Source organism: Salvelinus namaycush, chromosome 19, assembly GCF_016432855.1.
Source record: "Salvelinus namaycush isolate Seneca chromosome 19, SaNama_1.0, whole genome shotgun sequence".
Taxonomy (NCBI): domain Eukaryota; kingdom Metazoa; phylum Chordata; class Actinopteri; order Salmoniformes; family Salmonidae; genus Salvelinus; species Salvelinus namaycush.
In genome coordinates this window covers 35,687,319-35,759,407 of record NC_052325.1, presented here as the reverse complement: position 1 = coordinate 35,759,407, position 72,089 = coordinate 35,687,319, and the positions used below count along the sequence as shown (strand labels likewise).

Genomic DNA, 72,089 nt, shown 5'->3' with positions numbered 1-72,089 from the left:
TTATCAATGGAATGCCAGTTGTAGGTCTAATCACCAAGTCATAAATCACTTGTCAGCTCAAGCTATCTCTAGTAAAACCAGTGTCCTTTGCCATACGTCCAGACTAACTGCAGGAGGCTCGAGTGGAAACTACAAAAACACAGCGTTAGTAGAACAGAAATGTCTTACTATTGTTCAGTACAGTATATAATTGTTAAATATCAAACAAATCATGTAAATATGTCATGTAAATATGTATATATATATATATATTGTAACGAACGTCGTCGGGAGAAGGAGAAGACGACCAAGGTGCAGCGTGGTAAGTATTCATAATACGTTATTTTAATAAATATGAACACTCTAACAAAACAACAACACGACAAACGAACAGTTCTGTAAGGTGACGAAAAACACTACACAGAAAATAACCACCCACAAACACAGGTGGGAACAGGCTACCTAAGTATGATTCTCAATCAGAGACAACGATAGACAGCTGCCTCTGATTGAGAACCACACACGGCCAAACACAAAGAAATAGACAACATAGAACACCAGCCATAGAATGCCCACCCAAACTCACACCCTGACCAACCAAAATAGAGACATAAAAAGGATCTCTACGGTCAGGGTGTGACATATATACGTATATACCGTGCATTTGGAAAGTATTAACACCCTTTGACTTTTTCCACATTTTGTTACATTACAGCATTATTCTAAAATTGATTACATTTATATGTTTTTCTCATCAATCTACACAGAATACCCCACAACGACAAAGCTAAAACAGGTTTTTAGACGTTTTTGCGAATGTATTAAAAATTTAAAAACTGAAAAGATAGACTAGAATAGCTTGCTGGAGGAACTGATGCGATGGCGCCGGAGCAGATGGCTGTCGTTTTACAGGCTCCTAACCAATTGTGCTATTGGGTGTGTGTTTTTGTGTTATTTGTAACTTATTTTGTACATAATGTTTCTGCCACCGTCTGGTATGACTGAAAAGAGCATCTGTATATCAGGACAGCGATTACTCACCTCGTACTGGACGGAGATTTTCTCTTTAACGAGTTTGACGCAAAGGATTTACTTCAGACACCTGACAAGGCCCAAATCCCTGTCATTCGCATGAAGAAGAGACAGAGATATCGGAGACGTAGGCATGGGTGCCATGTAAGGATCCGACGGCAAGTGAGTAATCCGCTGTTACCATTAGTCCTTTTACCAATGTGCAATCATTGGATAACAAAATGGATGAGCTCCGATCAAGACTATCCTACCAACGGGACATTAAAAACTGTAATATCTTATGTTTCACCGAGTCGTGGCTGAACGCCGACATGAATAATATACAGTTGGATGGGTTTTCGGTCCATCGGCAAGATAGAACAGCTGTCTCCAGTAAGACAAGGGGTGGAGGTCTGCGTCCATTTGTAAATAACAGCTGATGCACAAAACCTAATATTAAGAAAGACTCAAGGTTTTGCTCGCCTGAGGTAGAGTATCTCATGATAAGCTGTAGACCACACTATTTACCAAGAGAGTTTTCATCCATATTTTTCGTAGCTGTCTTTTTACCACCACAAACCGATGCTGTCACTAAGACGGCACTCAACGAGCTGTATAAGGCAATAAGCAAACAAGAAAATACTCATCCAGAGGCGGCGCTCCTAGTGGCTGGGGACTTTAATGCAGGGAAACTTAAATCTGTTTTATCTCATTTCAATCAGCATGTTACATGTGCAAAAAGAGGATAAAAAGCTCTAGACCACCTTTACTCCACACACAGAGATGCGTACAAAGGGTCGTCAGCGAAATGGGACATATCTGGGCTTAGCTGTGTTCCGCGAATAAATACACCTTTTCCCCATTCATTGAGGAGACTCTCTCCATGCAGACACACTGTATTTTTGGTTGTGGCATTTTGTGGCTTGTTTGTTTTGGCACCTCTCAACAATCCTCATTATCACCATCTATGCAAGCAACAACTCACTTACACTACTGATTAATGACAACGCACACCATTGTTAATTGTCTATAGTTTACTTTAGTTAATACATATATTTTTGTTATTCCGTCATCTCCACAATGTCTCCCTCTTTGTTATGGGCTATGAGCCATTTCGTGACACAAGCAAAAACTAAAGCAGGATGTACCAGTGGTCAGACTGTTTTGCTAGCACCGACTGGAATATGTTCCGGGATTATTCCGATGGCATTGAGGAGTACACCACATCAGTCACTGGCTTCATCAATAAGTGCATCGATGACGTCATCCCCACAGTGACCGTACGTACATACCCCAACCAGAAGCCATGGATTACAGGCAACATCCTCACTGAGCTAAAGGGTAGAGCTGCCACTTTCAAGGAGCGGGACTCTAACCTGGACGCTTATAAGAAATCCCGCTATGCCCTCTGACAAACCATCAAACAAGCAAAGGGTCAATACAGGACTAAGATTTAATCATACCACACGGCTCAGACGCTCGTCGGATGTGCCAGGGCTTGCAAACTATTATGGACTACAAAGGGAAGCACAGCCACGAGCTGCCCAGTGACACGAGCGTACCAGAAGAGCTAAATAACTTCTATGCTCGCTTCGAGGCAAGCAACACTGAAGCACGCATGAGAGCATCAGCTGTTCCGGACGACCGTGTGACCACACTCTACGTAGCCAATGTGAGTAAGACCATTAAACAGGTGAACATTCACAAGGCCGCAGGGCCAGACGGATTACCAGGATGTATACTCCGAGCATGCGCTGACCAACTGGAAAGTGTCTTCACTGGCCCCTCAGGGGAGCGTGCTCTGTCCCATCCTGTACTCCCTGTTCAACCATGACCGCATGGCCAAGCACGACTCCAACACCATCATTAAGTTTGCCGACAACACAACAGTGGTATGCCTGATCACCAACAACGAGGAGACAGCCTATGGGGAGGATGCCAGAGACCTGGCAGTGTGGTGCCAGGATTACAACCTCTCTCTCAACGTGATAAAGACAAAGCAGATGATTGTGGACTACAGGAAAAGGAGGACCGAGCATGCCACTTCAAGTTCCTTAGTGTCCACATCGCCAACAAACTATACTGGTCCAAACATACCAAGACAGTCGTGGAGATGGCACACCAACACATATTCCCCCACAGGAGACTGAAAAGATTTGTTATGTGTCCTCAGATCCTCAAAAAGTTATATAGCTGCACCACCAAGAGCATCTTGACTGGTTGCATCACCACCTGGTATGGCAACTGCTCGGCCTGCGATCGCAAGGCACTACAGAGAGTAGTGTGTACAGCCCAGTACATCACTGGGGCCAAGCTTCCTGCCATCCAGGACCTCTATACCAGACGGTGTCAGAGGAGGGCCCTAGAAATTGCCGGACTCCAGCCACCTTAGTCATAGACTGTTCTCTCTGCTACCGCACGGCAAGCGGTACCGGAGCGCCAAGTCTAGGTCCAAAAAGCTTCTTAAGGGCTTGAAAGTAAGCATTTCACTGTAAGGTCTACTCCTGTTGTATTCGGCACATGTGACAAATACAATTTGATTTGATTTAGACTTTTTTTTATATCAATAGACTTTTCAAAGAGGGATGCAAGCTCTTGTTTGCTGAATGTTAAATACAGAAGCCAATAGAATTCACAGGTAGTTTGAAAAAAGAGTGAACGCATGGCGGTAGACTATAGTAGTTATTTCTTCAGACCCATAACCATTCAATCTTCGTGAAGAGTAGTGAAACTTGTCTGCATCTAATTATAGTCTTATATTAAGCAAGCATATCATTAGAATGATGAAGATAAGGACAACAAAACATATTTCATTTAACTGTTGAAAGAGAGGAAGGAATGAAGCAACAATAAAAAGAGAAAGAGGAGGTAGGCTATAACATTATGGGAAATATTTTAAAAAGTACTGTATATATGAGTCAGCCTACTAATTATATAAATAGGCCTATTATTTTTTTAATACTAAAATCAAGTTCGCTAGCTTATACTTGTAACTTTATAGGCCGCATGTGATGCACCAAAATGTGTCACGCCCTGATCTGTTTCACCTGTCCATGTGCTTGTCTCCACCCCCTCCAGGCGTCGCCCATCTTCCCCATTATCCCCTGGGTACTTGTGTTTTCTGTGTTTTCTGTCTGTCTGTGTGAGTTTTGTTCGTTCAAACCTACCAGCGGTTTCCCTTGCTCCTGTCTTTGCTATTGTCCCTGTTTTCTAGTTTCCTGGTTTTGACCTTTCCTGCCTGCCCTGAGCCTGCCCGCCTGTCATCCTGTACCTTTGCATTTACTCTAGATTACCAACCTCAGCCTGACCTGACCCTGAGCCCGCCTGCTGTTCTGGTGCCTTACACCCTCTCTGGATTATTGATCCCTGCCTGCCTTGACCTGTCGTTTCCCTGCCCCTGTTTAAAGAATAAACGTTTGTTACTTCAACACTGTCCGCACCTATGTCATACCTTAACACGTGATAGAATTGCATGTTCTCTCCCAACTATATCATGGTTTGAACGAGGTGCGTAATTCCAGTCCACGTAATACAGTATAATACAATACAGCACAGTCCACACTCAAAAATATTAGCCTACTGGAGCTTGTTTCATATATTTACCCAAGAGAGCATATAGCTGGCTACATCTATGTGCTTTTATGTTTTTATGACATGTGTAATGTGCAGTAGCACAATCATTTGGGCTTGCTTGGGCTCATAAAATGTCTTTAATGTAAGGCTCACTAAACATATTTAATGTATGGCTCATCAGCCTCAGGTAGCATCAGGCTTGAATTTTTTATCAAAGCTCTGATCAAATCCAGACAGGCCTATTTATATGCTTTTGAATTACACTTCCGATTTTGGCGCGAAATACTGGTTTACACACGAGAAAAGTGTTTTTTCTCAGAGTGGAACATTTGTAAAATACCTGTAAAATATTCAAACCTAGTGTACATCAAGTTCCACGGAGTTAAGTAAATTCGACAAGAAACAATTACATTCCGCCATAAAACATAAATTGATTGTGTAATTTTAACCAACCACTGCATGTTCGAACAAAACCAATTTTTATTCTTTGTACAGTATTGGCCATCTAATATCATGGCTGTGTGTTTTCCACCACAAATCAGAGAAGATTTAGCCTGCGCCATTGCAGGACAAATATAATGTAATTCATGCACTACGAAAGAAAATGAGATTTTGACTGTACTAACCATCCCCCATCCCTCTTTGTCACCTCGCACTTGTCCTCTCTTTTCTCTCTCGTGCTCCATCATTCCAACATCTTCACTTCCTGCCCTCACCCCTTTCTCTGTCATCATCTTCATCCTCATTATTTTCTCTCCCACACCCTTTACCCCTCTCTCCCTTTTCTTAGCCTCTTTGCTTCATTCTTGCCCGGCCCCACTAGCCTCTTCTTCCTCAAACACATCGCTCTTCCTCCCGTTCTTTCTGTTTCTCTCTCACACACAGGACGCGCATATACATTCCTCTCACACATCTCTCTCTCTCTCTCATTTACTCTCTCTCTCACTCACACACACTTATCATCATCACCAGCCCTTCACTCTGATCAACACAGACCACCAATCTGGAGGATTGTGGGTAAAAAGGCTAAAGAGGGGTGTCTATTGTTTTGGCGCCTGTTTCCCCTCCCATTGTCACAATGGTCCAACCTGTCATTAAAGCGTCCTCATCGCGGCGGCAGAAGAGCTAATTCACCCATTAATATTTATATATGCAAAACCCCTCGCCAGCCATTAAAACAATGCCCAATGAAATTGAATCACCTTGGTAATTTGTTGCTGTTCCCAAAACCCCAAGACGGATGTGAATCTCGACCTCGATTTAGTCACGCACCACTTGGCGTTAGGAAATAACATTAACATCCCCAACTTATAACGTTGATGAAATAGACCCTCGTCTTTACAATGGAGAAGAGGTGAGAAGGTGAAGAAGGATGAGTGTGTGTGTGTGCAGGTGGAAGGTCTCTACTTCCATTGGTATGAGTATGTGTATTTGCACACGTGTGTGTGTGCGTGCCCATGTATGTACCTCAGTGTGTGGCTCTGCATCTGAACCTGCATGAGTAATGAAGCAAATCCTAATGAGGAAGAATGGAGGTGTGGTGGGGGCCGTCTACCATAGGTAGAAGGGAAAACAAGGATGGAGGAAGGATTCACTGATCTTGAGAAAGCCTGTTGGCTCCTTGGGGGTCTATTAAGGTGGACTGGCTGGGCTCTAATGATGTCAGACTGATGCCCATGACAAAGGTAGAGAAGGAGTATAATAATAAGGTATCGCCATGGCGATGAGGTGAGTGACAGCTCCACTCCCAGCGCTGACAGCATGAGATGACCGGGCCTATAAGTTAACAAGTGTTTGATAAGGTATAATTGACACCTGCCTGGGACTGAAGCATCCTCGGCACTTAAGGCACTTAATGTTGTCAGTTAGGGCCAATTTGGAGGAGGACAAGGGTGATGAGGTTATCCTAGACTAGATCTTTAAAGCTGCAATATGTGACTTTTCGGGCAAGCTGACCAAATTCACATAGAAATGTGCGTTATAGATCTGTCATTCTCATTGACAGCAAGTTTAAGAAGTGGCAGATATGTTCTATGTGCACTATTTCTATGCTTCCCGTTCTTAAGCTTTTACTTTCGGTTTTGTACACCTGCTTCAAACAGCTGAAAATATAATATTTTTGGTTATTGAAAATATATTTCACAGTGGTTTAGATGGTACAATGATTAGCTACACTATGCATTGCTTGTTTTGTCACATAAAATTTAATTGGGCAAACTATTTCAAACTAAACTATTTTAGCAACCAGGAAATGGCAGAGCAATTTCTGCATATTGCACCTTTAACCAAAGGTCTAGAGGTGTAAAAGCACCTGCTTTAGTTTACTTCCCTCTCAAGCACAGAGAGGGTATCATATACACACACACACACACACACAAATACACACACATAAAGGTGAAGCAGAGGTGTCATAGATGTGTAATGAAAGGGAATCTGTTCCGTAACTCTCTCCTCACTCAGAAGAGATGAGAGCTCTGTTAGTGGTTAGTATTAGCAGCTAATGTTAGCGTTAGCGACACAGAGAGACTTCCACTGATTAAAGCCACCATGTCGCTAGCAGAAGGCTTTGCCGCTCGCTAATGGGAGCCAGAACAGGGGACACTTCACGTTGACTGTACAATAATGTTAGTATCAGAAGGATATTCACTTGATCCTAGCCAATTACTGGAGACTCTCGGTGTGCAAGCCTGAAAAGGAATTCCATGATGTCAAACAGTTGTGAGACTGACTGAAGTCATATGATTAACAGCTGAGAGATACGAGAGGAGAAAATGTGACTTTAACATGAAACGTGTTTCCATATAACAGAGAAAATAGGAAGCAAAATAACAAAGTTTAAAAATGACAGAAAGGAAAAAGAAAGGGCAAATGAGAGAAAGAAATGAGTGGGAGGAATGTGGGATGAGAGTAGTGAGGAACAAGAACACCAGGAAAGTATTTTCTCCTATTACTTCTTTCTGTAACATCCACTAAACACATCTACTAAACACATCCACTAAACACATCTACTAAACACATCCACTAAACACATCTACTAAACACATCCACTAAACACATCTACTAAACTCATCCACTAAACACATCTACTAAACACATCTACTAAACACATCCACTAAACACATCCACTAAACACATCCACTACACACATCCCCTAAACACATCCACTAAACACACCTACTAAACACATCTACTAAACACATCCACTAAACACATCCACTAAACACATCCACTAAACACATCTACTAAACACATCCAATAAACACATCTACTAAACACATCCACTAAACACATCCACTAAACACATCTACTAAACACATCCATTAAACACATCTACTAAACACATCCACTAAACACATCCACTAAACACATCTACTAAACACATCCACTAAACACATCCACTAAACACATCTACTAAACACATCCATTAAACACATCCACTAAACACATCCACTAAACACATCCACTAAACACATCTACTAAACACATCCATTAAACACATCTACTAAACACATCCACTAAACACATCTACTAAACACATCTACTAAACACATCTACTAAACACATCCACTAAACACATCCACTAAACACATCCACTAAACACATCTACTAAACACATCCACTAAACAAATCCACTAAACACATCCACTAAACACATCTACTAAACACATCCACTAAACACATCTACTAAACACATCCATTAAACACATCCACTAAACACATCTACTAAACACATCCACTAAACACATCTACTAAACACATCCACTAAACACATCCACTAAACACATCTACTAAACACATCCAATAAACACATCTACTAAACACATCCACTAAACACATCCACTAAACACATCCACTAAACACATCTACTAAACACATCTACTAAACACATCCACTAAACACATCTACTAAACACATCCACTAAACACATCCACTAAACACATCTACTAAACACATCTACTAAACACATCAACTAAACACATCTACTACACACATCTACTAAACACATCTACTAAACACATCTACTAAACATATCCACTAAACACATCCACTAAACACATATACTAAACACATCCACTACACACATCCACTACACACATCCACTAAACACATCCACTACACACATCCACTAAACACATCTACTAAACACATCCACTAAACACATCCACTAAACACATCTACTAAACACATCCACTACACACATCCACTAAACACATCCACTAAACACATCCACTAAACACATCTACTAAACACATCCACTAAACACATCCACTAAACACATCTACTAAACATATCTACTAAACACATCCACATCTACTAAACACATCTACTAAACACATCTACTAAACACATCTACTAAACACATCCACTAAACACATCTACTAAACACATCCACTAAACACATCTACTAAACACATCCACTAAACACATCTACTAAACACATCCACTAAACACATCTACTAAACACATCCACTAAACACATCCACTAAACACATCCACTAAACACATCCACTACACACATCTACTAAACACATCCACTACACACATCTACTAAACACATCCACTAAACACATCCACTAAACACATCCACTAAACACATCTACTAAACACATCTACTAAACACATCCACTAAACACATCCACTAAACACATCTACTAAACACATCCAATAAACACATCTACTAAACACATCCACTAAACACATCTACTAAACACATCCACTAAACACATCCACTAAACACATCTACTAAACACATCTACTAAACACATCAACTAAACACATCTACTACACACATCTACTAAACACATCTACTAAACACATCTACTAAACATATCCACTAAACACATCCACTAAACACATATACTAAACACATCCACTACACACATCCACTACACACATCCACTAAACACATCCACTACACACATCCACTAAACACATCTACTAAACACATCCACTAAACACATCCACTAAACACATCTACTAAACACATCCACTACACACATCCACTAAACACATCCACTAAACACATCCACTAAACACATCCACTAAACACATCTACTAAACATATCTACTAAACACATCCACATCTACTAAACACATCTACTAAACACATCTACTAAACACATCTACTAAACACATCCACTAAACACATCTACTAAACACATCCACTAAACACATCTACTAAACACATCTACTAAACACATCCACTAAACACATCCACTAAACACATCCACTAAACACATCCACTACACACATCTACTAAACACATCCACTAAACACATCCACTACACACATCTACTAAACACATCCACTACACACATCTACTAAACACATCCACTAAACACATCCACTAAACACATCCACTAAACACATCTACTAAACACATCTACTAAACACATCCACTAAACACATCCACTAAACACATCTACTAAACACATCCAATAAACACATCTACTAAACACATCCACTAAACACATCCACTAAACACATCTACTAAACACATCTACTAAACACATCCACTAAACACATCTACTAAACACATCCACTAAACACATCCACTAAACACATCTACTAAACACATCTACTAAACACATCAACTACACACATCTACTACACACATCTACTAAACACATCTACTAAACACATCCACTAAACACATCCACTAAACACATCTACTAAACATATCTACTAAACACATCCACATCTACTAAACACATCTACTAAACACATCTACTAAACACATCTACTAAACACATCCACTAAACACATCTACTAAACACATCCACTAAACACATCTACTAAACACATCCACTAAACACATCTACTAAACACATCTACTAAACACATCCACTAAACACATCCACTAAACACATCCACTACACACATCTACTAAACACATCCACTACACACATCTACTAAACACATCCACTACACACATCTACTAAACACATCCACTAAACACATCTACTAAACACATCCACTAAACACATCCACTAAACACATCCACTAAACACATCTACTAAACACATACACTAAACACATCTACTAAACACATACACTAAACACATCTACTAAACACATCCACTAAACACATCTACTAAACACATCCACTAAACACATCCACTAAACACATCCACTAAACACATCTACTAAACACATCTACTAAACACATCCACTAAACACATCCACTAAACACATCTACTAAACACATCCACTAAACACATCCACTAAACACATCCACTAAACACATCCACTAAACACATCCACTAAACACATCCACTAAACACATCCACTAAACACATACACTAAACACATCTACTAAACACATACACTAAACACATCTACTAAACACATCCACTAAACACATCTACTAAACACATCCACTAAACACATCCACTAAACACATCCACTACACACATCTACTAAACACATCCACTAAACACATCTACTAAACACATCTACTAAACACATACACTAAACACATCTACTAAACACATACACTAAACACATCTACTAAACACATCCACTAAACACATCTACTAAACACATCCACTAAACACATCCACTAAACACATCCACTAAACACATCTACTAAACACATCCACTAAACACATCTACTAAACACATCCACTAAACACATCTACTAAACACATCCACTAAACACATCCACTAAACACATCCACTAAACACATCCACTAAACACATCTACTAAACACATCCACTAAACACATCCACTAAACACATCTACTAAACACATCCACTAAACACATCTACTAAACACATCCACTAAACACATCTACTAAACACATCCACTAAACACATCTACTAAACACATCCACTAAACACATCCACTAAACACATCTACTAAACACATCCACTAAACACATCTACTAAACACATCCACTAAACACATCTACTAAACACATCCACTAAACACATCCACTAAACACATCTACTAAACACATCCACTAAACACATCTACTAAACACATCCACTAAACACATCTACTAAACACATCTACTAAAAACTGATCCATCAGTACTTTGACACAACGAAGGGCTGGGCCGTACATGTGTACAATCAGCAGACAAACTGGCTGAGGCACATTTAGGTGAAAAGGAGGGAATGGCCAGCGGTGTTCGTAAACAAAGACACAGGGTTAGTTTCAGGGCTGAGAAGGTGTTGTCTACAGCAAAACAACTAGCTCATTGTCATGGCAACAGCACAGGGTCACCACCAACCAGGGCTTAGCGAAAAAGTCCCCACAGTGAATCATACAGAGAGCTGTACTGTGCATAAAACTGAAACGTGTGTGTACAGATCTGGGTATCGGTAGAAATATGACACACCATTTACACCAATCCAATTCAAGAAGAAGTTAAGGAGAGCACACTTCAGGGAGAGAATCAGAATTGGGCCGCATTGTTTCTATGTTCGTCCTGTGCTACAGTACAGAAATAATGAACACTGACGCGTGAAGTGTCTGAGGTGTCTCCTGGGCTGGGAATACTGTATTAGGAAATGGATGCTACGCTACAGGACTGTTTTGCTAGCACAGACTGGAATATGTTCCGGGATTCATCCAATGGCATTGATATTTTCAAGCTCTCCCTGACTGAGTCTGTAATACCTACATGTTTCAAGCAGACCACCAATGTCCCTGTGCCCAAGAAAGCAAAGGTAACCTGCCTAAATGACTGCCAACCCGTAGCACTCACGTCGGTAGCCATGAAGTGCTTTGAAAAGGCTGGTCATGGCTCACATCAACACCATCGTCCCGGAACTCTTGACCCACTCCAATTTGCATACCGCCGCAACAGATCCACAGATGATGCAATCTCAATCACATTCCACACTCTATGCATAGTCATTTTACCCCTACCTACATGTACAAATTACCTCGACTAACCTGTACCACCACACATTGACTCGGTACCAGTACCCCTGTATATATCCTCATTATTGTTATTTTATTGTGAAATTTTAGTTAATTAAAAAAATATATATATTTAGTAAATATTTTCCTAACTCTTTCTTGAACTGCATTGTTGGTTAAGGGTTTGGAAGTAAGCATTTCACGGTATGGTCTACACCTGTATTCGGCGTATGTGACAAATAAAATTAGATTTGATCTTCACATGGTAATAGGGTTAAATTACAGACACACACAGAGCTTCAGCCTCTTCCCCTATGATGAACCAGAAACCTTCCTTGAGTTAAAACCATATTGAAGCATCGCAATGCCTCGTCGCCCCTCCCCTCTGTGGTCCTCGGCTTGAAAGAGAAGAGATGTAAAGGAAACTTTAAATGGAAAACATCTTAAAGTTTTGCAATCAGAGCGTGCCGCGCAGAGAAGATGATGACGGACCACCGTGACAGAGGGACGAGGGACGATTGAAGGCTTGATTTGTTTTCTCGCTTTGTTCGTTTTTTTTCCCCAAGTTATCCTCCTCTGTTACAGTTTTTGAATCAACATTTAAGGGCAACCCCACACAAGCATAAGAACATTTGAATGAAATACTGTAAAGTAAGAGTTTGCCAGAGAGCATGGCTATTGCACAGTTATATAGACCTAGACTAGTGAATGGATTGTGATATGTTGCACATAGCACAGTAATCCAGGATGTGCTGTTATTAACCTTGACCAGTTGCTGATTTATGGAGATTTTGACCTCGACACAGGAATCTATTTGGTGTTCGTGTCCTAGGCAGTAGCAATGGTGACATATGTAGCTAGATGGAGGACAGTGGCTGGGTTTGGAATACTCCAGCCCCTAGTTTAGACTTGGCCCAGGCAGGGCAGTGGCTGGTCTGGTCTGCGCTAGGCTGTTGAGCTGTTGGGCCTATTCCAAAGAGCCAGTGTCCCCCGCTGAGAGCCGAGAGGCCCCCTTAATCACAGCCCCGCTATGACATCATCACCCCTAGCTAACACACAATGGACCACCCTGTACAGGGAGCAGAGCAGAGGACCACACCTATGTGTGTGTGTGTGTGTGTGTGTGTGTGTGTGTGTGTGTGTGTGTGTGTGTGTGTGTGTGTGTGTGTGTGTGTGTGTGTGTGTGTGTGTGTGTGTGTGTGTGCATGCGTCTACTGACATGTACAGGGATACTACTGCATTCTAACATTACAGTATATAGAAATATTGGCCTGGACATAAACATACTCAGACAATGAAAATAAATGTGCACACACAGACACACAACATAGAGAAACACATCACTTTTTTCCTGGCAACTACACACGAATATGAAATTGTCTCAATGCTTATATTAACATTGACAGGCCATATTGTAACCACAAGTCTTGCATAGTGTGATGTCCTGTAGAGATCCACATGTTCATAAACTCCATCTATTTCAGACATAAATACAGACAGACGGCATGTCCATAGGAAAAACATTTTATTGAAAAACATTTTCAGTTCGTAACAGACTGGTGGAATGTGTGTCATTTTTCCTCACTTTCATTTCTTTCGTTTTTTGAATGTTTAACCATTTCAACGGTCTGGCCATCTCAAACTGCAAGGGGAGGGGCTACAGATACAGCCACCTGGAAACCTATCAAAACAGACTAAAGAAACCAGGGAGACAAATGAACAACGCAATCATAATACTGTGTTACTTAAAAACTGGACAGAAATCAAATCAAAAACAGAAGAAAAAAAACGAATTCAATAAATATTTATGGTACACACTTATGGCACGAATATGCAGCAGTCGGTTTGGCAACTTTTTCTCAATTTTTTTTAAAACCAAATTTCCATGGAAACAGTGCAAAAGGGGAGGGAGTGGGAGGACACGGGGCTTTCCAACGAGCGCTAGCTAAAATACATAGCAAAAAATTGAAATTTTATACAAAACATCTTACTTTAAGAGTTTATAAAAAAAATGTTTTATTGGGTTCTTGTCAATATTTACACAAGCTATTTACCAAAAAAAGTAGTATGCTCTGTTTTACTGAAGTGTATTCTGTTTTTTCATTTTTTTTTTCATTTACTTTCCTAAAAAGGTGAATAAGGCTATCGTAACAACCCAGGATCCATATACAATACAAACATTAATGTATTTACAGTTTCTTACCTACAGAAGAACGGTGCAAAATTACTGAGTCAGGTGACCAAGGGCTGACCAATACGAGCAAGGCATTTTACAGTAGCCTGAAGTACTTTTCCTAGCCAGGTTACTAACATTCTCTCAACATTGCCGCGATATTTCATCCATATAGCAAGACAGAAAATCTACCCTAGTAATGTTAGGAGGATATCAGTTGTACGTTAGCTAGGATAAGAACATCAGATTCAAAGAAACTAATAAGATTGTCATATTCTGCCGCAGTCAGACAGCAACTAAACAGCAATTTGTTTGTGGTTCCTAGTGTTTTTCGCTATTTCTTAAATAACTGTCCGGGTGCATTTCATTTTGAAAATGTTTCTTTTTTCACAGTTTACCTTGGAACTACGGCACAGTCCCAAAAAAATTTAATAAAGGTTTAAAATAATACTACAAATGAAAACCTAACAGCAGGCTCGTGTGACGTACTTTGCTAGTTTTGTTTTTGTTTCGTTTTTTTTGCTACATCTCTCAGTGATTTAAGAACACTTTCCATAGGTGTAGGTTTCTCTCAATTCTTAAAAAAATAAAGAAAAATTGCATATTGCAGATTTTGTAGCCTCTTAGAGGCACAAACCTTGTATCATACAAGGCTTGGCTTTTTCGGTGAAATTTGATGTTCTTAATGAACTAATGAGATGTTGGTAGTGAGCAGATACATGTTTGGGGCGTGGTTTAAGTCACAATCTAGATCTCGTTTTCTTTAGTCAGTGTTTTCACGTATGTGAATAAACAGGCAAATAGCTGTCTCACTGGACTTGCTCAAGAAGAGGTACACACACACACTCACACACAGAGAAAACACTACCACGTGGTAGTGAGGGGGAAGGGGGCACAGGGTAATCGTGGGAATCTTCCCATGGTCCTTTGGGAGATGCTACAGTGGAGTGTGGGATATACTGCTGGTCTGCCTCGTGCACCCGGTTATGCTATTTTGGGTCCAACAACCTCCTCTCCCCTTCGGGACATGTGTCCAGGCTGCCCTCCCTGTCCCCTTCCCAGGCCCTAGCCCTGAATATCTGGAAAAAAGGCAGCCATTTGGGTGGGAGTTGAGGAAAAGGTGGGACATTATGGGTGAAATAGATATCAAATCATCAAAACCCTAGCTTGCATAATGTGCACTTTTATACCATAATATATTAACGTTAACTTCTCATTACCGCCTTTCTGACAACACCTGTGCTCTGTGTCTATCATAAATAAATTCTGATTTTTTTTCAGATGTTTTTTTGCCTTCCTTTTTTGTGTTTTCAAATGTCCTCCTTTAAAATGTACACCTATTTTGTTACAAAAAATTATAATAATCAAAATCTCACAATAAGGAAATGCTAAAGATGATGCTTGAAAAACAGTGACAATGCGCTTTGATGTCCCTGTGCTTTTTAAAAGTTGAGTATGAGAGCACCAGTCCACCTGTTTCGGGCCATTTGGGGGCCTCCGGGGCCCTTGCTGCCCCTGGGAGCAGACAATACAGTACCTAGAGCTGTTTTAGCCAGCGGCTGGGTTAAACTCAACTAGACCTGGGACTCTCTTATCTTTACCTTTCTTCAATGTCTCGGAAACTGCAGCAGTAAGGCAGGTTGGGATATCTGATTGCCTGTACTTCCAGTTTAATTAACACCTCTTAATATTGTAAAGTCCTATCTGCGGAAAATTCAAGCCAGCCCTCGCTACTGTTATCCCTTTACTGAAGGGATACAGTCTCTCTCTCTCACTTTCTCTCACTCTCTCTCACTCACTCACTCACTCACACTACCACTGCCACCGCCACTCTCTCCCTCTCTGTGACTGACTGCCTGGGTGGAAGGATATCAGGGGGGTTAAAAGTGCTGCTCTATTGTTCGCTTAGCTCCCACACCCTTCCCAGAAGCCACCTGGCTAGCCCTGACCCCACAGAGGGGGTATAATGAGCACCCTATACCCTGACGGGGTGGAGCCCGCATAAAACCCCTCATCTTCTTCTCCCTCTTTAAGTCCTGCTCTCTGCTCTCCCAGTCCTGGGTTGCAGGGTGTGTGTGTGTGTGTGTGTGTGTGTGTGTGTGTGTGTGTGTGTGTGTGTGTGTGTGTGTGTGTGTGTGTGTGTGTGTGTGTGTGTGTGTGTGTGTGTGTGTGTGTGTGTGTGTGTGTGCATCACATACACCATCACGACATGAGCTGCGACAATACCACATCACAAAAAAATATATATCTGCAAGTTCAACAATACCAGCACTGAAAACCAGAAATGAACCAACAATATGACACTACGGAAAGGAATCATGTTCTTTTACAAACTTTTTTTTCAAGTAACAACTTTAATGAATCTTGACGCTAGAAAATAAAAGGTGTCTTCGGACAATGAGGGAAAAGTGGGCTGTAACTAGTACGAGGACCTGAACAGTTCACAATGAGTGAGAGTGGGTGAGTGTGTGGGTGGGTGGTAGGGTGAGTGGGTGGGTGATGTCCATGTGTTCGTCAGGAAAGTCCCAGAGTGGATATTTCCAAATCCCTCTTGTTTTTTTCCCTTTTCCGTCATTTAATCCACAAAGTGTCTCTGGCCAATGAGGAGAGGGACTGACTGACATTACTGACATGAGTTCATGGTTGGGCCCTTCCTTCCTTTTCCTCTTCTAATCTCTCTGCCATCCCTCTCTTTCTCCCTCCTTTGTCTCTTCCCCAGCAATAGTCTCTCTCAGGGAGAATACCAGGGTAGGATATCGACTCCTCCTCCATCTCCTCTTTTTCTCTCCATCTGTCCATCCTATTTCAAAACAAACGCGTCGGTGCGTCTTTCTGTCTCTCCGTACATCCGTCCGTCCACACACAAACACACGCGCTCGGATCCCCCAGCGTCAGTCGTAGTGCGCAAAGAAACTAAGCTACTGTTAGAGGAGAGGAGCGGAGAGGAGGGATCCCCAAAAAGCCCCAGAGAGCAGCAGCAGCTTTACTCTGTGAGTTCTCCAACGAATCCCAACAACGAAGAATAATAACAGGAATAGTAAAGTTCAACAAGAAAAACAACAGAGATGTGGGGAAGGAAGGAGAGATAGAGTGTTCTGGGGGGCGTTCACGGAGGAGCGGTGCCTGGGGGGAGGGGGGGTGGAGCTGAGCTCAGACCTTGTAGTAGATGTTGGCAGGGCTCTGGGGGGGCATCTCCTGAACAATGTACACCGGGTGACCGTAGTCCCCGCTGACTTTCTCGTAGTGTGGGCAGAAGACGCTGTCTGCAGTCCTGAGCGGGATGATGATGTCACTGGGCTCCGAGCCGTTGTTGTTGCCGCTGCCGCCCCGTTTGGGCGTGGCCAGTGTGCTGAGGGACAGCGTGGTGGCGTGCTGTGGCGAGTGCTTGCGGTGCCGCCGCCGATACTTGAGCAGCAGCACAACCAGCATGATGATGATGATGATGAAGATAACGCTGCCCGAGGCGATGCCGGCAAACAGGGCCACTTCAGAGCCAATGACACTGGAGGATTTCCCGCCCGTCCCTTGGTCGCCCTCACCCTCCCTGTACGACGGACCTGAGAGGAGAAAAAGGAGAAAAGAGAAACAGAGTGAGTGAAAATCTTTCTAAAACAGTGTCAGGTCATACAGATTGAGAGTGGCATGGAGGGAGGGAGAATGGAGAAAGCGAGGGTGGGGTCGTAGAAGGATTAGGGGTCTCCTTCCAGTTTTATCCTTCCATTCTCTCTCCCCCCCCCCCCCCCCCTCCCTCTCTCCCTCTCTCCCTCCATCTTCATTATGTCAGAGTGAAGGTGAAAGGCAGGCGGACGGAGCACAATGACCAGAGAGTAAGGGCTCCTTTCACACAGCTCTCCCCTTAAGGTCACATTCGATCTCTGGTCTATTCAAATACAGCTGGTGGTCAATACGGCCTTGGAGCTACGGCACAGCACAGTCCCACATAGCACAAAATGGCTGAAGTGGGTTTTCAATGCAGTAGCATGTCAATGAAAAACATGTCAAAATGAATGTAGAGACATTCCTTTTCTACTTACGACTAAGTCCACAAGGAAGTTGATAGTATTATACGATGAAGCAACATTCACTGTAAAACCCAAGCAAGCTGTGTCATCTCTATTAATAACAACGACTATTGTATACATCCAGGACTCAAGGGCAGGTCGGTTCCCTTCCCCTCCTAGGATAGGGGCCTGGGAAGCAGGATTACTGTGTCTCCCTGTCTGCCTCCATTCCCCTGAGGGCTAGTGCTGGAGCTATGGTGGATGGCAGTGGGCCCAACGCAGGTACCCTTCCGTTGTTTTACAAGGGGATTATGCTGCCTCAGACACTTTGCTCAAACCACTGACGCCCATATGCTCCTGTTCCGAGCCGAGGAGGAGGGATGAGGTGAAAAAGGAGGGGAGAAGATGCTGAGGTCTGCAGATTGGGGTGCCAACGCGGATTTAGTGGCGAGCTGGCAGATTTGTGCGCCGGTTGTCAGAGGGATTTGAGTGTGAACACAGAAAGGTGGGGCTAAAGGAGCCGCGCCCTCGGTAACAGGGCAGCGAGCGTCTCTACGCCTCCACCGCAGCAGCGTTTATATAGGTCAGCTTGTTTTCACTCCTCGACTGATTTTTTCCCTCAAAATAAAGTTAATTGCGGAAATTGCGGGTCTGGTTTTCTTTGGAGATTTTAACTGCTATTTAATAGGAGAGATAAGAGCGGTCAGTGTGTGCCTGCGTGTGTGTGAGGAGAACAAGTGTGAGTCTGTGCTCCGAGGCCGGTAATATGTTTGATGGCGATTGGATCATTTTCCTGAAAATGTCACTTTGCGGACAGGAAGTGGGGCAGGGATGGAGATACTGTAAGTTTGGGAGCCCAGCAGAGATGCCTATCAGTTTTATAGGCAACTTTCAATTACCAGGAGAAGAATTGCTGACCTTTACTTCCTACGCTTACCCACACACTCACACACACTCTCACACACTCTCACACACTCTCACACACATGCCCACAGACACTCTCCACCTGCTTTTACTGAAACGGTCTTAGAAAGGTAGACCTGAATGCCTGATGATTTCGTAAGTCTTTCTTAGCACGCTTACCTTTCTTCTCCAGCACATCGTTTGGTTTGTATGACTCCTTGTCGGGGTGCTTGGGAGGGTATCTGGTGGGGTAGTCTTTGGGTGAGATAGGGTCAGAGGGATCTGGAAGACATAGATAAGGAACACAACTATCAGACACAATGGACATGGATGATTCCCTTTCACTGTGTGTGTGTGTGTGTGTGTGTGCTGTGCATATGTCTCGCACAGTGTGTGTGTAGCATCCTTGCACGTGTGTGTGTGTGTTTGTGTTGTGTGTGTGTGTGTGTGTGTGTGTGTGTGTGTGTGTGTGTGTGTGTGTGTGTGTGTGTGTGTGTGTGTGTGTGTGTGTGTGTGTGTGTGTGTGTGTGTGTGTGTGCACAGCGCTGCTCTTAATGAAACGCAGCACTCCTGATTAATTCCCTGACCTTCAGCAGTTTTCAGTGAGCTGCTGCTGTTGTGGATGGCAACCTCAGGAAATTACCCCATTGGGTGGCGAGGCAACTGATTTATGAATAATCATGGTCATTAACTACCGGCAGGTGCCGGGCGGCGGGTGTCGCCACAGAGGACAGATGTGGTGTGTGTGTGTGCGTGTGTATGTCAACTGGGGACATTTGGTCAACTGGGGACATTTTGCTCGTCCCCAAAAGGTCAAATGCTATTTCTAGGGTTAAGGATAGGTTTTGGGGGTAAGGATAGGGTTAAGGTTGGGAGAAAATAGGATGTGTGTGTGTGTGTGTGTGTGTGTGCGTGTGCGTGTGCGTGTGCGTGTGCGTGTGCGTGCGTGTGCGTGTGTGTGTGTGTATCCATCTCCTGATCCATCACAATTCAGCTCCATTAAACCTGGAGGCCCACCACCTCTCTCTCTTTCACTTTGTCTGTCCTAAGTGTCATGGAGGCTATTGGGCTGAATAATGAAATACCTCACAATGCCTCAGATAACCTCACTGTGTGTTATGCAAATACAGTCCAATACAATTTTCACACATTCTATCAGACTGTATGGTTATCTGTTTATAACTATACGCCACCAGCACTCACATACACTTACAAATGTCGTTTGAATGAAGGAGTGACACTCACTTTGTCCCACTTTCATGATTATCTTCATGGACTTCATCTTGCACACCCCTCCTTCCTGGTTCTCCAGGCCCTCCATTGTGCCATTTGATGTTGCTGTGAGAGAGAGGGGGGGGGGGGGGGGGGGGGGGGGGAGGGGGGAGAGAGGGGGAGTTAGCATTAGCCACTGTGCTAACATCATCGCAAACAGCAAAATAACAGTACAGTGATATGTACATTAAGTCTGTCTTGGGCTGAACAGCCATATTTGAAAGACGTCAGGGAAACGTTGAAAGCCCCTAACAAGCGAGTGATTTCTTTTTAATAAAGTCACAATCCATCCCCTCGCCACCCCAGTCACTCCAAACTGCTGCCAGAATATTCCACGTAGCCCACGCCTCCAAAGTCAATTAGCTTGAGTAATTGTGTTTGTAATATCTCTAACTGAGCTGACTGGCCCAGTGGAACAGCCAGTTACGGAGACAGAGAGAGACGGAGACAATCGAACAGGAACAATAGGTGCTGAGACACAGGAAACTCTACAGTGGCTTACAGGACATTAACACGTACGACACTCTGGAGAATGCTACAGTGGTATTAGAAGAACCAACTACTGCAAATACAACTCTCAGACACTCCCCTCTAACCTAAACCTGCTGAAGGGTATAGAAAAGAAGAAAAAAAACATGAGGAAATAAATGAATAATAAAAGAGAGGGAAATAAACAATCGCAGGAAAGTCAAATGGGCTTTTTTTCCCCGTTGAAGGCGAGATGAAAAGGCAGTGAAAACAACTGAGGGAATGGATGGAGGTGCTAAATATTTCAGTAACCCTTAAATATAAAAGAGCTTAAAGGGTTTGAGAAGCTGTTTAAACAGCGGCAAGAGCAGCAGAAGTGGTGCACTAAACACTGTGTTTTGGGGAGCGCTGAGCAGCGGTGAGCAGATGTCGGAGAGCGGATATGAGGGAGGCGAAAGACGTCCCACATGTGATAGAGGAACAAAATGGGCCCCTAAACAGATGCTGGGAGGACTTTTAAAGACAGAAAAGCAGATTAGAAAATAACATTAAAACGCTGTATACAGATGTAGCCTGCACACCCATGGGCAGAATCAGTAGACTGTGACTAGCTACACTATAAGCAGTGAGTGCTGCTCTGTGGATATAGCCACGGCATGGACCTCCATACTGATTTCACACTGGATCTCCATGCCTGGGCCTATTCTCTCCCAAACCCTCCCTGCTTCAGCCTATTCTCTCCCAGTCTCTCACTTCCTGGGCCTTTTCTCTCCCAGTCCCTCTGCTGCCCCTAGAGGCAGCGGGTGGCATGGGGAGTTGGGAGAGGGGGCTTGTGGTCTATCAGGTCAGTAACACAGAGGCTAACGAGCAGCCAGGGCTTAGCGGGTTGGCCTCCCGCCAGCGTGCAGTGGCCCGCATTCAATGTTCCCCCCTCCCGCTCCTCTCTCTCTAAACTCCCTCCCTCTGTCCAATGCGCTCTCTCTCTCTCTCTCACACACTCTCTATCACTCTCTCACTCACTCACTCACTCACTCACTCACTCACTCACTCACTCACTCACTCACTCACTCACTCACTCACTCACTCACTCACTCACTCACTCACTCACTCACTCACTCACTCACTCACTCACTCACTCACTCACTCACTCACTCACTACACCCCTCCCCTCCGCAAGAAGACAGGCGCCTCACAGCCTGCTCCCTCCCTCCTACCACCCTCACTCACCCCCCCCCCCCCCCCCCCCCCCTCTCGCCCGCCTTGCCCCTCACCCCCTGTCCCCATCTCTCCCACCCACACCTCCTTGCGCCAAAGCCTTTTCATCAACCGGAAGGGAATTTAAAAGCAGGTGCTCCTGTGCTATCCCTGCGAAACCAGCGTTGAAAAAAATTCGGCTCTGTACTGCCCACTGCTTTCTCTAGCTGTTATTTTTTACATTCCTCAACTTCAATCACTTTTATACGTACATTTTGGACTGGGATGGAAATGGACCGACACAAAGAGACTGTTTACAAGGACTGTGTTTTGCTTTCTATCTCTCCCTCGCTCGCTCTTTCTCCCTCTCTCCCTCTCCCAAGCCAACCTATGGATTTTTGTGGTGGGACGACAAGCACATTATGTGCAAAGCTTCTTAAAACCTTGTGTGTTCTTGTGTGTGTGTGTGTGGGGGGGGGGGGCACACACAAACACAATGGTGTATGCGTTACATAGCTCTGTTTGTGTTATCCTGTATTTTACTCATTATGAGATGATTATAATATTGCTGATAATAACAATGTGTGTGTTTGCGTGTATGTGTGTGTGTGTGGGTGAGTGAGTGTGCGTGCGTGCATGGGTGTGTGTGGGTGAGTGAGTGTGCATGCATGCATGGGTGTGTGCATGTTTGTGGATAGCAGGACAGGGTGCAGGCCTGAGGTCTCAGGATGAACTGCAACAGCAGGCATATCTAGGTCTTCTGTCCCTCCAATACCTCCAAGGTGCCCTCTCTCTCTCTCCTCTCTCCTCAGCCACTCTTACAAAACCCCTTTGCACCACAAACACACACCCAAACAGTCTACCCCCTATAAAAATGTGACAACATAGGCTGCTAAAAGTAGTGGCCCATAGGCACAGCTCTAGGATCAGCTCATCCTCCCCAACTCCATACCTTAACCATTAATACAAAAACACACAAAACTGATCAGTCTCTGGGTGAATATTCATTCCTACTGAGCAAAAAGAACACAACCTACCCCCTAGTTGGCTTCCTCGGCAGTATGGCAGGGGCTGGAGGCTAGCAGCAATGAACTGGTTAAGAACAGAATGGGATTTTTGACTGGCCTGCCTGGCTACCTGACTGCCTCGTTACTCTGCACTGGGCTGTTTGGCAGGAAAAGCTAGCTGCTAGCTGTAATCCCTGTGCTAAAGGAACGTCAGGGAGGATAGACTTCGCTCATACATGCCCCTCACAAATGGATTTTCTTCCACCACCAGCGCCTTACAGAGCGCAGATAAGACTTAGCTAGGCAGTGAGAGAGAGAGAGAGAGCGAGAGAGAGAGCGAGAGAGAGAGAGCGAGAGCGAGAGAGAGAGAGAGCGAGAGCGAGAGAGAGAGAGAGAGAGAGCGAGAGAGAGAGAGAGAGAGAGAGAGAGAGAGAGAGAGAGAGAGAGAGAGGAAAAGAAAGATTATTCCATCATGCCCAAAGATGAGAGAGTGGTTCGGCTGCTGCTCGACCTAGCCCAGAGAAAGAAAAAAGAGTGAGAGATGGAGAGGACGAGAGAGGGAGGGAGCGGAGAGAGATGTGACGTGTCACTTTTCCTTCAGGCCACATTCACTCAAATGTCCTTGCGGATTTAGGAGTCCATTTTGTCATGCTAACTCTTTTAGCTCTCACTCAGGTTGCATGTTTGCTGAGGCTAGTTCCTTTCAGAGCACTTCCAAAGCATTCTGTGTTAAACCACAAATTCACCGCGTGCGCACACACACAAACAAACCACCGAGGGAGATGACTGATCAAGAGAAATCCCACACTGGAAATGGCTAATCACCTCAGCGAATAGAAGTGACAGCTCTCACACACCCACGACCAATTTAGACGACACACAAACACATACTCTCAAACAGCAATACACACACCAACACAAACTCACAACATACAGCAGTAAGTGTGACCAAACGTTCATTGCTTTGAAGGCTTTTTTAGTGTGTGTGAAACACTAACCAACAGAAATAGCACTGCCATAAATATCCCAAACTCTCCTAATTCTCATCTCTCAACCACACACTACAACTAACTCCCTTTGTCTCGATAGCACCGATACTTCAAAGGCTATTGTTAATCATTCAGCCCCTTAACTCCATTTATTTGTTTTTATCAAATCAGGAGACTGAAAAAAGAATCTGCCTCTTTAATGAGCGCTATTCAATTGTGTGTTTCAATCAAGACCGAGGATACAGACTTTCAGCACTTAACTCAATTTCCCCGCCCGGCTAATACAGCTCCTAGTAACAAACCCCCTCTGTGCGTGTGAGTGAGCATAATTAACACACCACTCTGAGCCAATGAGGAGCCATCAAAACACAGAAATAGAGTGAGAGAGAGAGATAGAGCGGTAAAGAGAGAGAGGTAGAGTGAGAGAGAGAGATTCAGCTATGGTATAAATTACGCTCTCTCTACTTGCTGTGGAGCATGAAGCCATTGTCATGGCGCTGGGGTTGTGGGATAGTTAGCGCTAGTCAGTGTTGTGTACCTTAATCTCCTGCGACAGAGGGGGCAACCTCTCATTCAGGCCCACCGTGAACCCCCAGAACAGGCCGGGGAAAGGCAGGGTCAACCCAAATATATACCAACCCCCCTCCCTAAACCCCCCCATCACATCTCAGCCCCCCCCCCCCCCTCCCGCTCCTCTGATGTCTTAATATGGTCATGTAATAATATAGTCATTAATCAGACATTCATCCAGAGAGACTTCAATAATATTCACATTTCATCAATACGTGTGGCCCATGTGGCAACCAATCCCCCCAAACCATCATCTGTCTGTGTACACATACTGTCCTACGGTTGAGAGGTTGGAGCGAAGTTGCGACAGTAGGAAATCCCCTCAGTGCATGCGTATAATAGAGACTGAGAATAGTTCTTTTTAATCTATTTTCTATTTTGACTGACAAATAGGTGATTAAAATCTTAATGGAATTCCCCCATGCAGCTCCATAAATTCAGTCAAATATTCTGTCTCTCTCTGTCTCAACCCCCCCCCCCCCCCCCCCCTCCATCCCTCCTCCCCTCCCTATTTAGCTCATGTAATCATCTTGCTCACTAAGTTCCCGGCTGCAGGCAATGCTGCCTACCACAATCACATCAAACTCATCTGCCTCCAACTGGAGCAGCATTGTAGCCCAGCTCTTAGAGAGTATGCTGCTCTAAAAGGCATACATACACACACACACACACACACACACACACACACACACACACACACACACACACACACACACACACACACACACACACACACACACACACACACACACACACACACACACACACACACACACACACACAGAGACACGGAAAGAAAACAGAGCACACACACATAAAAACAGTGCATTCTCCGGAAGGAAAAACACAACCCACACAAACACACACACACAGAGTAAAGCAAATACGTACATAGTGTAACAATGTAGCTTTCAAAATACAGAAATCTGGCCCGTATGATGCATTTTGAAAACTTGATTGCTGACTTGAGTCCCAAAATGCAAAACATTTTGGGACTATATTAACAATGAACTAATGAAACAAATACCAAAAGATCGTTTTTGGGAGGAGTTTTCCTTTAAGGTTTATGATAGGGTTAAAAGAAAATCTCCCAGTGGGCAGTATTAAAATTGTATGCATGCAAAAGGCATCTCTGGAGACCTGGACAAACATCTAATACTGCATTTGATGTGGTGTGACCATGCTGAGAATGCACAACTACACTGACAACCAACTGCGTGCACACTAATAATTCCATATTAAACTGATTATGGCAATAGGCCGAGTATGACATTAGTCATGTAAACACCTTATTCTGCTTATCATAATCGAAGTAAAGTAAGCATACGTCAATTAAAACATCTGGTTTTATGAGCAATCCTTTGAATTACTAGGACACGTAAACAGCTTAATTGCCGTTCAAGTAGTGTATTTGATTTGATCTGCGCATGTGTCAGCACCGGTAGCCTCCCTCTTATGCGCGACTGAAGGGAGTTTTGGAAAAACTGAAAATATGCATCTTAGAAAAGTGTTTTCATGTACAAACACACAAATGTCTGAACTCAGAATCAAATATGCTTCACAAAAATACCACGGCCGCTGTGGTAGAACGTTTATTTTTGATTGGCCATTTTCTGTGTCTATTTAAGTGCAATCAGGCGGCCTGATTTCAGATGTGTCCATGCAAACAGGACTAATAGGGACGTCGTTCCTCTTGCAAAGCATGTAAACGTTTTAAACAAACGATTATATAAATCTGACTATCCACAATAATCGTATTATGGTCCGCATGGATCCGTACTCAAAAAGAGTGGGTCACGTTTAGTTTATGAGAGGCGGGTTGTGATGTGTTTAAATCCAAAACATTATTTGAGACACAAATCGAAGAGCTAATGTCACAGTTGTTTGAATAGAGCCTGAAGGGACGTTCCCCTTGAGTCTGTGTCTGAGCTAAACACAGCTAGGCAGAGCTAATCCATTCGGTTGATTCAGAGATCCCATTGATGTGGGCCAAACTGATTAAAAGCAGAAATCAGGATTAAACACTCTTTAATTAATTACTTATTGAGTGCCGCTCACCACCAAAAACCCAATGAAAATCCCAAGTGAACTTTTCCAAGGCGGAATTGGTCACAGCTCGATGCATTTTTACTGCACAACTTATGCCTCACACAAAATACACAAACACACAGTCTCACAGACACGGTCACATTTTTCCGAGGCGGAATTGGTCACAGCTCGATGCATTTTTACTGAAGAACATATGCACATACACACACACAAAATACAAACACACAGTCACACATAGTTATAAAAAATGTTTTGTCTAAAATAGCCTTTGTCTATTTAAGATCTCACACCAAATAGACAAAGGCAAAATTCGCAGCAGAAGTCATTCACATAACCACATTTAGCAAACACAAACCTACTCTCCTTCTTCCCTCCTACACACACTCACATTCATCCCTCCATTCCTCCTTGTTCTTCTCTGGCCCCGGTGCTAGGGCTTGTGATGCGGAGGCTGTGTTATCTACCTACTGTATGCATATACATGCTGCAGTGCAGTTCTGCCTTGCCTTCGTGCTTTTCCAGTTGCAAGCCTCTAGCTAGCTACCATGCTACTGAACAAGAGGCAATTAACAGCTATGTGAACCCATGCTCGGCTGGAGAAATGGCCCCTTTCTCTCTCCCGGCTATACATTAGCATCTGGGTAAAAAAAAGAATAGGAGAGGTGGGAGGGATGGGGCATGGGGGGGCACCATGAATCTGCAAGTGCAGCAAAATTGGATTTTCTTCCTTTTCTTAAAAGAAAGTTTGAATAGAACTTCTCTCTCATCTCTCTCTCTCTCACACACACACACACACACGCACTATCTCTTTCCCTCCCTCTCCCTCCCTCTAATCTAATCGGCTTGCAAGCCTGATTGAGTGTGCTGGTGTTTGAGAGGAGAAATGGTGTGAGTGTGTCAATTTGAACTCTGAACTGAGAGAGTTTCTGTGCGATAGAGAGGGATAGACTGACAGAGAAATGGATAGATAGAGAGGGCTTTGTTGACATAGCTGCGTAGTGTGTGTGTGTGTGTGTGTGTGTGTGTGTGTGTGTGTGTGTGTGTGTGTGTGTGTGTGTGTGTGTGTGTGTGTGTGTGTGTGTGTGTGTGTGTGTGTGTGTGTGTGTGTGTGTGCACGCTCTATGTAACCAAGTATGTGTTTGTGTTTACCTTTTTCTACACAGCCCTAGCTGTGGAAGCCAAATAGAGAGATGTGCTGGGCTCATCCCAGGGTGTGATCATAAGCAGCATTGGAGACGCAGAATGAATAAACAGCAGCATAGCCTCATTAATAATGAACGTTGTGTTGAGGCAGGCGGCTGTACTGTACTGTGTAGTGGCTGCTGTAGAGGTGGGGGGGTGTGGTCTCTCTCTGCATCACCCTCTCTCTGCCCTGCAGGTAGCTACTGAGGGAGTTTGATCAACCCTTTGTAGTCCCCCCATCAACCCTACCACCACACACAGACCTGTTTATACAGCTGTGTGTGTGTGTGTGTGTGTGTGTGTGTGTGTGTGTGTGTGTGTGTGTGTGTGTGTGTGTGTGTGTGTGCGTGCGTGCGTGCGTGCGTGCGTGCGTGCGTGCGTGCGTGTCAGCTCATCGGGTCCTTTACAGTTCATCTTAACGTAACACAGTGTCAGAGGTGAGACGTTCAAAGCCTAGCCTGCTGTTAGAGAACACAACCCATGTGTCTGTGACCCTGGCATAACATATTGAACTGTGACTGTTTACCTAACACTTTGCACGTGTAGGTGTCTGACGGGTAGTTCAACACAAACTATATTTACTAGTCTCCACTACAGGCTACTGACATGGCTAGCTTGCATAAAAACGTGTTCCATCTGCAAACTTAGAGGACTCTATTTACTAAGCTGACTGGGAAACAGTTTCTATTCGTTCAATGTATAAATGCTAGCCCTCCTTTCCTTCTCTTCCATCCTCTCCTCCTCTCCAGTCAGTCAGAAAGAGGGCCCTCCCCTGGTTTGACAGCTCACAGATGGCAGTGGCAGAGCCACCCAGATGGTGCTGTTCTCTCCACCCCCACCCCCCCACCCCCCCTGTCAGCACACCACAGATGGTTCAGTCCAACACCCATCTTTTAAAACCTGGGGGTTGTCACAGCATCACAAAGTATGAAGACACCCTAGTAGCAAGGCACCCTAGCCATGATCACACAAGAACTGGAAACCAAAAATCAGTCATCTTTGCCTAGCAACAGCAATACCTAAGTGTGATTGGCGATCAAACAGCAATGAGTGCTCACGATAAAATCAGAAAAGGAAATGCGCTTGTATGTGTGTTACTATGAGGCACTTACAGATGATGTAGTAGTCTTTCCCTCTGAAGAACTCCAGGCCCCACAGGTTGGGGCTGAACTCCTGAAACTTGAGTGTGAACTTGACATCCTGGTCAGGCTTGTCACAGTTGAGCAGCGGTGTGTCAGCCTTGGTGATGGTGCAGCTCTCCAGCTGCTCCCTGGGAACCATGTGGATCTTGTAATACTCCACCCCATCACGCACCCCTCCATCCACCCGCGGGCACACTATGTCCAATTTATCTCCGATCTGAGGATATAACACCAGGCCCTGCCCTGGCACGAATCTGGAGAGAAAGAGATGGGAGAGGGAAGGAGAGGGGGGGGGGGGGGGGGAGACATGGGGGGAGAGGTAAAAACCAGTTCGATATGGTCAACAATTGACCTCTGGTTCTAATTCATTAGGTATTCAGTATTTGTGCACATTAATGAATGTTCCTTTCCCAAAAGAAGGCAAAGTCAGTTGAATTATTGATGAGTTAATTACTAATTAGCTTCATCAATCCAAGCGACGATGAAAGATAATGACAGTGTATAGCAGTTGTTTCGGGCAGAAGTGACCCCAATATTTCAGGACAAAGTCAAAGAAGTGTTTAACACTAATCTGGCCGTGATGGAGGGAACGAGTAATTACACCGATAAAGGACGAGAAGACAAAGAGATAAAACTCCTACACACTATCAGGGAGATGTTGGCGATACCGAACGTCCCCGTGTACAAATTAGGAAGATCTTGCTCATAATAAAATAAGACAACTTTTCACACAGACATTCACACCACGCACACTATGCCTAGAGGCCTGTTTCCTACTTTTACTGCTGGAGTTTCATTCCCCTACCCTCTGAGGTAAATTCCCCCTAAATGCAAAACATGAAAGTTTAGGAGCTTAGTGGAGAGCCCCCTCCAGCATTCCCTGCCTGGCTTTCCTCTTCTCTCCTCTCCGTACACAGTCGGAGGCGCTACCTCAATTCATGGTGTTAACTAATCTGCCCCGTGCTTGAATGAGAAAGGAAATGTTTTCCAATGTTATCCTTGAAGTACAACAGGTTCTATCCAAAATACTGGAGGGAGGGGGGGCATGAGAGTGGCAGAGCAAAGATTAAAATACAGTTAAATACAGTTGAATCTGAATAGCTATAAGGACATGTACAGAATAGGCTTAAATGCTGAGGACCCCTTGTTTTTTTATCTGAGTACTACTGTATTTGAAATCTTATCCATTGGCTTGGGTCTATCTGACACAGTGTTGTGTTAACCTCTGGAGGGGGGTCACAATACTTTGACCCTAATGTTGGGTCTATATGGGGTCTATATTGGGAGCTAGAGAGGGACACACACAGTCCTCAGGGGTCGCTTTTGCTTTCATTTCTCACTCCCGCCCTCCCAATCTCTCTCCCTCCCTTCTCAGCTCCTTGGGTTGTGTGTTGGATTGTGCTGGCAGAGGGATCATTATCTTCAGTTACCTCTGACCCCTCAGAGAGCGCATGAGGAGTTGAGACTAGGCCATCAAGGGTGATTATAAAGCCTAAAATACAGCACTTCTCTCCTAATGGAGGGGAACACACACATACACACACATACACACACATATTTTCCCTGACTACAAAAGCATGAGCAAACTTGAGGAACTTGTACGCAGGGGAATGGTGGCAGCCATTGTACTCAGACTATATTCCAATTAACAGACAGTTATAAGTAATACTAACAGTGCAAACTGCAGAGCAATGCTACAGACAATCACTATTTACAGGCTAACTATACCCACTCTTTCTGAAACAAACACACAATCACATACTGATCTAGGATATTAATTTGAGCCAGTTTGATACAGCAGGAAAATAGTCCTGCAGCAACACGAAATGTGAATTATTATGTGGATTATAATAAATAACATTTCTGTAGGAAAATCAAGTGGAAGTGGAAATTTCAAACTATAGAATACTTTTTGAACCTCAATATACAACAAGTTGTACATTTCCTGCATTGCAGGAAGTTATCCTGCAACATGGTGATCAAATTAAGATCCTACATCTGTAATATCTATTTTTCTCTGTCTCTCACACACACAAACACCCCATGTGCACAGTTGCATGCGCACACGGCCAGTGTGCTTATCTAGGGCGAAAGAGTGTTGTGTGTCCCCTGGGGCGCTACTCAGCAGCGGTACAGTACAGCATGTCCACTGAGAGCCCAGAGAGAGACGGAGCTGATGGGAGACTAAATGTATGGATGTAGTATCATCATACTACTACAGAGGAAGGGAGGGGTCAAGACAGAGAGAAAGAGAGAGAATGAGATAGGGAGAGAGCGAAGGAGAAAGGCCCACAGTGGCTTCAGGGATGAGGAATGGAAAATGGAGATATGATTGTAGAGCTGAGAGATATATAGAACAATTATTGTGTGTGTGTGTGTGCATGAGAGAGAGAGAGAGAGAGAGAGAGAGAGAGAGAGAGAGAGAGAGAGAGAGAGAGAGAGAGAGAGAGAGAGAGAGTTGACGGGCCAGGGAAGTAAGTGTTGAGACGTTTATCTCCATGGCTGATCTAGCATGGCTAAAGCCTGTGGCTGGTGCGGAGGGCGTCATGAGCGTAATGAAAACACTACTGCACAAAGAGCTAGACATCAGATCACTATCTCTCTCTCTCTCTCTCTCCCTCTACTTCCTTATCTATCTCCTTGCTCAGTTTGTCCCTTGTTTGGATAGTCAGGATCGAGGAAACAGTCACTGCCCACCACTGCTTTGTGCTTTTGTGCGTATGACTGTATGACTGTGTGTTTGCGTATGAAGGTGAGAAGGTGAGACTTCTCCTCCCGCCCTCTGTCCACTCCCTTCACACACAAGGAAACTTGCACATTCAAACACACACACATACAAACGCACACACACATTCACACACACAATGACGTAGTCTGTTTAAAGATTTCATTCGAACCTCTACTGACAATACTATCGGAGTCAGCATCATACAGCATTCTCATGGAACCACTTAACTTCCCTTTAATACTAGTGGTATGACTGCATGAAAGCTATCTCACAGGGAGTTGTACCTTCAGGAGATTAATATAAACACCTCCACACTCACTCACACAGAGAAAGACAAATACACACTCACACAAATGTCTTCGGTCAAACACCTGACCAAACACACACACACAGTAGGCTACTCGACCTCATCCTTTTTCTTCTCAGAATTTTCATTCAAAATGGAGATCTGCCTTCCCCAGGTGCAGAAGGACACAGAGAGAGAAAGAACTGTCTTACTCTGAGACAGTTACATTTCAAAAGTGGGGGGGATATAGAGAAAATTAGAAAAGAAAAACTGAGAAATTGTCTGCATATACACTCGTTCTTTAGTATCCCTCCATCACTCCCTCCCTGGGGTGTCCTGTGCAGAGGTATCTGTTTGTAACACACACCCGTCCCCCTGTCCCTCCCACTGGCAGCCATTAGAACAAAACACCAGGTAGGCAAGGTCACCTAGACGGGTGAGGAGACAGAACCAGACATTACAGCTCCGCCTGCCCTGCACCTCAACACAGTCATGACAGCTCCCGCTCAACAGCTGCATCTCTCACACCCCGGGTACAGACCAACGGGAGAGAGAGCGAGTGGATGGAGGGCGAATAGTGTGATGGAGAGAAGGGGAAAAAAATGGAGGGAGGGGGTAAACAAGTAAAAGCCTGTCCTAGCTTCTCGTGTTAGTAAATGGCTTTAAGGCACACTTGCCCCTTCACCCCTCCTCCTCTCCCTTCCCTCATCCCTCCTCCCCTTCCCCCATTTGTCCCTGTGAGTGACTGAGGTTCTGTGGGTCATAAATATTTCCAGGGCTGTGCTTCATGTGGAAGGGCCAAGCAGAGTGCTGTACGAGGGCCACTATACGGTGTTTATCACTTGGCTGTACTGCTGTTAACAAGCCCACCATGGGCCTCCACACATACATTATGACCTGCTATAATCACAGAGGCTGGGCCATAGAGAAAGGTATGGGGATGGAGAGGTGAGGGGGACAGGAGAGTGTGTGAGTGTGCATACGTGACGGTTTGTGTGCATGGACATAAAGAAGAAACTTAAGTCCAACCCTGTGGGCATGGAGTATGTGTTTGTGCATGCATACGTGTCAGTGTGCAAACGTGCATATGTGCGTGTACGTCTGCGGGCCTACCCGTGACATACAGGGTCCGGAGAATATGCACAACAGCGCCCACCTCAGGAAAAACAGAAGAAAGTGATCACAACCCCTCCTATACCCCTCTAATCTATTACGTTTGTTCTTGAATTACATACGACCCTGTCTAAATCTACTGGTGTTGGGCTCGCCACAGCCTGGAGAAAAGTCACAATGTGGGTAAAAGCAAAAGTAAGAGTGTTGCCTCAGTTCGGGCAGGCGACTCTCCTATAAACCTACTGTCACTCCATTTGGTGCCGAGGTGAGAATAGCCACAGGTGCCTGCTCTTACTACAGCTCTCTCTCTCTCTCTCTCACTCTCTCCAAGGATACGTGACAAAAAAAAACAAGAGCCGGAGCACAGGTGGGTGAGACACGAAAGGGGTCTTGACAGTAAATCAACGAGCTGACATCTGTTTTCCTCATATATCTTATCCCCCCTTCTCTCTCTTTCAACTTTGGTGTCTTTTTTAGGGGGTGCCGTGGGAGGATGGGGGTGAGGTTTCGGGCCGGGGAGGGGAGAGTGGTGTTTCTTCTTCCTGGGGTTATGACCGTCCCATCTGCTGCCAGTAAAAACCTGTAAGATCTATCCTTCACTTCTGTCTTTCTCTCTCTCGAAATCCTACATTTCTGCTCTCTCTCTATCTATCTTTCTACGTATCTTTCTTAAATCCCGGACTAGCTATTTGTGTGGCCTGCCAAGAAAACAAATACCGCCATAATGACAGCCAAGACATAATCCTGTCCCAATAGCCTCTGCTCCTCAATCCCAGAGTTCAAAGAAAGCCCTGAAAAGAGGGAGGATAACAAAGGAGAGGAATATAGAACAACGGAAGACAACACAGTGGGAAGGAGGGAGGGATACAGCAGTGTTTGACTTTTAATCATCGGCCCACTATGGATATGAATTAGTCTAGGGGGACAATGAGACAAGACAAGGGATAGAAGGAGTTAATCCACCCACGCTGTAACCTCTTCGCCCTTTGTCGGCCGAGGGGACAGTGGTCTTTATCCCTCCTTAGTAGACTGCCACCCTATCCCCCCCCCCCCCCCCCCCCCCCCCTCTATGTCTCTCTGCCTTCGGCCCTAACTTTCATCCACTAATCCAGGCCTATGGGGCCATCCTCAGCCCACCCATAATTACCCCACAGCCCCTACAATTGTATATGAAAACATAAGGCAACCACCTGCAATAGGACCTTGAGTTTGCTCAACACAATGTTCACATAAACCTTTTGTTAAGCACCCTCCGATCCTATCGCAGCTGGGCGCCTTACAATTGTACGTTGAACCAATGTCTTTTTTTTTTTTACAGTGTAGGGGCCCACGCTTCTCTCCTTCTCGCTTTACCTCTCTTTCTCTCAATCTCTTTCCCTTTCCCTCCCTCCGACTTTCATGAATGCGACCTTAATCATCAACTTTTCTTCTGGGCGTTGTCATGGGAGACCTGTCTATTGAACCCTACCTCTCAGTACAATGTGTTAACACAGGATGATTTCACTCTTCCCCCCCCCACAATCCCTCTCTTTCTCGACTCCCCTTTTCCTTCTCTTTCCATTTTCTCTCTGCAATCCCAGCCCGAACCCGACCCACCCTTCCCCGATAGACAGAGAGCTAAATTAAAACAAGGGGATTTTTTTGTGTATTTTCTTTCCTTTGAGAGAGATAGAGGGGGGAATAGACAAAATCAGTGGGGACTCCCTGGGTAGATCGTGATGGGGTAAAATGGTAGAGGGCGAGATGGGGTGGGGAAGAAGGAAGGCAGCATTACAACGTTCAGCCTGCCCTCGTCACTCATTCATGATGGATATACATCTCTATGCCCCCTTCCCCTCCCTCCCCCATCCCTCCCCCCTTTCTCCCCCATTCACAAAAGAACTGTGCCTGCCTGCCTGCTACAAAGGCCCGGGATTCTATGTAATCTCTTAATGAACTGCACTGGAGAAGAGGGACCGTTCCCTCACATAAACCGTGTAAAGCAGGCCTCCCTTTTGTTTCTCGCACCCAACTACAAAATGGATTACTAGAGGAAGGAGGCAGGGGGGTGGCCGTGGCATGAGGGAGTAGGGGCGCTAGTCTTTCTGGGGAGGCTCAGGCATCAGTAGTAAAGTAGTAAAGCGTAAACAACAATGAGGTTTAAATCGACACACTGAGGGCCCTATGGTGTGAGGAGAGAGAAAGAGAGAGTGAGAGAGAGAGGGAGAGAGAGATTGTCAGACTGAGGGAAAATGAGAGAGAGAGAGAGAGAGAGAGAGAGAGAGAGAGAGAGAGAGAGAGAGAGAGAGAGAGAGAGAGAGAGAGAGAGAGAGAAAGAAAGAGAGAATAGCATAGCTCCGGCCTTCTCCACTCTCTCAGCCTACACACAAAGCCATTGGACTGGCCTAAAGGCAAGGCAGAGCAAAGCATTTTAACATCCCCCCCTCCCTGAATACTGAAGAAGAAAACTACTCAAACTACTAGGGAGAGAGGCTCTGTTCAACTTATTGGACTTCAATAAGACTTCAAAGATTCTTTATTGAGAAAGGCATATCATTGAATAAATGTAAATATAAATAAATGTTTTAATGACAATAAAGTAAAATGTTTTATGGAACCGGTATCTTTCATGACAATCTTATAGCACATTTAAGAATTTCAATAGAGAGATAATGAGATTAGGCATTCAAAATACATTTAGAGGCTGTATTTCAAGGCCCACTCGACAGTTTGATCCCATATGACTAGGTAGGCCTATTCCAATGATGTAAAATGTATTTAACTTTGTAATTCTGCCAGCAGCATATAGCAAAGTTGAATTAGGCTACTCATGGTCAAAGGGTTAGTATATGACCAGAGAATAACGTCCCCTGACCTGATCATTAGCTTTGAACTCATCACCCAGACAGAACGTAAAGAATGTGCAAACACGCTCATTCCAACGCTAGAACACACGCTAATTCAGTGGAATGCCCGCTGTCTTTGTGGGCCTAGTAAAGGCCTATACTTGCTTCGAGGGTAGACACTTTCTGGGGCTATTTTCAAAAAGAAGAGTGACATGCCACATTAAATGACACATAGCAATTTGAAAGGCATACTTTTGCTGCTATAAATGTGGCATGTGTTCCATTTAGAACGTTCCCTTTACAGAAAAGAAAAGATAGGCTATTTCTACAAGCACATAGGCCTATATATGCATGTATTGTGGAGGTCTAGGCCTGCTAAAAACATAAAATAGATTAGAATAGGCTTTGACATACGTATAGGCTAGGCATATGCCAACCATTTATTAATTCGGCTATTGTATTATCATTATTTGAAGATTTTAACAATTAATAATGTATTTTATTGATGATATTTTTACCCTCAATAGACAACAATGTGCCACAGCGGAAGGTTAAAAGTTGGCCTAAATAAATTCACACTATGCCTCGAGTGGTGTGTGACCAATTTTGACTTTGCGACTGGCCTATCTAGCAAAAACCGCTTTTACCTCTGCCTCCAGGACAAGATTCATCCCAATAAACATGAACCTGCAAACGCTTAATGCAAAGCAGGTGTCATTGCGACTTGGTGTAGCCTATTCGCATCAATCGTCTCGCATCCACGCTACAGACGCACTCAACTCCAAACCGTGATCTAAGAGTATAACCACTGCGAGTGCGTCTCATACCTCTGTGCAACCTTGTATCTCCATCTCACACACTCGAGGCTGGTGTAATGATTTCAAAACATGTACAGTAAATATTGTATAACATCGAGAGAGAGAGAGAGAGAGAAAAAATATATATACGTATTTGGTAGTGATTTATAAGCGATTCAATGACAACGACTTCTGCCAATCCTTCTTCATGATCATCATCATTCCTACCGAGTGCAAATGGTTGTTGCCGCCATCATTCCACGGCCAGAAAAGCCTACATGCAAAAGCCAGACACCAATCTATGCATGCGGAGCAACTCTTCATTAGGATCCATGCTCAAGGTAAAAGCCGAAATCCTCTAATAAATTCCGACGATAAACAGTACAGCAATAAGGCCAACAACGCCATCAGAACTCACAGAGGTGAATCCACAATCTGATAAAGGAGAGAGCGCGCATTCATAAAAAGGTGATTATCAATCATTAAGAAATAGTAACAATGGACACCTGTTAGACTTTCTATCGTAACGTTCCCGATACCACTTGTTTCATATTTACTTATCTATGCCTGTTTAGGAGGGATAGTTAGGCTATATTTGCAAGATCCTTGTTGAATTGAAGCCAAAAGTTAAATTATTAAGCGAGTTCGAGTTTCGCCGTGACGAAATGGGCACAAAGAGGAGAGCCCACCCATTGGGGTTTGACCCCCTGAAATTCCTCGTCTGAGGTTGCAATGTTTAATGCATAATTCAACTCTGGGGGCTATTTTCTGTCCGGTTAAATTCCATTTTCATGGGGCTGACTAGAGTTAGTGATGGTTGCAAATGAGACCACAAGTTAAAAGGGGATATAGGCCTTCTGCCCTTAACGTTTTCAGTTCAATAGTAGTGACTCATATTTCATCCCATATTATGCCATTTTTACTGTAAGTAGATACTTAAACCAAGTATTAATTTGGACTGGGCCCCTACTGTAAATTCTGAAGTTGGTTAGGCCGACCAAACTAAAAAATGTGGCCCATAGAACAGCTACATCGACTAAAACTAATGTCAACAAATATGATCCAACTTTCTGTGAATAATTTACAATTACAAATAGGCCTTATGTGAATATTTATTTTGATATAGGCTAATAACATTCGGTTAAAAAGCCATGGATGTATTTAATTGGTTATCCAAAGTGAATGTATAATGTAATGTATTCCATTTAGTGCGGAAAATTAAAGCAATGAAGATAAAAAATGAAAAGGCTTTATCATATGCCTCTTTATCATATGCCTCCATTTGAATTCAAATTATTTAAATTGTACGATTTTCCATAATTTGGTGAAGTAGGCCTGACTATTATTGACCAAGAAGAAGTGGGGCGTAATATTAATTCCAAAGTCAGTTTGGCTCAACATGCTATAACCACATCTTGTTGAAAAGCATCCGTTCTCCTTGGTGTGCACAATTTACCACTATGCCATCTACAGAAGACACACGAAAACTAAGAATCTTCTAAATACCTAGCATTCATCATCTCACTATCAACATCGCGCCTATACGTGTACGTTACCACCATCGCCCCGTGCGCGTCCGTCAGCGCAAACCGGCATCTCAACGCAAAATCACCCCATTAAAATGGATATCAATGAGCTGTTCTATCACTTTATACGTTAAGAGTATTAGACCTATCATGTCAGGTAGCCTATTTCTATAGAAACCTCTGTAATAAAATAACGTCACAAGTCATATTTACAAAAGTCACGGACAGCGCTAAATAGTGTATTTTTGGACATATTTTCCCCTTGTTCAATGAGTGTGGACGACGCGTGCTTCACTTACTTGGTATTTGTTGTGTTCCAATATATGGACTCCAGAATTATCGCCCGGGACAAGTTCACCTTGCACGCAATAAACAAAACTCCAAAATAATATCTCCACATCGAGTCCCCCATTATTGCTGTCTTCGGGGAGGGTCACAATCCGTTCCGAAATGATATGTCCAAAAAAGAGACGTGAAACGCACAAGAGAATGACCGAGGCAATTAGACTCTATATCCCGATCAAATAAGCTAAAAAGTGACGAAGAAGCAAATGCGTACGCCGATCAAATATAGAGCATCTCCAAGAAACCCTTTATAAGAGCTCCTCGGGAATACAAAACCAGAGGCGCACGGCAGTCTTTCATACAGAGAGTCGAGAAGAGAGCGCGTTGATATTCTCCCTCAGTGAGCAGACCTTAGCACCGGGTACATTCCTTATAACAGAAAGGCGACCCGTGTCGCCGCCGATGTCCACTTCCACAAGCGCAGACGCAAATAGCCTATTAAATCCCCAGTTTGTCGGGTTCTAGGTAAACCAGCCAAGGTACCAATCCAAAGTGCGTGAGCTTCTCTCGAATAGCAGCAGACAAGAGAGAGAACGGCTCGAGATATAGTATTCCCCTTTGAGCTGGTGGTGTGCAAACTGGCTGCAAATGAACTGTGGATGAGAGTAGAAAAATTAAGAAAAAACGATGATATCTAATGAACAAAAATAAAAATGAAAGAAACCAAATCAACTCAAATGAAAGTTATCATACTATGGGTCCCTTTCGGTTGCAAAATAATTGCTGTGGGTTGAATCCTGCAGATCCGAATGAAATGCTTGGCGAAAACGTAGGGATGCTTGAATGCAGCGCCGAGCCTGGATTGCAAGTAACTGCAAGTGATCTCGACTCGGAATATTTGGCAGAGCTTGTTTTACAGTGACTCCGCCCACGTTTATGTTCATTGGACAGCTCTCCGAAAGTCAATAGGAATACTCCTGTCAATCAAACGAAGCAGCTCGGCAACTGGTTCAACTGCAAAACAGCAGTATTAGCTAATGGAATAGAATTGGAGAAAGCAGTCGAATCACGTTATATTGTATCAATAGGACTAGTGCATTGACCAAGACGGATATTTTATCTAAAAAACGGTCTTTAAAATAAAGTGCAATAGGCTATGCATGACACTTACTCAGTGCGCTGAAAACATCACTTTAGGCAACATGATGTATGGGCCTAGCCTTTATCATACTATAGGTCAGGTTGTATAATAACCAAGGGATATGAGCATTTGATCATTATCTGCAATAGCCAACCTCTCACATTGGAACACTTGATGAAAATCCTACATTATTATAAAAATACCCCCCCCCCCCAAAAAAAAAGTCGCCACAACATGCACGACTTTTTTCTACATGTGGTTGTTTTGTTAACTCAATATAGGTAAAATACAAATATTCCAAATGTGAAAATGTATCATAGTGTACATCAGATTGTATCTAAAATGTCCCATATTAGGACCCACATTGAGCGCCTCACACAACATGGCACTGAAGCCAAGTTTTTCCAAAAGGCAACAGCGCACACTAGCGGATGCGCGATTGAAGAAGGGTGAGTCTTAAGTTTTGAACCATCGAATATTTATTTTATTATGTTTTTATGCAAATGTTGGATTAACATTTACCAATAAGTTATTTGAAGAGTGATTCTAAATCTGTATTATCGATAATTATGTAATTTATCATCAACAAATCTGGCTATTATAAAACACAAATCTTTGTCTTATGGTTTCAGTGTTTGATTTATTTCCGACTACAACTCTTTATTTTATTATAATTATTTGAATTAGTCTATCATAATAACTATTATTATGTTATTACAAGCTTATCACCACCAGTCTACAACAATGTGATTTCTAGATAATAGGCCTATAGAACAAATGTATTTTTTTACGAGATTCACCAACTGTAACCTAAAATTAACTTTTGTAGACTAACCCGGTCAATTGAGACAGCTCAAGGTAGCCTGTAATTTAGTTTAATGGACGCTGATTTGATGAGTCATTGCAACCCACACACCTTTCCAAACTAAATTAGGCCTACGTGTATCAGTCCAAACGTGTGAAGTTGACACTTTTGAACAGCTTAATTTAATCAGTGGTGTATTTAAGGCTACAATTGCTTATTGCACTGTTTGTTTAGCTGATAATCAACGGGGAAAAGTCACACGAGATAGATAATTGGGGGTCAGAGTGGAATGCGGCGGCCGGGTTCGGATTCTCTTGACTGGAATCAACACACCGCGGACTGTGACTGTGACAACCTTACCAGTCAGGGTAGACCGCTAGAATGCCCGCCGTCGAGTTGATGTTTATTGGCGAAGATTAAGAGCATTAGATAGGCTACATTCAAATGAAAGATGAATGAACGGTTAAGGAGGAATAACAAAAGATCGAGATACACATGTTAATGTTATAAAGAAACGGATGCCTGCATAAAGTGCTAATGTAACACTGAAATAAGTTCCTTGTTTCTTCATTTTTTGGGCCTAACGTTACTTGTAAAGTGATCAAATAAAAAGTGCAGCCTATATAGACGCTTAGCCATTTTACCTTCCCTGAATACACCGTAGGAAGAGTGTCCTGAAATAGTGTCATGAGTCCAGATAATATCCTGCCTTCGGGAGAAGAGAGGAAGCGGTGAGTTCCTCTGTCTTAAAAATACCCCCTTACCTTGCTAAAATAAGCCGTGAACGATCGGTAATGACTGCTCTGCTCTTTTCAGTCAGCAAAGGGATCGGGAAATACACACAACCTCTCTTCAACACATTGGCTAAGCCTCTGAATACTGTCTTACACTTTTATAGCACATTCAGCTTCAAGGAAAAACTAATAATTTGTAAGAGGAATTTGAGAGTTTTGTGAAGCATATAATCATTGAATATGTCCATTGTGAAATAGGCCTCAGGTGAATGGCCTTAATATATAGGCCTAATACTAATTATACATTTATGCCTCCTTACAATATCAAAACGTTTTAAATTAAACACCAGACAGCCCAATAAAGTATTTCAATAATTATATTATGATTATTATCATGTACAGTTTAGCTAGAATAAGTCTCTAATCAGGAGCGTAAAGGCCTTTGAAAAAGTTCAAACTTTCCATCTGTAATTAGTCTTGAATTGCAGTACTAGGCTATGAAAAGTCTGTAAAAACAATAGGCCTAAAGCATTGCGTTGTTAAAAGAGCACTAACATTAATAGAAATAAGTGTGTGAAATTGTAAAACCTCTATCTCTTATATAAAAACTATATATAGCGGATTAAATTGAATTTCATATGAGGCTATCACTGAGTGTCTGTAAATTGCTGGAAAACATTTTTGGCAAAAATAGTTGGGCAGAAAATAGACAAGAAATTAAAAAGTGTCTGTGTTGCTTTTATCTTTACATAGCCTACTTATTAAATAAACAAAAAACGAATAGACGATGTGGCTAAACTTTCCATATTTTCTCATTTGAAAGGCCCTCTAACCAGCGGGACTGAGTTCTCATGGGCCGTACCTTTGTTCATTCAGTTGCTCCTTAGTGTTACCAACTTAAAACGGAGAACATCTCAGGTCCATGGGGTCCTGAGCCTTTATCATGATCAAACGGAGTCCTGCTGATTCCCCTATGCACCATGTCGCTAAAAGTACACTTGCCAGTGAAAAGTGACTTATAACCTACTCTATTTTCCAAAGTTTTCCGGACCTAATGCTTCGTTTCAGAGCTGATGGGCTCTTTCAGTTGTGCTACAATGGTGTCATATTTGTCTTGGCACTTAGTTTCTGTGTGCGTGTGCGAGAGAGAACATCACTGTCACTTTTTACCCTGGATGGCTATATAGTCGAGGTTCGAGCGAGGGTATAAAGGTGGTTACTCACGCATGGACGGTCGCTCTCACGTCCAAGGTTTGTCATGTCAAATATGTCAGTTGAATCTTGGGGCACGCGGTCCTATGATGCACCTGGAAGTTCAGTGAATCGGAGACGCGCGTCAGATTCCGTCTTCCAAAGAAGTCGCTGAGTAATTACAAGCATTGTTGACTTGACATTGATAAATAGGACCCACAGAGAACGTAGGAGTCCCTGACAGATAATTGATTTTGGTCTTATATTGTGTAATAACTTGCTGGCAACTTCAAGATGTTGCCAATACTTTCATTACTCTATGCATTTTGACCGGACAGCCTTGCCATTGAAAGGCACTAGATTCAAGTATCCAAGCCACGCGCAAATTACGCATGCATTCAAAGGTGAGGAACAATACTTACCATGGGACCGCAGAAGAATTGAGACGTCGCTGAGACATTCAATTAAAATCAGCCAATCATGAACCTCAATTTACATCACTACAGAGACCAACTAATTGTCCAAATACAAACAAATTTATTTAAAAAATGCAGTGCAAATTGCAAATCTCCTCTCCAAAATATCTAAGCCATTAATTCTAATTAACAATATGTTATTATTTGACAAGTAAATATAACAACTCTAAAAGGGGTTACAAACTGTAATCGAGCTCAAAGGTAAACTCCCCTGGAATGTGTGTGGAGAGATCCAGTAAGGAAATCCTAATCCATGATCAAAAAGTGATACATTGGCTGTATCTTCTGCACCTTCATCTTTTGACCAATCATATATTTTGCTAATAATTGGGCTGCCTATGTAAATGCAGCAATTTACATTCGGAAATAGCCATTGACTAAAAACCACAATCTGAGACAGTTGTACGCATTCAATGGTTTTATTGGTGTATTGTTCAGTTCCCATTAACACAATCAGGAAATTACCACAAGACAAGTTTCACTTACTCAAGAAGCCCCTTAAACCTACCAGAGATCAGCCAGTCAGACATACACACACACACACACACACACACACACACACACACACACACACACACACACACATCCAAACATGCACATACACCTGGTCAGATCTCAACATGTAGCTAGTGAATCTTACCTGGACTTGGACATCCTTTACGAACCAATAGTCATTTTAAGGGGACCCTTTAAGGGCGAGGTTAATATACTACACCAAAACTAAGGAACAGAGGTGCACTGCTTCCAGCGTCTACTTGACTTGAGAGAACAATTCACTCGGCGATTGAACAGTAAGAGTTCAGTAAAATGATGCAAGATTATAAATCCCTGTCGCTTGTCTTTCGTTGTTGTGTGGATTCATTTCTATTTTACAGGAGTAGGACACCAAATCACAGCGATTCTAATATTACATCATACAGGAAATGTCTGCCCCCCCCACTACCCCCACTCCCCTTCCCCCTCCTGACCATGGATGAGACGCATCATATCCTGTTCCAATCCTGCAACGCGCCCCGGAGCCGCTCTATGGGCAGTTTGGGAATTGGCCTTGGTTCACCTGTGCAGCAGAGCGTCTTTGATCACATGCTTGGTTTTTCTATTTGCCGCTAAACTATCGAGGAGCAAAACATTGTAGAAACTTGGTAAAAACGCGAGGATCAATCATCAGAGCAGATGTGAGGTGAAGGGAGGTGGAAGACAATCCTGTCAGCTAAAGTGGAGGTGACTGTGTGCTTTACTGCATATGTTACCCCTGCCTTGTCAGCTTTCTACGTTAGACACACACGGCACAGGAAAACCCAGGCCAACTCCCAAACCACCCACAAAGTTTTAATGAGCCTTAACTGGACACACACACACAAGTTATGAGTTTCTGTCCTAGCTTGCTTACTGTTCAAAGTAAGACCTAAGTAAGGGCAGAACCAAGTAGTGACAGCTTTCTACACGACAGTTCAGATCCTTAAAAATGGAAATAAACCCCCCCAAAAAGAACAAACAATAGTCACTGGGGGGGGGGGGGGGGGTGAGAGGCCAAGGAGAGGGAGGGGGGGGGTCAGGGGGCGAGACAGGTGTTAGATGGTGTGCGGGCATCCCTCCCTCCAAGGCTTGGTTGGGAAAGGTCTGTAAAGCAAGGAGGTGCGTGACAGGAGAGGAGCCATGCCTCTTCCAGCGCCGTGGGCTGCCCTTCGTTCAGCTTTCCACACTTAAAAACACACAGCGAGCGTTCCAGAGGAGGAGAAGGAGAGCACTGGGGGGGATGGAGGAGTGCAAGAAAGGAGGGATGAGAGGCTCATTCGGTGGCCTTGAGGGAGAAGGAGAGCTTGGGCCGGGACTTTCCCTTGCCCAGGATCATTTTCTGCTCCTCCTTCTGCTGCCGCTGGCGATCCTGATCCAGCTTCATCCTCTCCTCGTGAATCTTTCTCTGCTCCTCTACGATACGCAACTGCTCCTCGGCCTGGTGGGGAGACACACACAGAGAACAACGGGTCAGTTCAGGATAGAGAGATCCTGCAGTGCCAAAATGCCACAAACTGTTTGCTGTTACTTTTGATAAACTGTTTGATATTAGCCTTGAGATATTAATATAATCTGTTTGTTTTGCTTTATGCCTTGTTTACTACAATCTTGGCGTGTCCATGTCGTGTCCAAATCAAATAAATAAATCTTACAAACGAGTTAAGTGCCAGACAGAATATAAACAGGCAAGGGAAAAACAATTATTGTTAACGGCTACTGATAACCATCAATGTAAAACCTATGCCAGCATGCAATACTACGTTGTACTTGAGTTTCTCATAGTTTCCCTGGAAATCTGTCAATAACCTCAATTTCATAACAAAAATGCCAATACCACTTTCGCATGAAATCTACGATGACCACGTATTTCAATATCAACACAACCACATTTCATCATGGAATTGCCCCGTTTGCATTTTGGGGTTTGGGAAAGTAGCTAAATATATTTCTCTCTTTGTAGAAAACAGAGAGGAGAAGCAGAGGCGAGTAGAAGAGGGCGTACCAGCTTGGCCTGAGCATCGGCAATCTTGCGGTTATTCTCCTCCAAGATTTTCTCCAGCTCCTCCCGTTTGGATGTTTCTTCCTCCTAAAGGGGTGACACGATGCCATGTTAGCGCGCACACAGGCTACGGCCGCACAACATCCCTGCACAGACACACACTCCCACATCATTGACCTCTCAACATACACACACACACACACACACACATTGGCACACTCACTTGTCTTCATCCTACCACAAAAGGAGTCTGCTCAGGCTCTCCCTCGCACATCATAACCACTCTTTCCCATTCTTTCTCGCAATCAACCGGAATGCTTTTAGAACACAGGAGAACAAAATTTGTCAAAAGGGAAAAATAACCCCCCTTTTTTCTCTCCCGCTATTCGTGACAATACCCTCCCACATAGGAATCACTCAATCACACCTTTAGCCTTCACTTGATCATTAAGACATTAAAAAGGGAAACCCACTCGGCACACTCATAATAGACAGAAACAGATATAAAAAGACAAACATTCTAAAAAATCTATTTGCCTCTTTCTTATCATCATCATCATCAATAATAAAGAGAAAAAGGATACAAAAAAGGAGTGAATAGTTTTGGCTCACCAATGTACGTATACCTACGCATTTTCCTTGCCTGTGTATCTACACAACTGGTGAAAGCATTCGTCATTAAACGGTTGAATATTTACTGTCTCGTCCAGACTGTGTCCCCTGCAGAGAGACAGAAGCGCTCCTGGGGAGGGGAGGGGGGCTGCCATACGCCAAACGCGCCCGGCCCGCCTGTGGCCTTCCTCTTTAAAACTGATCTCTGTACTGCTAGCCTGCCGCCTGCAGCCCAGCTCGCAGTGACTCTTTAAAGCCGCTCTCGCTCTCAGCTCACATCGAGATAACATAATGCAGCAGCAGAGTACAGTGGTGTACAGTACAGTGGAGCAGTACTGTGCGGAGGAGTAGGGCTGAACACAGTACAGTACGTGAGTGAGCTGGGAGCTGTCTGCAGGCCAGTTCAGGTCAAAAGGTGTTAAAGAAGGTGGTGTTAACACAAGTTGTGTCCAAAATCAAAATCATGAACAAAAATTAAAAAAACACCCCTAAGGAGAAGCAAGTCATGAGGACGTCACAAAGAGTACATTTGTTGTTTTTCTTTAAAAACAAGTTAGTTTCAACACAAAAAGGAATATTAAATAAAGAAAGAGGGTTAACAGACAGGGATAGACCAGAGATTGTTGACCTTGCAAACAGGAAACTGGAAATGGAGGTCCGTCATTGTTATGTATTCCAGAGCGGATGCCTTCTAATGGGAGCTTTTCAAAACAAGGATTATTAAGAGCGGGGAGGATAATATCAACTTTATAGGACACAATAAACTAAACTGTGTATGTAATTGTAGCCTATTAAAACAAAAAACACTCAAAACAGAAAGCGGCCTTCCTAGTGTCAAAGTAACTATTACCCTCCCTCCCCAAAAAGTACGTCTAGGATGTGTGGGGGGGATCCGAATAGGAGAGATGGGGGAGGGAGAGCTCAGCGAGGCGCACTGGGGCCACATTTCTCACCCGATTAGTACCGAGCCACTGGCCGATTCCTGTTTGAGTCAGGGTCGCTGGGCATTGGCTGCTCCTCTCATTCACATAACATTATGACTGTACAAACCATGGCCCTCATTAATGAAGCCTGGAGAGAGAAGAAGGCCCAGCGTCTAGTCTACTCAGCAAAGTGAAGGGCCTCAAGAAGACTACAGTCCACACTAGCCGCTAGAACAAGAAATTGAAAAAAGCTAATTGGGCTAAAGGGGGCTGATTTGTCACTAATAAGCCAAAGCTTCTCATCCCTATTTGTTTGTGGTTGGGCAAACCTGTGCTCGCTGCCTACCTGGGGCAATAAAAATGTGCACTGAATATTGGACACAAACAGAGAAAGTGACTGATAATGGAATGTCAATTTGAAGAGAGCTCTTTATTAGGGATGTAAAAAGGAGACATTTACAATAATGAAAATAAAAGTTATGAATAATTCTGAATAGGGATGTATGAATGGGGAAGGAGGGAGATTTATGAGATTGAATAAAGGGATGAAGTCTGTAAATTCTCATGTCTGCCATGGCAAAAGTTTCACCTGAATCCCCCAGTCTTACTTTGACTGTCAACTGCCAAATATCATCCATTTCTCTTTCAATCCACTACCTAAGTGGAAACCTGAGCTCTTGCTCTTTTATCACTCAATCTACAACTTCTGAAGCTCACAGAACTCTATCACCATCCCACCTATCCTGTACTGACCCTCAGCCATGGCAGCACTGCGATACCCTCACACCCTCCATGTAGAAGTGAAACTTGTGCCATGGCCATGTCGGGGGAAGGGGGGGACCCCCCTTTCCAAAGGAGTGGTGAGGTGTGTGGGGGGGGGGGGGAGCCGACTGCGTTCCCAACGACCGAGCGTTACCTCTCTGGCCTTCTGGGCCTGCAGCTCGGCATGCCTCTGTCTCTCCAGCTCCTCCAACAGCTGGCGTTCCATGATGCGCTTGGCCTCCTCCACACGCCGCAGCACCTCCCGCTCTATCTCGTCCCTACGTTTCTCCAGCTCCTCCTCCACCCGCTTGGCCACCAGCTCCTCCACGCGACGCGCCGTCTCCTCCTCGATCAGCTTCTCCTCTATCTCCACCTGACGGCTGCACGGCATGGGTGGGGAGAGAAAGAGGGGAGGGTTGCTGACATGGTAGCAAAAGTGACATGACACGATCAATGCATATTCAGTTACCGTTGAATCAATGTACCCTAAAAGCCAGATTTCTACAGAAACAACCTCTGGGAATTGTGCATTTGTAAGCTTATCAGGGTTATAAAACTACTTTTGTAAAAAAAATATATATAGATAAAAAAAGGTTTAACTTAGTGTTTCATTGATTTGGGATTGAATTGCAGCACATGGCACTATGGAATATGTACTAAACGTGCGTGGGGAAACAGATTTACCCCATTGACTAGACAGACACCCTGGACAACAGGAGATAAGAGAGTACTGTTGTGACTAGACACGACGCCCCCTTGCCCCTTCCTCCTTTCATGGGAGGAAGTGAGCCTGTCCAGAGCAGCAGAAGACTGGGGGGTAAATCTAGGTGTGGGTCAGTCCAAAAGGCATGCTCGAGGGAAGTTGGTTTGTGCACATGAACACAAGGCACGCATTTAAACCATTTCAGCTGCCCTATCAAAAGGACGTGATCGTTGTCACATTGTTTCAGGCACAACTGAAAACACTGTCCCTCTTTCCGATTTAATTTGGTTTAGTCAAACATAACCAGGAAACCTAAAACCCGGGTCCTTGCTTATCAGGTATCCATGTCTTTATTGGACATTGTGTGGCTGGTTAAGTAGCCCTGTGGTTAGCCAGTAAAAGGCCACAAAGCAGACTAGATGACTACTGTGTTGTAAGTATCAGGTGTCAATCAGCCACTGGCCAAAAGGTGAACAACAGCTGCTTCCCCCAGTCTTTATTTCTCTGGCAGACCAATATCACCTGCCTACAAACAGACAAGATGTGGGCATTATGTGAGGTGCTCGCTATAGCAGAAAATATGTACACACACACTGACACCTACTACAAAAGTAGTTTCCCCCCAAATTGCACTATAAATTGTGTGACACCTGGATAATGCAGCAAGACAAGTGAATGAATTTTGTTGAGAAGCAAATATAACAGATGAAGGTGTCTGATTGTTCATCATTACATTTCCTGACTGAACTGTAGCTTATAATAAGTCACTCACTCAGAATGCTACTTTTAACTGACAGTCAATCTTAGTGTTGCAGGGGCCAGATGAAAGTCCTGTGGTTGGACTTCAGTGGTTGAGAGCCAGAGGGGCATACCAGAACATTTTCATTTGACAGGTGAGCAACTTACAGTAGTTGACGCCCCTCACTCCCCTTTCAACTGTTTCATTTAACCAGTGATTAGGCCTAAATTATAATTATGACATTAAAATGTATTAACTCAATTTGGAAATAAATGTCACATAAGCCACAGCTTGGAGGCAGGATTAATATTGACAACCTTTTTGAGGACACGTAAGGTAGCCAGAGAAATCTCTGTCACATCATCCTTAGATCGTTGGTATCGTCACTAAATCGTTGAATTGTGATGCATGAAACATGACATACAATGTGGCCACTCAGATTGCCACTTACGCACAAATATACAAATGTATAGTTACTAGATGCATAATAAAAGGATTTGAAATGCATTATTAGATTAAAGAAACAAGTGAATTGCAGCCAAGTGCCTTAATTAGTTAGCTGGTTGGCTAATGGTGCAGGTAATAACGTTAGTGTTGTAGGCTTGCATAGCTGATTTGGGCCTCCTCTCCCAAGACATGTAGCTAACGTTAGCTAGCCAGTTTATTAGCTTGCTAACTAACGCCTATGCCTGAGTGTATGGACGGATCTATTAGCATTGTAGCTAACTAGCGAATTTACCAAGCTAGTTAGCATGTATTTCATATTGGATAGAATATTCAGTTACGACTCACATCTTCCTCTGTCTTTCCATCTCAACCTTCTTCTCCTCCTCCTCCTTTCTCTGTTTTTCGTCCAAGGCGCTTCTCTTGCTCAACGTCCTGCCGAATATGTCGATTCTCTCCGGCGGTGTGACCGCTCTCTCCCTTTCCCTGCGGGTCGAGACTGTGGCTGACCGGGAACGAGAACGCGACTCTCTGCGCCGGTTCCTCTTCGCTTCACGGGACTTGGATCGCTTCTTGGACCTCTCCTTGTCCCTTGAACGCGACCGGCTCCGTTTTTTGCTGTGCTTGCTGCTTTTGGAGTGTTTGGAACGGGACGAACTGCGACTCCTCGAGCGACCCATGGCTAACGTTACCTCCTCAAGTCGAACGTTCCCAGTTAGCTAGCTCTATCGTTGGAAATAACACAGTAAATAGCACAGTGATACTCTTACACCTCACTACCTGCAATATTTGCTCAAACTGTATTGCTAAAACATTCGTATGTCTCAAAATGTTTCATTCGAACGTGGTTATTATTCTGCCCTGATAACCTGCGGCGCTAAAGCAAGATGGCGACTAGCTCCTTTTTCCCACAATGCAATGCATTCGGCCTTTTCCGACTATCTTCGGAATCTGCCTCGCCTGTGCTAAGTTTGAGCACGGCTGTGCTATATGCAGCATGATGTAAATTACATTTTGTTAAAAAATAATCAACCAAATCAAACTCGTTTGATAACATCAAGGAGGTGAATTGACAGGAGTGTGGTCAGACCAATCATGTATATAAACCCTGGATGGATGATGCTATGTATTGGCCATTGAAAGGTCTTTCTTTTTTACAGTCTATGCTTTGAAGCCACCAGACGGCCATATTGGCACTCCCCAGTAGGCTCAATTCTCCATAGGAATGAATGACATTCTATAGCTTTTCAATAGAAGGGTTGGTTGTTTAGCAACAAAACCAATGTGCGATCTATGGGGCAAAATAAACTGGTTTGGCTTAGATTTTTCAACATGTAAACTATATTTTGTCTCCAATGTTTATTGAAAACATAAATGTGCACAATGAGCACTTGTTATCTCTCAAATATCATTACAGTTGTTGGTTAGTTAGCTAGCGAATTTGAGTCCTATTAGCATAGACATGACATCAGTCAAAACACCTCAAAACAAGACATATCAAAAATAAGCTGAAACGAGCCGAGTGGTGCAGCGGTCTAAGGCACTGCATCTAAGTGCTCGATGCGTCACTACAGTACCTGGTTCGATTCCAGGCTGTATCGCAACCGGCCGTGTTTGGGAGTCCCATAGGGCGGCACACAATTGGCCCAGGGTAGGCTGTCATTGTAAATAAGGATTTGTTCTTAACCGACATGCCTAGTTAAATAAAGGTTAAATACATTTTTAATGAAATAAAAAACTACGATTCCCAACATGGCAGCTTCTTGTCATTGCCGCTTGCTATCTGGCCATCCCGAATCACAACAGCACATGAACTTCTGCCCCACTGAAGTATGCGCATTGTTTTTGTGATGTTGTCAGCTAACCAGTCTATTACATTTTTTTGTTGTTGTAGTGGGGACAGTAACATTAGTAATATCAATTTTTTAAATAATTGTTTTCATTTTTATGTTTAGCTCACATAATATAATTTAAATGTATGCATTTAGGTGTCTGTAATATAATACATGTGGCAAAAACAAATGTAGACATTAATAAATGGCTTTCTATAGCTTCCAAAATATTTGTTACGCTGGTGGAGGAATGCCAAGATGGAGGCACAGTGGCTTAAACACGGTGTCCCGTAAATAGCAACCTAGTGTATATACAAATCTTTGGGTCTGACCTAACCAAATCATCATCACACTGAATTTGCCAGTGAACGCCTGATCGAGGTCACCTGATCTGACATTCCCCCAAATCAATTTAGAAATGTTCCACTTGATTTGTAACAAGGGCTGCGTTCAATACAAAAAAAAACATAACGCAACGTTCAATTAAACTGAAGCGGTGCTGTTCTGAACGACCAGTTGAAAAACGGGGAGAGGTTGGGTTTTGGGTTCAAAATGCAGCGCTGCGCATTAAATATGTCACTCATTGCTTCATACCGCACCCGCACCCGTACCTAAAAGGGCGCGTTCCTCTGCCCAGGCGTTGCTGACCCATGCCAAATCTTACAACGCCTAGATAGGTATTTTAAGTATCAGTTAACCACATCATATGTTATAGCAATCTGTCAGTGGATGACGTGGCACGCAACCATTGGTTGATGCATGCAACATCTGAGCAGTGAAACGCGACCAAAGTCTGTTCGAAAAGGTTGAAGAACGTTTTGAGGAAACATGTTGTCGTTCAGTACAAGCCGTTACAAAACGTAGCAAACGTTTAACCGAACTGAATGCACAGACAACATGGCAGATTCAAACAAGAAGGATGACGGTAAGACATTTCATAGGCTCCCTTTTTCGGGTTCATATACAGTCAATTAACTCTGTAGACCAGACCCAGCTGCTATCACATTGGTGCCTTATGGGAGAGCCACTCCTTAAAGCTGCACTTGATAAAATTCGAATACCTCGCCTAATTTCAGTTTACGTGACAAAATAACCAAGCAAGTATGATGTAGAAAATCATTGTACCATCTAAACCGCTGTGAAATAGATTTTCCATAATCAAAAATATTGTATTTTCAGCTGTTTGAAGCTGGTGTACAAAACCGAAATTAAAAGACAAAAAAACAAAACGTAAGAACAGAAAGCATAGTGATAGCGCACATAGAACAGATCTACCGCTTCTTAGACTTGCTTTCAATGAGAATGACAGATCTATAACACACATTTCTATGTGAATGTGGTCGGGTCGCCCAAAAAGTGACATATTTCAGCTTCTTTTTTTTTAATCTATGCTAAACAGCCTTTATGGGATATCTTAATTTTTTCACCATCTTTAATGTTGGTGCAAGCAGAATATTTTGGGGTGCAAGGTGGCGGAATCGCGATATCTGAGGGCAGCCCTGGTTGTGGCTATAGATATGGCAATGGGGCCAATTTTAGCATTTTAACTAACCTTAACCCAGTAAGAAAAATTACGTTGAAAAGATGTGCATTTCAGGTGCTGAAAGGTTAGAAGACGTATTTTCCGGACTTCGAAAATAAGTCATTTACAGATGTTGAAAATATGTGTTTTTCAGTCATTGATTCTATGGACAAATTCCAACTGCGCATACATTCTCAATGAAGTAAACATCATATCACAATAATAGAGGAAAGAGGAGCCAATTGAAGACTGCAACAGAATATTTTTTATTGCTCCCATCTGTCACATGCAATTATGTTAGCTTTTTCAAAAGCTTTAAAACTTGGCAGCGATTATGTTCCACGTAGTCCAACATCATATTACAGTACGGCTGTTTATGACAGTAGAGCACAGTAGAGTACAGTACAGTATGATACAGTAGAGTTTAATTCAGTAGAGTACAGTACAGTAGAATGCATTAGAGTAAGGTAGGGTACAATACAGTACACTATACTTTACTTTTCTTTACTGTACTCTGCTGTGCTCTACTGTATTGAACTCTACTGTCCAAACTTGTGAAACATACAGTGCATTTGGAAAGTATTCAGACCCCTTGACTTTTCCCCCGTTTTGTTAAGATACAGCCTTATTCTAAAACTGATTAATTTTTTTCCCCCTCATCAGTCTACACACACTAACCCATAATAGCAATGAACATTTATGCAAATTTATGAAAAACAAAAACCTGAAATATGACATTTACATAAGTATTCAGACCCTTTACTCAGTACTTTGTTGAAGCACCTTTGGCAGCGATTACAGCTTCGAGTCTTCTTGGGTATGATGCTACAAGCTTGGCACACCTGTATTTGGGTAGTTTTTCCCCATTCTTCTCTGCAGATCCTCTTAAGCTCTGTCAGGTTGGATGGGGAGCGTCGCTGCACAGCTATTTTCAGATCTCTCCTGTGATGTTCATTTGGGTTCAAGTCCGCCTCTGGCTGGGCTACTCAAGGACATTCAGAGACTTGTCCCGAATCCACTCCTGCATTGTCTTGACTGTGTGCTTAGGGTCGTTGTCCTGTTGGAAGGTGAACCTTCACCCCAGTCTGAGGATCTGAGCGCTCTGGAGAAGGTTTTCATTAAGGATCTCTCTGTACTTTGCTCCGTTCATCTTTCCCTCGATCCTGACTAGTCTCCCAGTCCCTACCACTGAAAAACATCCCCACAATATGATGCTGCCACCACCATGCTTCACTGTAGGGATGGTGCCAGGTTTCCTCCAGATGTGACGATTGGCATTCAGGCCAAAGAGTTCAATCTTGGCTTCATCAGACCAGAGAATCTTGTTTCTCATGGTCTGAGAGTCCTTTAGGTGCCTTTTGGCAAACTCAAAGTAGGCTGTCATGTGCCTTTTATTGAGGAGTGGCTTCCGTCTGGCCACTCTACCATAAAGGCCTGATTGGTGGAGTGCTGCAGAGATGGTTGTCCTTCTGGAAGATTCTCCAATCTCAACAGAGGAACTCTGGAGCTCTGTCAGAGCGAGAATTGGGTTCTTGGTCACCTTCCTGACCAAGGCCCTTCTCACCCAATTGCTCAGTTTGGCCAGGTGGCCAACTCTAGGAAGAGTCTTGGGGGTTCCAAACTTCTTCCATTTAAGAATGATGGAGGCCACTGTGTTCTTGGAGATCTTCAATGCTGCAGAAATGTTTTGGTACCCTTCTCCCAGATCTGTTCCTCAACACAATCCTGTCTCGGAGCTCTACAGATAATTATTTCGACCTCATGGCTTGGTTTTTGCGCTGACATGCACTGTCAACTGTTGGACCTTATATAGACAGGTGTGTGCCTTTCCAAATCATGTCCAATCAATTGAATTTACCACAGGTGAACTCCAATCAAGTTGTAGAAACATCACAAGGATGATCAATGGAAACAGGATGCACCTGAGCTCAATTTCGAGTCTCATAGCAAAGGGTCTGAATACTTATGTAAATAAGGTATTTCTGTGTTTATTTGTTTATACATTTGCAAACATTTCTAAAAATATGTTTCGTTTTGTCATTATGGGTATTGTGTGTAGATGTATTTAATCCATTTTAGAGTAAGGCTGTAACATAACAAAATGTGGGAAAAAGTAAAGGGGTCTGAATACTTTCTGAATGCACTGTAGATTTCTATGATTGGTCTGGACCAAATCTATGTTTGCTTCAGATTTGGTCCGGACAGGACCAAGAATCAACATCCTTGGACGTTAAAATCAAGGTTGGTCCGGACTGCACACAAAAAAAGACCAAGAAAAGACGGACGTTCCAGACAGGACCCCAAAAAAATCCTAATTCTCCTAACCTGCTACGTTAATTATTCTAACCGGCTGCATAAGTTCTCCTAACCTGCTACCTAAAGTCACTTCTGTCCAGCTGTACTCCATCTAGTCATAACCGTGAGTAGATGTAGCCTATTTTGAAATCCTTGAAAGAACATGAATATAAAATCAGGTGTACGGAATAGCAAGCCTACCATCAATGATGGCAGGTAGCAGGCCTAAGTGAACATACTTCATCATAATTTCTGCATTGTGCATCTAGTTCCAAGTATTTTGGTATATTTTGCCGATTCCTCTCTGATAGGCCTTCCCACTCATACTGTACAACTAAACCAGGCAAATTCCATATCTGCACCATAAAGCCAGTGCCACTGCTGATATTCATTATTCCCTTCAAATCAAGGACTGATTTAGACCTGGGACACCAGCCTTCCTCCCCTCAACCTCCTTTGGACACCAGGTGGGTGCAATTAATTGTAGAACAGAAAACCAGCAGTGACAGAACCTCCAGGATTGGATTTGAATACCTGTCCCCTGCCATAAACAATATACAATGAGAATATATGTTTAGTGAATTGTTGCACATCATATGGGAAGTTATTTGGAACAGGTGGATAGAGCAAAAAGTAACTATGCCACAGCACTTCTACATTAACTAGTTTAATTACGTTACAAAAACATGTTGTCTTAGTTTTCAAAATAGCTAACTGATCTAAATTTACCTATAGCAGTTTATAGTTTTACCCTTTTTAGAGCACTCAGTGTCTACATGTGTCTCTGTATTTATCTGTGTTAATCTCTGAATGTTATTTTCAGCTGAGATACGTCCCAGCAAACATGTCCAAATGCTGGATAAAATGTTGGCCCCATGTAGGCTGCCCACATTCGCTTCACATTGGTCCAGTGTGACCTAGCGTGGGCAACCCATATCTGGTGAGGGCAGCCCTCACTTTGCCTGAAATAAGCCCATCTTTTCGCAGCAATCATTCCCACATGGGCACCATGTGGGCCCAATGCGAGTAAAAACATTGGACCCATGTAGGCTGCCCACATTGGCCGATACACCTTTGCTCATCGGCTCTACATTGGCCCGAAGGCAGGGGACCCCAACGGCAGCCCTCACTTTGCCTGAAATAAGCCCATCCTTTATAGTGACAGTTCGTTTGCGAACGAACAGCTCTTTTCGAGCTCTTTTTGGTGAACGTTGGGAACTGAATCGCATCGATGGCTCCCTGATTTGCATACTGCTACGACTGCTTTTTTTTGCTTCAAACAACGATTATCTGCATATAGATGGGTTGATTGTTTAGCAACAAAACCGACGCGTGTGCAACTATGGGGCAAAACAGACGGGGTTGGCTTAAATTGTTGACAACATGTAAACTATATTTAATCTCCAATGTTTATTGAAACATAAATACATTTGCACAATGAGCACTTGTCTCTCAGATCCATTGTTACAGTTGTTGGTTAGCTAGATAGCGAATCTTTTGCCATATTACCATTGAGATGAAGTCAGTGAAAACCACTCAAAACATTGTTGGTAGCTATCTGGCCATCCAGAACTCACGGACTTCTGCCCAATTGAAGCGTCCACATTGTTTTCCTGACATTGTCAGCTAACTCATCCATAAGTTAGAAAACCATTCTCCGAAGATGGTGAATCATCACTGCAGAAACAATAAATAGTGGGGGAGCACGTCATTCTGGTGCACGCTCATTTTTGCAGTGTGTAAATTTGGATGGGTAAAAATGTTTTCTGAACATGCATATGAAGATCTGACATAATGGTAGCCTACTGTTTTGGCTTTACAGTACTAGAGATTTGCAATTTTCATGGTTCTAGGTCGATTTTGAAGCATTTTGAATGAAGAGCCGTTTGGGAGCCAAATGATCCGGCTCAACGAAAAGACACAGAATGCTGATAACTGACTGTTTGAATTGGCTGGATGTTACATTGTATCAGAACGACAACAGTGGTCCACCACCCAAAGGACATCCAGTCCACTACACACAACTGTGGGAAGCACTGGAGTCAACATGGGCCAGCATTCCTGTGGAAAGCTTTCGCAAACCTTGTAGATCCCATGCAGCAACGAATTGAGGTTGTTCTGAGGGGGGTGCAACTCAATATTAGGAAGGTGTTCTTAATATTTTGTACAGTCAGTGTGTATATATATATATATATATATATATGACAGCAACAAGCAACTTTGATACATACGGGAAACTGTTGAGCGTGAAAAACCCAGCAGCGTTGCAGTTCTTGACACAAACCGGTGCGCCTGGCACCTACTACCATACCCCATTCAAAGGCACTTAAATATTTTGTCTTGCCCATTTTCCCTCTGAGTGGCACACATACACAATCCATGTCTCAATTCTCTCAAGGCTTGAAAATCTTTCTGTAACCTGTCTCCTCCGCTTCATTTACACTGATTGAAGTCAATTTTAGCCTAAAATGACATACCCAAATCTAACTGCCACTGCCTGTAGCTCAGGACCTGAAGCAAGGATATGCATATTCTTGATACTATTTGAAAGGAAACACTTTGAAGTTTGTGGAAATGTGAAATTAATGTAGGAGAATATAACACGTTTTTCTGTATTTTCTTTGTACCATAATCTTTGAAATGCAAGAGAAAGGCCATAATGTATTATTCCAGCCCAGGCACAATTTAGATTTTGGCCACTAGATGGAAGCAGTGTATGTGCAAAGTTTTACACTGATCCAATGAACCATTGCATTTCTGTTCAAAATGTTGTATCAAGACTGCCCAAATGTGCCTAATTGGTTTATTAATAACATAACTGTGCACTCTCCTCAAAAAATTGCATGCTATTATTTCACTGTAATAGCTACTGTAAATTGGACAGTGCAGTTAGATTAACAATAATTGACGCTTATTGCGAATATCAGATATGTCTATGTCCTGGGAAATGTTCTTGTTACTTACAACCTCATGCTAATCGCATTAGCGCACATTAGCTCAACCATCCCGCGGGTGGGACACCAATCTGTAGAGATCCTTAAGAGGTTTTTAATTAACATCAACAGGGGATCATAGCTTTCACCTGGATTCACCTGGTTAGTCTATGTCATAGAAAATGCAGGTATTCATAATGTTCTGTATAATCAGTATATACAGTACCAGTCAAAAGTTTGGTCACACCTACTCATTCAAGGGTTTTGTCTTTATTTTTACCTTTTTCTACATTGTAAAATAATAATGAAGACATCAAAATTATGAAACAACACATATGGAATCATGTAGTAACAAATAAAAGACTGAAACAAATCAAAATATGTTTTATATTTGAGATTCTTCAAAGTAGCCACCCTTTGCCTTGATGACAGCTTTGCACACTCTTGGTATTCTCTCAACCAGCTTCATGAGGTGGTCACCTGGAAAGAATTTCAATTAACAGTTGTGCCTTGTTGTTACGTTTGTCGTCGGAAGGAGACCAAGGTGCAGCGTGGTAGGCGTACATTTTCCTTTAATTTAAAATGTTCCACAAAAAAAACTCAATGAACGTAAAGCTAGGAGTGCAAACACATGCAACACAAAAAGACAAGATCCCACAACAGAAAGTGGGGAAAAAGGGCTGCCTAAGTATGATCCCAAATGAGAGACAACGATAGACAGCTGCCTCTGATTGGGAACCATACTCGGCCAAAAACAAAGAAATAGACAACATAGAATGCCCACCCCAAATCACACCCTGACCTAACCAAATAGAGAAATACAACGTCTCTCTAAGGTCAGGGAGTGACAGGTCCCCCCCCCAAAGGTGCAGACTCCCGGCCGCAAACTTGAACCTATAGGGATGGGCATCTACCCTCGGTGGCGGCTCCGGTTCGGGACGTAGCCCCCGCTCCCTACGCTGATCCCTCCGCTTCTGTGGATCCGGACCGTGGATCGTCGCCAGAGACTCCGGACCGTGAATCGTTGCCAGAGGAACCGGACCGTGGATCATCGCCGGAGGCTCTGAACTGGGAACCACCGCTGGAGGCTCCAGACTGCAGATCGTCGCCGGGGGCTCCGGACTGGGAACCCCCGCTGGAGGCTCCAGACTGGGCACCTGCTGGAGGCTCCGGACTGCAGCTCGTCGCTGGAGGCTCCGGACTGCGGACCGTCGCTGGAGGCTCCGGACTGGGGACCGTCGCTGGAGGCTCCGGACTGGGGACCGTCGCTGGAGGCTCCGGACTGGGGACCGTCGCTGGAGGTTCCTTGCCCTGGATTTTCACTGCAGGCTCCGGGCTATGGATCATCACTGGAGGCTTTGTGCCATGGATTATCACTGGAGGCTTCGTGCCATGGATCGTCACTACAGGCTCCGGGCCATGCATCATCACTGGAGGCTTCGTGCCGTGGATCATCACTACAGGCCCCAGGCCATGGATCATCACTGGAGGCTTCGTGCCATGGATCATCACTACAGGCTCCGGGCCATGGATCATCAGTGGAGGCTTCGTGCCATGGATTATCACTGGAGGCTCCGGGCCATGGATTATCACTACAGGCTCCGGGCCATGGATTATCACTACAGGCTCCGGGCCATGGATCATCACTGGAGGCTTCGTACGTGGAGCCGGAACAGGTCTCACCGGACTGAGGAGACATACTGGAGGCCTGGTGCGTGGAGCTGCCACAGGGCTTACCAGGCTGGGGAGACATACTGGAGGCCTGGTACGTGGAACCGGAACAGGTCTCACCGGACTGGGGAGATGCACTGGAGGTCTCGAGCGTAGAGCTGGCACAACCCGTCCTGGCTGGATGCCCACTTCCGCCCGGCAAATGTGGGGCGCTGGCACAGAGGGCACCGGCCTGTGAATGCTCACTGGAGACACCGTGCGCATCACCGCATAACACGGTGCCTGACCAGTCACACGCTCCCCACGGTAAGCACGGGGAGTTGGCTCAGGTCTAAACCCTGACACCGCCAATCTCCCCGTGTGCTCCCCCCAAAGAAATTGGGGGGCTGCCTCTCGTGCTTGCCTTGATGGTATAACTCCTCGTAACGTCGCGGTTCCGCTTTCGCTGCCTCTATCTCCCCCTTCGGACGGCGATACTCCCCGGCCCTTGTACAGGGTCCTGCTCCCTCCAGGATTTCCTCCCAGGTCCAGTCCTCCTGACCATGCTGCTTGGTTCAAATAAGCAAAGAGAAATGACAGTCCATCATTAATTTAAGACATGAAGGTCAGTCATTACGGAACCTTTCAAGAACTTTGAAAGATTCTTCAAGTGCAGTCGCAAAAACCATCAAGCAATATGATGAAACTGGCTCTCATGAGGACCGCCACAGGAAAGGAAGACCCAGAGGTACCTCTGTTGCAGAGGAAAAGTTCATTAGAGTTACCAGCCTCAGATTGAAGCCCAAAATAAATGCTTCACAGAGTTCAAGTAACAGACACATCTCAACATCAACTTTTCAGAGGAGACTGCATTAATTCATGGTTGAATTGATGCAAAGAAACCACTACTAAAGGACACCAATAGGAATAAGAGACTCGCTTGGGCCAAAAAACACGAGCAACGGACATTAGACCGGCGAAAATCTGTCCTTTGGTCTGATGAGTCCAAATGTGAAATTATTGGTTACAACCACTGTGTCTTTGTGCGACGCAGAGTAGGTGAACGAATGATCTCTGTATGTATGGTTCCCACCGTGAAGCATGGAGGAGGAGGTGTGATGGTGTGGCGGTGCTTTGCTGGTGACACTGTGATGGTCACACTTAACCAGCACGGCTACCACAGCATTCTGCAGCGATACGCCATCCCATCTGGTTTGCTCTTAGTGGGACAGTCATTTCTTTTTCAACAGGACAATGACCCAAATAACACCTCCAGGCTGTGTAAGGGCTATTTGACCAAAGAGAGTGATGGAGTGCTGCATCTGATGACCTGGCCTCACAATCCCCCGACCTCAACCCAATTGAGATGGTTTGGGATGAGTTGGACCACAGAGTGAATGAAAAGCAGCCAACAAGTGCTCAGCATATGTGGGAACTCCTTCAAGACTGTTGGAAAAAAATTCCTCATGAAGCTTGTTGAGAGAATGCCAAGAGTGTGCAAAACTGTCATCAAGGCAAAGGGTGGCTCCTTTGAATAATCTCAAATATGACATATTTTGATTTGTTTAAGACACTTTTTTGCTTACCATATGTGTTATTCCACATTTTCATGTCTCCACTATTATTCAGCAATGTAAAAACAGTAAAAATGAAGAAAAACCCTTGAATGAGCAGGTGCGTACAAACTTTTGACTGGTACATGTATCGTGTGCACTTATATAAGTCTTCTTACAGACTTCATCATTAGCAGTGTACAAGTCATTTTATTCTAATGTCCTACGCCACAACAGATAAACTGGAACGACACTCTCACTAACGGTTGCACAAAAATAACTTGTGACCTTTGACCTATAAAGTTCTGTCTGAAAGAAAGATTATTCCGAGATAATTGGCTTTAAAGTACCGAAACCTCATTGGTTTGAATGGTATCAGCGATTTTGATCTTGCATTATTTTTTAACTTAACAACATGAATTGGGGAATTTAAATCCACGGCCCCAAATATTCAAATGAGCCCCGCCTCTACATTATGAAGCAGCTGGGCTTGGTATGGGCTGACATGTTGGGCTGGTGTCCAATAGTCTGTGTTGGGCTTGTGTAGGTTAGCCTGTGTTGGGCTGATGTGGGCTTGTTGTGGGCTAGCTCGTATCTGGCTTGTGTAGGCTTGGTGTGGGCTTTCTTGGAGTGGGCTTGCTTGGCATGTACTAGACCCTGCCCACCTTGCCCACCAAATACCCACATTGGGCGAATGGGGTCATGTTTGCTGGGGTTATCAGGTAGAGTTTTTCTTATCTCAGGTCATTCTACAGGGACAGATAGCGGCATAGGCCGGTCTATGGCAGAATTAATTGGGCAAAATGACTTGACAATGATACAATCACAACTGTGAGATTACCATCCTACTCAGGCAAAATGAGGCCATTGTGATAACTCCTGAATCTTTGGAGTGCTGCTCTAAAAATAAACTGCCATTACTATATTTAACACTCATAACTCAGTGGTCCAGTGAGTCAATGGAAAGGTCAGTACCTGTGCTAAGAATGAAAGTGCTCTAAAGAGAGAGATTTTACTTGTCAGTTTGTCTGCCATTTTGAATCCAAAGAAATTCTAATTGAAGAGGGGCACGACTTTTATCATTGAGTCATGTCTTTCTGAACATAGTTGTGATGATGACATCCATAATTCTGTTTTGTAGCCTAAATGCATTGATGCAGTTTCCCAGTTTCCCTTCCCTGTTTCCTATGATATGACAGTCACATTTGTACTTCCTGTACCATGTAAAAAGAGACCTATCCTCATCCTTAGCGTGTGTTAGTGCATTCTGCGGGGAGGTTGTAGTTGTACTATCTCTCTCTCTCTCTCTCTCTCTCTCTCTCTCTCTCTCTCACACCCTCCTGCTCCCTCCTTAGCTAGCGAATCAATTTCCTCCGACTTTGGTGTTTTTTTTTATGATTCATGATTTCAGCTCCTTGAGATGAGTTGAATCAGCTTTAGAGAGCCAGGATATCTTATTTTTGCTTGTTACAGTTTGACATCAAGGAGAGATGCTTAAAAGTCTTTTGATGAATAATAGAAAGTGTTACATAAAAGTCCCAAAAAACATTACTTATATGATCTCATGGGGGGGGGGGATCGGAGAAATGGTAGCGCTGAAATGAGAGTTTGGAGAGTTTGTGGTTTCTTTACTAGAGGCTGGGTGAGAAGTGGTGGAAGAAGTGAGGTGGGCAATAACATGAGACGTGAATAGCAATTATCGGATTGTCTCATACCTTCCAATGATAACTTCACCGTTCTAATAACTAGATAGACAGACAGACTACCACGCGCAGCACTCAAGTTAATCAAAGTCTAGTCCTCTTTCACGTGTGTGATCAAAGTTGGCCCCTCTCTTTTCACCGGTCACTTTTCAGATCCCCCGCCCCTGCCTTGGGTGCTCTTCAGGGGCAGAAATGCTTAACAAACACAGGATCTCTTTTAAAAGGGCCAGCACATTGTCATATTGTCATGTTGATGTCTCAAGGCTCCTGGCATAAAGCCCCATTGAAGGGGAGAAAGACCTGAAAGCAAGCTTTTCCCTGTGAATGAGGGTGTTTCTTTCCCCTGGGATGAATGTATGAGGGTAAGGAGGGGAGGGTAAGGGAATAGAGATAGGGGTTGGGGGTGAGGGGTGAGGGAAGGGGGGTGGCAGAGATTTAGGGGGTCAGTGGAGTGGTCAGTCCCAGTCAGTGAGTCCCTGAGGTGTCCCTGGGGTTGGGCTCTGTGAGGGCCCATTTCCTCATCTCAGTGATGGGGAGCTGAGGGCCACACATCAGATACCAGGATGAAATATGGGAGCACACACACCCCTCCCCCTCCCCAAACTTCATTAGCGGTTGTCATCGATAGGTAATGCTGAGGAGTAGGTGCTGAGAGACATGCTATCTCTTCCAGCATTCAATGATTCAAAACCCTGGCCCTCTATAACATGTCTATTAACCACAGGCTCCATGTATCTCATATTTAACTCAAAGGTCTGTATCTGCGAGGGTCACTAAAGGGTTTGGCCTCGTGTCTGTCCACATGTGACAACTGTGTCCCTTCTCTTCCCAAAGGAGACGTGATTATGTGTCACATAATGAGGAGCCTCAGAGGAACTCTGTGACAAAGAATTATGGGCGGTGAAGGTTGTCACCACTATATATGAGATATGGTCACAGCAGTAGGATCAGCTTTCCCAGGGCTGGGTGGACAGAGAGAGAGACAGGTGAATCTGACAGACAGGCTGAGGATAGGGGTGAGAGGTCAGGGGTCAGGTTTGAAGTACTGGACATGAAAGCTGATCTGGTTAAGCTCTTGTTTCCATCTCAATTTGAAAAGGACGGTGATGTCCCTCTGCTCTAACTAGGAACATCCTGGAGGTCCCCATAGAAAATAACAGAACAAAAGTTAAAGAAGGTTATCAGTTGAAATTAAAATCTGTCAGGTAGTGAAGAGTATTCCTTCCTGTGTTTGTTTAACTGAAGTCAGCACAATGTGGAGAGGATTGATGGGTGCATGTATTGTGTTGTATGTCAGTACGCCACATCGACTCTCATTGCCTTACTTTTATGTGGAAAAAGAAGAAAAAAAACATAGCCTGTGACTTAAAAGACTCTCCTGTCCTCCTCTGTGTCTTTGGCAGTTCCTTTGGTCTAAGTAGAATGAGATCTACCCCTTCTCCTCTTTCATCTCTCCTTCCTTTCTTCTCCCTCTCTCTCTCTCCCACAGTATGCCTTTAGAAAGTGTGTCTGTTTACCGCTATCCCGTTTTTGAGTGTGTCTCTCTGTGTGTGTGTGTGTGTGTGTGTGTGTGTGTGTGTGTGAGTGTGTGTGTGTGTGTGTGTGTGTGTGTGTGTGTGTGTGTGTGTGTGTGTGTGTGTGTGTGTGTGTGTGTGTGTGTGTGTGTGTGTGTGTGTGTGTGATCCACAGCATGGGAAAAGGAGGTGCTCCTACACAAACAGGAAGAAAGATACATCTATCATGAGTACAAATCCCCCCCCCCCCCACCGCCACACACACACACACACACACACACACACACACACACACACACACACACACACACACACACACACACACACACACACACACACACACACACACACACACACACACACACACACACACACACACCCTTTATCTTAGAACCTGCAAGCGTTCTCCACTGTAACAATGGGTATATCCTGAAGGCTTAGGTCACAGTGACGGAGTGAGTAATGGTGTGAGTGTGTGAAAACTCTGGAACTGGCGAAAGGGAAGAGGCCAAGGACAGGCCTTACTCAATACCCACCATCACTCAAAAGGCTTTTACTGCAACAAGGAAGGCTCATACTTCATTCCTTATTAGTCATACCAAAACTTCTCACTCAACACTTCACATCACAGCATTACTCAAACGTTTTAGAGCAGGAAGCACAGCTCAACGGCTCTCTGCTTATGAATACAGGCATGAAGCAGCAGTTTGGAGGTTTTTAGAGGAGCAGAAGCCGGAACGTTGCTGGTTCACATCCCAGATATGGACTTGGCTGATGTGTAGAGGTGAGATGAACGCCAAGTTATCATGATTGACCTCAGGGCAATTTACAGAAAACACAGTTGATAAGATGGTAACCCTGGAGGTTGGCAAGGAGGCACTTTACCCCCGCTTTACCCACCCCTTCCTCTCCCAAAAATAAAACCGTTCCCATCAGTTCTTTTCAGGAGAAGAGTCGATTGTTGTCACACGAGAGCAGGCTGATGGGTGCATGTGTCATGTCTTAGCTCATACCCAGTGTGTATCGGAGTGACAGGGGTGTGTAGCTGGGGGGCGACTGCACCCCTTCTGCACCCCATCGGTTTCAGTGTCCTGGCTGGGCACAGCTGTGTTTCTCCCAGGGTGACAATATGGAGTGTGTGGACATGTGGGTGAGCGGTGGGGTGCTGGGAAAGATCCAGGGTGTGACAGGGAGCCTGGGTCTGTTTGTATGAGCTGATCGTGTTAGCTTTCATTAGAGCTCCACCACTAGGCTAATTTCACAGTGTGTTTGTCAGGGTTGGGCCACTCAAAGAGCTGGGTGCCGGGGGGACAAAGGAGAAGGGACCAGGGTCTCGCTAGGGCTCTTGCCAGGGGGTAGAAGCTCACACATGGCCCCACCAGGAGTCAATGCCCCCCCCCCCCACTCTCTTCACCTGCTGTTCTGCACCAAAGCTAATGTGATGCTGTGCTGGCAAACTTTGAATGAATAGATTTTTCTTTTCATTTCTTTTCAAAGTAATAATTTAGGGCTTGTGTTTATCATCAGCAGCTGTAGGCTCCATAGTTTATATGTGTTGTGAACTTCTAAACTAAATGATGTGTCTGTGAATAGACTTCGAAGTAAATGCATAATTTTTTCTCACACTCTTGCTTTCTCCCACTCCCTCTCGATTTGATGAGCACCAAAACACTGCAATTAGAGCTGTAAGCTCTTGAGACAGGAGTTTGAGCTGTAGTGGTTCTCTAGACTGCATTGAGACTCCTGGAAGTGACTTATTAAGTCTGAGAAAGTCTGAGGATCAATAGAGCACAGTCTGTTGATTTCTCACATTGCTGAGTGTAGTAAGACGAGTCTGTGCCTGTTGCTTACGTGGAAGTGGAGAGAGACCAGCCCTTCTCATTTCCTTCCCCTCACCACTGCCCGTCCGGGGGTTAGACATGATCACAAAGAGTCCCTGAGTCATGCCCCCTCCTCTAGGACATACACACAATCACACACACACACACCTAGTCTTGTGCTTTGACTGATGTCCTGAGTAAACCGAAGTGTGTGATTGATACATCATATCCATCACCTCATCTGTCTAGGGCACAGTATGGTGTCATCCCCCTCGCCCCTCATTGTGAGTGTGTGCAACAGTGTGTGTGTGTGTGTGTGCACGTTCGTGTGTGTGCGTGACAAATCTAATTGGACTTTCAAGAGGCAGTGGTAATCTAATGTATTTGACATGTGAGTCCATGGTGTTTTGTGAGCCCATATGTGCACATGAGAGTGAAAGTAAGTGAAGTGATTGCGCACAGGGCACGGGGGAGTGCGCACGTGTCAGACACAATCTAGATGTCAAGTGCCTTAAACGAGACTCTTTCTCTGTGTTCCTCTCCTCATCCATCTCCCTGACTTAGGCAGAAACAGTAGCCTCAGTCCCTTAGCAGAGCAGAGCTGCAGGGGGTGCTGCTAACCGTAGGTGGGCCTAGATGGTATGTATGGAAGCCTTGTCTGGCCTGTTCCTGAGGACACCCCACAGTAGCTGAGCTGACCCCTGAATGCACCGCCAGGGCCCAAACTCGTTTGTCTTCCACAGATATCACTGTGATAACGTGAGGAGGAGAAGGGAGGAAAGGGTATTATCAACCCCATCTGGAGATAACTAGGAACAGAGGTGAGGGGTACAGAGAAAGGACAGAGAGTTTATTGGCAGACAATTTGGTACTCCCCCATCTCTCTTGGGAAAGGCGTTGGAGATGGACTGATGAGATAGCTTTTGTATCTAATGGTAGAGGAGTGAATGAGAGTGTTTGGTGAAGCAGATAAAATCCTAGTATAACTATACCGGAGTCTCAATTTGGCTATGGTTGACATGGATTTCTTCCCAACTTATCCCTCTTTCCAGCACTGGTCTGATCAGCACCCTGGTATTATGAGACCCAGAGGGCAGCTTTACACAGGACATGAAAGAGGACACATTATTTTATCCAAACAATAGGTTTATATGGGCCTTCCTTAATCCCAATTCAATATGGAGGTTAGGAGATAGCCGCATTAGATGTGGCTTTTCTCCTCTCTGATGAAACAGTAAAAGAGTCCCCGCCTCTCAGGGGTACTACTAAACTTAGCTGACCTATGACCCGGAACTTAAACCCCGAAACCTACCGTCATAAACCGCCCCTGCTCTGGGGTTGTAAACATTGTTAATTGGTAGGCAGAAGGAAAAGTGGTGTGGTATAAAACCAGTAGTCTGAGGAGCTCAAGACCCAAACGGGGTGACGTTGAAGGGTTTCAAATCAACTGGCTGTTTTGATTTTCAGGTTGGAACTGATCATGTATTTGATGCAAAAAATCTACCTTTGCACAAAGTTTAATAATCAAGGGATAAAGTAATCCCCCCACACACACACCCTTCAGTGTTATGCTCTGTAAAGGCGGGTTGACAGGCCCTTTGATGGCAGTGAGGGGCGTGACACTGTGTCTCTAAAACGGAGTGGACTGATTTAAAACACCTCTGACACCTCATACCAGCCCTTTTGACACTCTTAAAAATCCCCTAAGACACCCCCTGTGTGACACGTAGCACCTTAGCACTGTCACCCCTGACCCCTCACCCCTCACCTCCCACCCTCTATGGTCAAGATTACCCACCCACCTCTCATAGACACAGACACAAAAATGCTTATATAGTGTAACTAAGTCCTCATGAAAGAAGGGGGAGGTATTACTTTGGGTAATCAATCAATAAATTAATGTTTGATTGAATATCCAGGTCCAGCATTGAAAGTGGTTCAAACATGGGCAATAGTGTTGACACACCACGTGAAATTATTTGGTCAAATAAAATAAAATTTTGTTGGGTCACATACACGTGTTCAGCAGATTTCATTGCGGGTGTAGCGAAATGCTTGTGTTTCTTTCTAGCTCCAACAGTGCAGTAATACCTAACAATTTCATAACAATACACACAATATTCGTGTGGTTGTTGTCCTTGATAATCTTTTTGGCCTTCCTGGGACATCGGGTGCTGCAGGTGTCCTGGAGGGTAGGTAGTTTGCCCCTGGTGATAAGTTGGGCAGACCCTACCACCCTCTGGAGAGTCCTGCGGTTGTGGGCGGTGCAGTTGCCATACCAGGCGATGATACAGCCCAATAGGATGCTCTCAATTTTGCATCTGTAAAAGTTTGTGAGGGTTTTAGGTGCCAAGCCAAATTTCTTCAACCTCCTGAGTTGCAGTTGCACCTTCTTCACCACACTGTGTGGGTGGATCATTTCAGTTTGTCAGTGATGTGTACGCCGAGGAACTTGAAGCTTTCCACCTTCTCCACTGCAGTCCCGTCGATGTGGATAGGGGGGTGCTCAGCTCCTTTGTTTTACAGGAGGGGGCTGAGATGGACATATTTACGGAATATGTCCGTAAACAGTCTAGCCAGCTGGTCTGCGCATGCTCTGAGGACGCGGCTTGGGATGCCATCTGGGCCAGCAGGGTTAATACGCTTAAATGTCTTACTCACGTCAGCCACGGAGAAGGAGAGCCCACAGTCCTTGGTAGAGGGCCGCATCGGTGACACTGTGTTATCCTCAAAGTGGGCGAAGAAGGTGTTTAGATTGTCCGGAAGCAAGATGTCGGTGACCGCGACGTGGCTGCTTTTCCATTTGTAGTTCGTGATTGTCTGTAGTCCTTGCCACATTTGTCTTGTGTCTGAGCCATTGAGTTGCGACTCTTTGTCTCTATACTGATGTTTTGCCTGTGTGTCACGTGTGCTCCCTCTCCAGCCTCTAGGTCACCAGGCTGCTTGTTATGGCGCACACCTGTCACCATCGTTACGCGCACCTGCGCATCTTCAGACTCACCTGGACTCCATCACCTCCCTGATTACCTTCCTTATATATGTCACTCCCTTTGGTTCTTTCCCGGGGCGTTATTGTTTCTGTTTCAGTTTCCTGTCTGTGCGTTGTTTGTGTTTCTTGTTTTGTTTATTAACCTCTCTTGGGTAGGGGGCAGAATTTTCACGTCTGGATGAAAAGTGTGCCCAAAGTAAACTGCCTGTTACTCAGACCCAGAAGCTAGGATATGCATATAATTGGTAGATTTGGATAGAAAAAACTCTAAAGTTTCTAAAACTGTTAAAATAATGTATGTCTGTGAGTATAACAAAACTGATATGGCAGGTGAAACCCCGAGGACAAACCATCCCCCCCAAAAAAATTCAGCCTACCACTATTTTCAATGGCTGTCACTTTTATTATAAGGCGAAGTCCTCCCAGATTGTAGTTCCTAGGGCTTCCACTAGATGTCAACAGTCTTTAGAAATAGTTTCAGGCTGGTTTTTGGAAAAATTAGCCAGAAATTTGAGTTTTTCTAGGTGGCTCCCATTTTGGCTGTAGTGTTTCCAAGCGCGTGAATGAGAGCACGTTCTTTGGTATTTTTCTCCGGGAAGACAATAGCGATTCTCCGTCTTAAATTTTATCGTTTATTTATGTATTAGGGTACCTAGAGTTTGATTATAAACGTTGTTTGACTTGTTTGGTAAAGTTTATTAGTGAAGTTTGGGATTCATTTTGTATGCATTTTGATGGAGGGAAACTGGGTGGATGATTGACTGAAGCGCGCTAGCTAAACTGAGTTTTTATGGATATAAAGAAGGACATTATCGAACAAAAGGACCATTTGTGATGTAACTGGGACCTTTTGGAGTGCCAACAGAAGAAGATCATCAAAGGTAAGGCATTTATTACATCGCTATTTCTGACTTTCGTGTCGCACCTGCCTGGTTGAAATATGTTTTTCATGGTGTTGTATGCGGGGCGCTGTCCTCAGATAATCGCATGGTGTGCTTTCGCCGTAAAGCCTTTTTGAAATCTGACACAGCGGCTGGATTAACAAGAAGTTAAGATTTATTTTGATGTATTACACTTGTGATTTTATGAACGTTAAATATTTATAATTCTGTAGTTTGAATTTCGCGCGCAATTTCACCGGATGTGAATGCTGTGAAGCAAATGCTGCTAACTATCCACAGTTTCTGGTTATGGTAGGTTTTAATAGTCACAGTGGGTACAATATCTCCTATACACTTCCTGATAAACGCAGTCACTGTATCAGTGTATTCATCAATGTTATTCATAGAGGCTACCCGGAACATACCCCAGTCTGCATGATCAAAACAATCTTGAAGTGTGGATTCCGATTGGTCAGACCAGCGTTGAATAGTCCTTAGCACGGGTACTTCCTGTTTGAGTTTCTGCCTATAGGAAGGGAGGAGCAAAATGGAGTCGTGATCAGATTTTCCATGTTCTGGAGTGTGTCCTCTTTCCTTTGTGCCCTTAGACACCTTTTCCGTAGGTGGCAAAGGCATGAGGAGCAGAGGACAGCTGCTGTGTGTCCATCAAACATACACACTTTCTCTTTTCTCTCTCTCTCTTTTACACCTTTCAAACAAAGATGTTTTCCGGCCAACTTGTTAGCATCCCTCCAACTTTTTGCCAACTTTTCTTTATCTGAAAGGTATTGCCGTCGACAAAGCCTGTACTTTTAGCCATCTAGATGGCTAGCCAGTTCTTATAATTACCAGAACATATCTGACAACGTTTTGAGTTGAACTGTAGCCAAGTTTTTATTTACCGTAACAGGAAAATTAACACGTTAATGTTTCTTATACAAACAAGAAGTGTTGTCCCTTCTATGGAGAGGCAATCATATATGCAGCATAGTGGTTGACCTGGAGTTGACCTTCTCCTCACTGTCCCTTCCCCTTTCTCTGAGTTCAGCTGACTGTCTGACCTCTTCCTCTGGGGAAGCATACACTGTCTAATATTCCCACAACCTTTCCTAGAAAAGACTATCTGCCGCCCTGCATAACCTGTTCAGTACATACACCAGGAGCTAAATAAAGAGGCTACCACACAAGAGATTCCCAGATCAGAGAATGAGAGAGAGAGAGAGGTGGAGATGGAGAGAGAGAGAGAGAGATTCTCTATTACACAACTATCATTACTGTTGCTACTGTATAGTCACACTGACCAGACCAGTGCGTCCATCACCTCACTGCTCTCTGTTGTTCACATTAGCATTGCATTGTGTTATTAGCATACTGTAGTTATCATTAGTAATCTACACATGTATTGG

At 43.9% G+C, this 72,089-nt stretch overlaps 2 protein-coding genes across 3 annotated transcripts; both read right to left on the bottom strand.

Annotated features, from left to right (window-relative positions):
• Positions 1 to 16,806: 16,806 nt before the first annotated feature.
• Positions 16,807 to 39,793, bottom strand: efnb2a (ephrin-B2a). The gene is made up of 5 exons (XM_039014128.1): positions 38,961 to 39,793; positions 29,357 to 29,640; positions 20,759 to 20,851; positions 19,694 to 19,795; positions 16,807 to 18,166 (listed from the first exon to the last, which is right to left on the bottom strand). The coding sequence occupies exons 1-5, from the start codon at positions 39,071 to 39,073 to the stop codon at positions 17,760 to 17,762; spliced, it is 999 nt and encodes a 332-aa protein (XP_038870056.1). The 5' UTR covers positions 39,074 to 39,793; the 3' UTR covers positions 16,807 to 17,759.
• A 3,903-nt stretch (positions 39,794 to 43,696) lies between these two features.
• Positions 43,697 to 50,891, bottom strand: arglu1a (arginine and glutamate rich 1a). 2 transcript variants are annotated; one of them, XM_039014916.1, is made up of 4 exons: positions 50,340 to 50,891; positions 48,260 to 48,524; positions 45,812 to 45,895; positions 43,697 to 45,247 (listed from the first exon to the last, which is right to left on the bottom strand). In XM_039014916.1, the coding sequence occupies exons 1-4, from the start codon at positions 50,669 to 50,671 to the stop codon at positions 45,083 to 45,085; spliced, it is 846 nt and encodes a 281-aa protein (XP_038870844.1). In that variant the 5' UTR covers positions 50,672 to 50,891; the 3' UTR covers positions 43,697 to 45,082. The 2 variants fall into 2 exon arrangements, with proteins under 2 accessions (XP_038870844.1, XP_038870845.1); XM_039014917.1 differs by having other exon boundaries at positions 48,260 to 48,485.
• Between the last annotated feature and the right edge of the window lie 21,198 nt (positions 50,892 to 72,089).

What these genes read in the sequence shown, in the direction of transcription:
- efnb2a (XM_039014128.1), bottom strand. Translation starts at nt 39,073, where the DNA reads ATGGGGGACTCGATGTGGAGATATTATTTTGGAGTTTTGTTTATTGCG. An exon ending in AATCATGAAAGTGGGACAAA is followed by an intron (nt 19,796 to 20,758) that starts GTGAGTGTCACT and finishes TATGTCTTCCAG; the next exon opens with ATCCCTCTGACCCTATCTCA. An exon ending in CGATGTGCTGGAGAAGAAAG is followed by an intron (nt 18,167 to 19,693) that starts GTAAGCGTGCTA and finishes TTCTCCTCTCAG; the next exon opens with GTCCGTCGTACAGGGAGGGT.
- arglu1a (XM_039014916.1), bottom strand. Translation starts at nt 50,671, where the DNA reads ATGGGTCGCTCGAGGAGTCGCAGTTCGTCCCGTTCCAAACACTCCAAA. An exon ending in AGGCCCAGAAGGCCAGAGAG is followed by an intron (nt 45,896 to 48,259) that starts GTAACGCTCGGT and finishes TCACCCCTTTAG; the next exon opens with GAGGAAGAAACATCCAAACG. An exon ending in CCGATGCTCAGGCCAAGCTG is followed by an intron (nt 45,248 to 45,811) that starts GTACGCCCTCTT and finishes TCTCCCCACCAG; the next exon opens with GCCGAGGAGCAGTTGCGTAT.